Source organism: Phocoena sinus, chromosome 1 (assembly GCF_008692025.1).
Source record: "Phocoena sinus isolate mPhoSin1 chromosome 1, mPhoSin1.pri, whole genome shotgun sequence".
In the NCBI taxonomy this organism is placed as follows: domain Eukaryota; kingdom Metazoa; phylum Chordata; class Mammalia; order Artiodactyla; family Phocoenidae; genus Phocoena; species Phocoena sinus.
Genome location: NC_045763.1, coordinates 65,939,271 through 66,001,303, shown reverse-complemented (window position 1 = coordinate 66,001,303; position 62,033 = coordinate 65,939,271). Strand labels below are relative to the sequence as shown.

The following is a 62,033-nucleotide window of genomic DNA, read 5'->3' as shown; positions in this document are numbered from 1 at the left end:
CTGATTTGGGAGAAAGAGAGGGGAGGGAAGGTCCAAATGACATTTAGTTTTCTACTTTATTCTTTGAATTGTTGTAGGAGAATTTTGAGATACCTCTTGACATTATCCACAGGATCCACAGTTGAATGGACTGCCCAATTAGAGTTAGGAATCTCCCCCGCAGTTACATTTAGGGAAATTATAACTTATTCTTCAAGGTTTTAAGAAACTTTCATCTTGAGAACACATCATACAGAAAAGTTCTCCGCAAGAGTGGATAAATGAGGCCTTCAAACAGGTCATTTGGTGAAGAAGGTAGGCCTCTCAGGGGAGCCACAGGAGGGAGAAAAAACAAACTTTAACTACCAGAGGGCCTTTAACTTGTATTTTTGTTACATACTGGAATTTAGCACTAAATTAAACTTACATGAAAATAATTTAAAAAAATGAAACTACTACATCTACCTCATACCATTTACTCTACAAATTCCGGTGAAATTTGAAAATCTCTGGAAGGTTGGAGTATGATGGCCTTGACAATGAACACTTGCCTTTGACACCCAATCCATAAATTACATTGTACACACCAGCTGCATGTGCCACTTGTACTGAAATCAATAGAATGAGCTGCTAGTTCACATCTCTTCACTTTAAGGCTTGAATTATATTTATGATGATATTTCTATAAATTAATGGTTTTCTTGGCTGCTCTAGTAACTTGCATTCAGATTATTCAAATTTTGATGGCAAGCTACCTCTTTAGAAATGGTTTGATTAAATACAAGAAAACACGGGGAAAGAAAAAGCATCATAATTTGTTTACTCATTGGTATTTTGTTTTCCTTCATCCCAAGAAAGAAGAAACCTGCTTAGGTTCTGATAATGCCATTTATCTGTCAGATGGTGCAGGCAGGAGCCAGCTGTTTCCTATAAAGATATCTTGGGAAATGGGAATGGTGCTTTCTACAATGGCAGATGCTATCTGACACCATTTCTAGAGGACAGTTCCTGTTGAAATGTTGTGGGAGGGTTTTCTAAAGAACACACAAAGATGTCAAAAATGGTTAGTGCTGATACATGCCAAAGTCAATGCAAAATAAGTAGAGAGGAAAGTAAAATCCTCTTTGAAGGAGGAAGGAAAGGTTTGGAAGATATTTAAAAGCAGGCAATGTCCACAACGTGCTGAGAGGGGGATTGGTAAAACTGTCTGGTACCGGGGCTGAAAGTTGAAACCTGTGGCCACAGGCACTGGTACCCAGATCTTAGCCAATGTTTTCATAACAGAGGTTAGGGATCTGAGCTTGGTGATGGAAGGAAGAGAAAGCAAAGCTCAGAAGTCCTCACACGCTTGGAGCTGGGTCATTTTACCTAGGTTGATCTTCCATTGGAGAAGATTAAGAATTCTCCTCACACTCAAAGAGAAATAAAACCTCCACATATGGAGTGCTGGACCTAGGCCTGGGCTCCACAGACAAGCGGCAAGTCAAATGGCAGCAGTTCCAGGGGAGGGGGCCCAGGGTGGAGGGAACTGTGAAGCTCTGGTCCATGAGAAATGATCATGGCGAAAAGGAGTTCAGGGGACACAGGACAAGCCTCCATCAAACGTTTTAAGAGCTGTCAAGTAGAGCCTTGGTCTGTGAGTTCCTGAAGGCTGGGCTAGAATACTTAGGAAAAAGTCACAAAGTGTATAATTCATCTGAAGATAAGCAAAACCAATATGTTGGACAAGCAAAGTGTGTGGGCATAAGCATAAACAAAAGTTGCCTTTTTCTCACAGTCTCTTTAAACCTGCTCTTTGAGAGTAGTCTTTCTCTATCCTGGATGAAACCTTGGGCGAGCCCATGACTTTCCGTTCTCTTTTAGGTAAAAGAAAGTTTTACAGCTACTTAAAGTCAAAAACATAGCTTCAAACCAGTACTTAAAGGTGACAGGGATGTCAAAGGGGATGGCCCTTCTCTGTTTCCCTGCCTCTTGTTGCTTCTCCTCCCCCAGCTTGCTCACTGTGATTTCTGACCTTTCCGGGTAGAAGCAAAGGAAGGAAGAAGAGATGAGCTGGGGCGGGGGTGGGGTGGGGTCGGGGGACGGCCGTACTTGGCTGCTCTGCTGTATGGTCTCACGTCCACAGTTCTCTCGACCTGGATGAATGTAATCTAGTCTGACAGTTGCTCCTTTCCCCTCTGACCCTAGAAATCTTCCTCCAGCTTCTCTTCTCCTGAGGTTTTAGTCTAGCCCTTTGGGTGGCCACTGAACAAGATTTAAGAAACACCCCACGATGGCTTGCTTTTACACGTACATAACTTAGAAGTGCAGGCCCTGGCAAAGCAGCTGTTCAAGCAGTTCCTTCTCTCTTCATCCTCCCTTGGTTCCTGTGCCCACCAAGGAGAGGAGGTGAGTATCCAGCTTTCCAAGTGGACCCCCAAAGTCCCTTTCCCTCGAATTGAGATCATCGTAAGGAAGGGACTCTCCAACCTTCCCCCACAGATCATTTCCAGTCTCCAACAGCTTGACTCTTTTATATCCTGTATGTTGCAGATAAGTCTTCTAACTATTTCTCAGCCATAGTGGTCTGTCTCTTAATCCATTTTGGAATTTGGTGTTTATTGTCAACAGAAACCGCAATGAGAAGAGTTCCGTGTTAACACCTTATGATCCAAGGGAGGACTTTTTCACCTAAATGGTATACTATTTCTCATGCTAAGGTGGGGACCGAGTCAGTGGGCAGTTTCCAAATGTCCAAGACTTTGGACTTGTTTTACACTTTTACGGCGGTGCCTTGGGGGCCATAGGTGGAGACAAGAGGGACATTTCGAGTGGTGCTCGGCCTCCTCCACCCTTCAAGCATCAGCTGCAGCAGCCTCACTACTATGTTCCTTACACGCTGAGTTTTTGTGTAAGATTTCATTGATTTCAGTCAAATAAAAGGTGGCATACCCAGTAAAAACATCTTGACTGGTGACATTCACTCATTTGCCTACTCTAAGCAAGACACCAATCTAGGCCTGTTCATCCCGATCCTAGGCGTCCAGAACAACTATCACGGTTAATCAGCAGCTTTCAATTCCAATTCCAATGAAAAACACCTCTTTTTAGTTCAGCCATTTACTCATTGGAGGAACTTGGGGGAGTAACTGAAATTTTATGTATCTCAATTTTCTCATCTGTTAAATATCTATTTGTTAGTATTGTTTTTAATCCTGTATGTCAAGTGCCTAATGCAATATCGCAATCACTGTTGGTACGCAGGAAATCACAGCTGTACAGCCTTTCAAAGCTTCCTTGGAAGATAATGTGCAATTGTCCCCCACAACCATCCTCTACTACGTCATCAGTTTGAAGAACTTTGCTCTGTGCCAAAAGGACATGATGTCCTCTCAAACCATTTCCTTCTCCTACTCTCTAAGTAAAAGGTTTAAACCTCTCAGAGAGTTCCCTTGAAGCCCTTATTATGGGTACAGGCATAAAGAGCCCATCTGGGAAGCTGTACCTAAACAGAAACCTGAGCAAACCTCCTTACTGGATAGCCCCATAAATGTCCTCCCCACCTTGAATGGAGACCCGCCACAAGGCACTGGAAAGAAGCTTTATAAAAATAAAAGAATGAATAACTGTTGTATAATTCTGCTTGGAACTTGCAGTCACCTCTAGTCTACTAACTTCCAACATCTCTCAGTGCCCACAGGGAGTAATTTTCAATATCGTGATTTCCAGATGAAGAATGGATCCTGTGATGGTTAATTTTATGAATCAATTTGGCTAGGCTATGGTGCCCAGTTGTTTGGCTTAGGTGTTGTTGTGAAAGTATTTTTACATGTGACTAATATTTAATCAGTAGACTTTGAATAAAGCAGATAACCCTCCATAATGTGGTGGGCCTCACCCAATAAACTGAAGGCCTTATGAGCAAAAACTGGTTTCCTGAAAAAGAAGAATTTCAGTCTCAAGACTGCAACACAGAAACCCTGCCTCAGTTTCCAGCCTGCCTGTCCTGCCCTGCAGATTTCAGACTCCAGTCTGCAACATCAACTTATTTGAATTTCCAAGCTGCTGGCCTCCCCTATAGGTTTCAGGCTTGCCAGCCCACACAATCATGTGTGCCAATTCCTTAAAATAAATCTCTCTATATATCCCACTGGTTGTTTCTCTGAAGAACCCTGACTGATAAAGATCCCATCTTGGTACTCCTCACAGTATCCAGCACAGTGTTGAAGTGAGTTTTCTTGAATAGGGTTGGTTATTCCTTGAACATGAACTAGAGCATAAGTGGCCACAGATTGGGCTGTACTGGGGAAAGCACTACCCTGGATTTGATTCTGCCCTGCCGCTTATTACTGTACTGCATCATCTTCTGTACTCAGCCCTGCAACCTTCTTTGCAACTCAGCCACATAAAGCCCAGGCCATTCCCTCTGACACCACCTGTGGTCTCTGCCTGCACTGAGCCCTTTGTGGTAGAAGTCACAATGACTGCAGCACTGAGCCCCAGCTGACGAGACTCACGAGACTCTGTCTTTTCCAAATGGTTGCCCAGAGGGAACAGGTGATAAACTGGAAGTACAGGAAAATTAATGCCACATGGGACAGATGTTGATAAAAAGAAAGGAGCCAGCAGATAAACTGCGTGCTCACCCTCTCCATGATGGGATTTGGGATTCAGTGGTTTTGCATGGAAAGACCATGGGGTTCTTTCTCTCCAAAGAACCCCATGTGACCAAGCAAAATGCTCTGAATAAGAGCCCACAGTAAAGCACCACTTGGAATTTGCTTTCCCTCTGTCCTTGCCTCATTTCTTCTTTTCCTACATTTACGATTCACTGGAATTGTACCCCACTCCCCAACAGTGTTGGCATGTAAGTTTTGTTTAAGTTTTGTTTTTTCAAGACCTGGATGAAGACACTAGCTGTGTGACTTTCGTAAATCACTTGACCAATCTAAGCTCCAAACCCCTCATCTTTAATGTGGAAACAGGAAGAGTATTTTCTTCAAAGATGTTTTGAGGACTGGATGAGACAATACACAGGTCTTGGGGACACTTTTGATAAATGACGACCATAGCTTTTGCTGCCTCTTGCAGTAAACGTACAGGAGCAGCCCCACATAGGGGAGGGCTAAAGCTTTCCAGTGATGCCTGTGACTGAGGGGCCCAATCTGTCTAATTCTGGGGCCTATTACTAGGAAGCCTGTAGCTGTTGTACATATAACCCAAGTTCTCTAATGATAGCAGAGCAGAATGCCTGTTCCCTAAGGGCAGCTGGCTCCCAAGTGAAAACCATTCCCAGCACGCCTCCTAATATCATTCATCTACTATCCCATTTCTGTAGGGAGGAGTAAAGGGTGGGGTAATCGGTCAGAAGAATGTAGAAAAAGTTCCTTCACATGAAAACCAGGAATGGTGAAAAAGTAAAAAGAAAGGAAGGAAGGGGGGAGGGAGAGGAGGAAGGGAGGAGGGAGAGAGGAGGGAGGAGGGAGAGAGGAGGAGGGAGGGAGTGAGGAGAGAGGAGGGAGGAGGGAGAGAGGGAGGGAGGAAGGAAGGAAAATCAGAATGGGTGTGAAGACACATTCTATCTGCTGCTATGTACTATAGCACTTTATCATGCCCCACCTGAATAAGGAGTTGCTGGGGTAGAGTTGGGGTATTTCTCTAGAGGAAAATGTCATTTATCCTGAAACAAGAAATAGGATGGATTTTGAATCTGAGATTTCAGGGCTAGAGTGCAGAGTTAGGGGAAGGAGAGCTGGTTCTAGGCTCCAGGACGTTGTAGACATGCCTTGGGGAAAATGGCTATAGGGTATGTGTATATGTATATGTGTGTGTGTGTGGGTGTGTGTGTGTCTGTGTGTATGTGTGTGTGTGGAAAATAGAGGAGCTATTGAACCAGGCATATAACATGATTTAACCTGGCTTTATGGGGGCAGGGAGATTCTATCACTGAGTACACCAGAGTGGGGATCAGGAGAGAGGCATCCTCTTCTCCTCTATACTGGGAGAACCCCCAGGTGCACAGGGACAGAGCAAGGGCCTGACTGACGTCACCGTCCTCTTCAGTGCACGGGTTGTGTGAGGCTCCAGGACCACCAGGCTCGGGGTGGGAGTTCACGACCAAATCACTAGGCTTCAATGTTTCAGTGATGCCATGTGGCACAGCAGCCAAAAGAATGGGAGTTTTCAACAGAACAAAAAGTGTTCTCTCTCCAGAGCCATACTAATAGAGAACTCCTTAGACTGAGGAAGTATAACAGATTCTAGAAGCTACCATGATAGGAAGGAAGAAGGACACACTTGTTGTAGTTAGGATCAGGTATCAGAGTTATTTCATTTGGATACTTATAAGATCCTTTTTTTTAAGTTCCCTGAGTTGGTAACTTAGGATGGTTTCTTATTTACACCTCAGTATTTTGGAGACAGGATAGCATAATGATTAAGAATAGATATTTTGGAGCTAAACTGCCTGGATTTAAACCCTGGTTCTGTCACTTACAAGCATTGTGACTTGTGCTACAGTCTCCTCAAATGTGAAATCAGGCTGGTAATACTGAACTCATGGGATGTAGGGAGGAGTGAAGAAAGCTAATGATATAGTGCCTGACACATAATAAGTGCTCACTAAATGTCAGGTAGAATATTGCCTTTTTTTTTTTTTTTTTCCCTAGAGATCTTGCTTCCCCAGTGGAAACGGAGGCTCCAAAAGGTTCCCAGAACAGGCTGAGTATGCTTACAATCAACTCTTAATGATGGAGCCCTTTCTTCAAAGAAGAGACTGAGATGAAAAGAAACAGAATGCCAGAATTCAGAGTTTGATATTAGTGTTTCCAGCTGAGGGTTATTCTGAAGTACAAGCAGATAGTGTCACAAGGACTTGGGAGCAGCTCAGTGATCTCCCAGAGACATCACTGGCAAGCACATTATTGAGCAGAACCTGGTGTTTCTCCGAGATCCAGGTGTGGGGCCCCAAGCTAGATTACTTTTGTTTCCATTTCTAAGGTGAAGCTGGAAGGGAGGGGAACTTGGATTCAGAGAGTAAAATGAGGGCACTGGATGGGATGATCTCTAAAGACTGTTCCAGAATTCTGCAAGGCACTGAGTCTGTGATCATGACTAAAAGAAGGGAGATTAAAAAATATTCAAGGCAGGAGAATTCAGGCAGATGCTCAGGAAAATATGTCCCTACCAAATTCCTGCTGAGCCTCAGAATACCCTTGTCAGGGAAATGATGGGACTTTCATACTCGGCGTTACGGAAAATAAAGTGAAGCACATAAAGTTGGGGGGAAAACTTACACTGGTAGAGATAAGATTTTTATCCGTAGTCTCTCCTCATTTCACCATGGCTTAAAGTTATGTTCTATCAAAGGAAGCTTTCAAAGAATTTGGATGGACACGCTCAACAGTGGCTATAATCAAATTATTCCTATTGTCTTTTCAAATCCCCTGTTTGAGCGATAGTTATTAGGCCTAGACTTACAAGGGTAAAATAATTCATGAAATATATTCAAGTGTGACTGTCAGAAGATCTTAGGACTAATGTAATGGTCCCACATGTCTCTAAAAAGCAGTCCAAATAGTTGTGATATGCAGTATAGTTTGTGCGCTATAAGGTAATGAAGTTCGACTGTAAAACTCCATTTGATGGATAAGGATCTTAAAATGGAATTAAAGTACTGTTGCAAGAGAGGAATTCTTGTGCTTCAAGAGATGAAAGATGGGGAAGCTTTGGCAAGTCCAGGGGCGAGACAAGCAGCTGCTGTACAAATCTCTTTGCTATTACTTATCAGAGGAACCCTAAAGTTTCCAGTTCAGGATCTCTTGCCCTACACAAACACCAATAATTCCGCCAAGATGTTGGCTGAACATTCAATGTAAGAGCTGAAGCCTCTCAATTCGGTCCATCAGCAAAGCCTCAGATTCATCATGCTCCTTCTCTCTTAGCCATTCTGTGTCCCTAAGATGGTCTTTGTCACCCTGCTTATCATTCTTTCTTTGGAGGAAAGGAGGGAAAGGAAGAGAAACCTTATAAGGTATCAACTGAAATCTGAGATAAGATAGCAGTCGTTTCCTAGTGCTGGCTTTCTACTCACACCAAACTTCAGCATCTTAAAGCACAGCACAATTTTGAAAAGCAAAGTAAAATTGTTAATTGTTAAGCATTAATGTTATAACTCCAGCTTGGGCAATCTTGAGGCACAGAGGACATGCCTGTTAACACAGATTCCCTTTATCTCCAGCTATCAGCCTCTTTGGGAAAGGGATTCTCATGTGAGAATGACCTCTGACAACACCAACTATACTGGTTCCTTACCATTTTGGAAGAAGTGGTTACACCCATGCAGGTTAGCACACCAGGTAGAGAAAATATACATTAAAAACAAAAATGGGCCCCACCTCTCAGTCACTTAGTGACTCCGATTTCCTACCTGAAAATTACAAAACTGGCACGAGCCAGTGTCTCTGACTCACCAAAATGTCTGAATATTTGAAAATATGTGGATGTGGGGTACCAAGTACACTCATCCAGAGGACTGACTCACATTTTTGGCAGCTGGGTAATGCCAAATAGCATCTCGGTCAAAGATTTCATGGAATTAAAAAAAAAGTCAGCAAAAGTAATTTTTGGCGTAAACAAAACAGACCCAATTGTTTGTTATAATTTTGTGAACCCCCGGGGCTGATTTAGCTCTGAGTGTGCCTTGGTTCGTTTGCTTCCAGGACAACTGCCTCACTTCCTCAACCTTTAGTATAACACGTGCAGTAAAAAAAAAAACATCTAAAAGCTGGGTTCAAATTCCAGCCTACTAGGAAAGTTTTTGGCCACCTGAACCTCAACTGTATCATCTGTAAAGTGGGGAATGAGTATAACTTACCCTGTGGTATTATTGTGAGGAGTAAACACACAACACAGCTTTCCCCCTCGCAGCATACCCTCAATAAATAAATAGTAGCTTAATGAGGGCAAATACAGTGTGAATTAGCACCTGCAGAGGCTAATTAGCACCTGCAGAGAATCAGTTATCAGGAACCTGCTGTTTAAAGTCCCTCCTACTGTCCCAGGCTTGTCAAAAGTGTGATCTCTGACCATTTGCTGCAGAAACCCTCAGGGTGCGTATAAGAGACCTTCCGGTCTCCATCCAGATGTGGGATGTATAAGAGAGACTTCCGGTCCCCATCCCAGATGTGGCAAATCAGAATCCCTGGGAATCACCATTTCTAACGTCTCCCTAGTCTTCAGATGATTGTTTAGTATCTTAAAATTTGAGAACCACTGAATTAGAGTGCTAGTTAAAATGTATTACTCTTTTTAGTCATTGGTTGGTAAAGAAATAGACAAGCTATAAGTTTCAATGATTTTAAAGCACCCTCTGCAGTTCCTGAGTCCTGAGGTCCACAGATCCTCTGAAAGATTAGATAATATGGTCAATTGGGGGATGTTAAAAGCTAGTAAAGGTAGTTCGTAAGGAAGCTTTTTATTTTTCCTTGACTTGCTGGTCAACTGAGTAATTCTGAGCTATTATTTAGGCCCAATGGGCAGCACTTACCCAATTCCCTGGACTATTAACCACAGTTTTATATTATTTGCTCATTTAGCTTGCTTAATAAAACTCCAACTACTGTAGACGATGCCTTGTCTAAAATCCACTTACTCTTAGACTCAATAGTCCTAAAGAAACTCTTGACCCAGGATCACTGAAGTCTTGAACTTACAGTTGAACAGAGAAAAATTATTTAGCAGCCATGAGACACTGGGCTAATGCAGATACATGTTGGCACAAAGGTGAGAGTCTGAACAACAAACACTAGTCATTTTGGTTGGCAATGGGTAAGTGTGGCCCTGGAGTCTCTGCTGAAAAAGTAAAAATAGAGTTGGCAGAGCGGTCAGGCTACCACTGTTCGTCTAGCAGTGAAACCAGGGAAGCACCATGAAGCCTGAAAAGTGAGCCAGTTTCACTGGCAAAGACTAGGAGCTCCCCCTCAGCATTAGTGGAACCTTTATTAAATGGGCCCCACAGCTGAGTAGTGATATGGAGAATTTGGAGAAGGGCCATGAAGAGCAATCAAGATCAATCAGGCTTTAGAGGAATAAATTCTTTGAGGGTCTGTCTTCCTTTAGACCACAGTGAAGGAGTCGTGGGCTGGGAGGGTGAGTGAGAGGGGGAGATTAACAGTGCATTTAGATGGCTAAGTGGTAGTTAGGAGTGAAAATATTTCTACTAAGAAGATCAAAAGAAAAAGCTTGGGGTGCACTTCAGCAGAAATTGGGCCGAAAATTGAAGACCTGGCTGTGAGGCAGAGGGTTATTCTCTTTGAGTGTGTTAGGGAAAGCTCTAATGCTGCTTTCCCACTTCAGAGCACCCTCTCTCCTCCGCCCCCCTCTTGCCTCATCCCCTCACTCCAGTAGCTGCCACCCGTTCTTCACTTAGGGCCAAAAATATGCCAAATATGGGGCTAACTGCCTTACATTTCCATCTCATTTAATCTTCACAGACACCCTGCAAGGAGGGGAGCAGAGTGCTCATTTATAGAAGAGAAAAAAGGTTCCATGAGATTAAGCAACTTTCTCAGAGTCATACAGTCAGAAAGTGGCAGACCCCGATGTGTCTTATTCCAAATCTCTAAGCACTGTTTTACCCTGTCCACTGCCCATAGCCCAGAAGGCTAGTGTGGCTGGAAGCAAGAGAGTGAGGCAAGGGTTGGAAATGAGGACAGAAATATGATGGGGTGGGTGTGGCGACCTGATGGTAAGTGCCCTACAAGGCCATGGAGGATGCTGGATTTTCTTCTGAATATGAAAAGAAGCCACTGGAGGGTTTTGCACAGAGAAACACTAATCTAGGTTTTAAATAGATCTGTATTTTAGGGGAGAAGGGGCAAAAACCAGGGAAATAGTTGTGTATATACTTTAATAGTCCAGATGTGAGAAGGTGCCTTGCACTAGGTGTGAGTGGTAAAGACGTAGGGAAGTGGGTGGATTCTGGAGACATTTCGAGAGTAAAAACAGCATGTGATGAATTGGTAAGTGATATGCCCAAGGTCACATAGGTAATAAGGCTGGACTAGGCTGGAGTTGGAACAAGGCTCTATCTGACACCAAACCCTGTGATCTTTCCCTAACTACAGTGAGCCATGCCACAGGTTCCTGAGAAAGGGATTTCCTGAACCTGAGGCCAAAATATAGATAGTTTCTAGCATGTAAAATTTACGACTCAGTTGTGTGTGAGTGCCTGTGTATGTATCCTGTATGTCCATGGCCTCTTCTCTTCACATACCAAAAAAGAGGAGAGGTGACAGCAGATTATCCAGAACACAGATAAAGAAACAATTACCAACCCTCTATCCAAACGTTTTAGCCCACTCTGATGACTACTAGAGCGAGGTCAGCTGACGCCTAGAATAGCTACCATGGGCATGGTGAAAGGTAAATGTTATGTTTTAAGCTGTACTAAGTAGAGGATGGGAGAAGCCACTTAACAGAAATGAAGAGACCCTGTGGCCACATTTACACAGCAAAAGCCAAGTGGAAGATTGAGCAATTACTCAGTAAGTGCAGGCTGGGGAGTCAGCCAATTTGGGTAAGTCCGATAAAAGCATGTGCTTTGGATGCTTTCTCTTGCCTGAATTACTCGATAATGGTCCAACTGTCTATTCTGCTTAGTTGAAGAGAACAAGAAACAGGTCCATCTGAGTCAGAGACCTTCCGTGGACCATGGTGCAGCCCAGGCTGAGGAGCCAGCAGGGGAAGGCTGCCCACAGGAGCCTGCCTCCAAGCTGGGACAATGTAGTGAGCCTTGATAAAGAGCTTGCTCTGTCAGTGCCTTCTGCGAGGTTCTACAGACCCTAAAACGAACAGTCTTTATTCTGATGTTTCTCAAAGTCTAGTCTTGAGACAAACTTGAGAAAGAATAATTGTAATAATGTGTGTGAAGTATAGAGGTAGTCTTTTAGGAAATGACAGGAACACAAAGGCGGCAACTGACCTGCACTGGGATGGGCTGGGGAACTGTCGGGAAGGCTCCCTGGAGGACATGATGCCGGGGAGGTGGGGGGGTCCTGCAAGATGAAGAGTTAGTAGCTAGGAAGAGAGAAATGGAGAAGGGAGAGGGAAGGCTAATGTGAAAGCTGGTGGCATTTTTTCCTCTGGTGATAAGAGTTTACCCCAAAATAATATTCAATAGATAATATTCAGGCTTTACTATGCAGCAGACACATTACTAAGCACTTTATAGGCATTGTCTTATTGCATCTTCACAATAACCATTTGGGAATGGCAATGTTATAATCTTATTCTGTCTTGTGTATGAGAAACCTGAGGCACAGAACAGTTCGATCACTTGCCCACAGTCACACCAGTGGGGTGTGGCAAAACCAGGACTTCAGGCTATATGACTTCAGAGGTTTTGCAATGCTTCTCCCTGTCCTGGTTTTGTCTGTAACATGGCTTCTGTAGCCCTCGGTGCTGCCATGCAGTTTCCACACATGCCCATGACAGATCAGAATAAACTCGTGCTTCACTGAGGCCAGAAGTCTGCTCTCGGGGTAGAACTCTAGCAGGCAAATGACACACAGAGGCAGCAACTTCACCTTTGACCTGCCTGCTCAGCACCGCCTCAACTCTGCCCTCTTTGCTGCCTGGCACCTTGTCCCCTGCCTTATTGAGCTCAGGATGCTCCTCAGAACCCATGAATTCCTGGCAGACTCGGGCCCCCTCCACTCAGTTTCACCACAGTCTCCTTCCTTCCATCCTAACAGGAATACAAGCCCATCGGAGGGTGGGATCTATGTCTTGGTTAGAATTTTCCTGATTCCTCTCTCACCTTCCTTCCATTACTGATCTCCTACAAGTGCCATGCTCTGCTAAGGAGTCTGTGAAGCCAGCTTTGCCCACCAAGACTCCTGAGACATGTTTTTATCATTGTCGTAAAAAGCACCAGACCATGTTCCGAAAGATAAATGATTAACTAAGAATTGCACATGGTCTCACTTGGAGGAGTTTCAACCAAAGATGAAATTCTGTGGTTCAGAACCATGCTGGCAAAGTGACAGACTTATCCAGTGCATCTCAAAGAAATGAGCTGATGACTAGTAGTAGTTCTCTAGAGACTTTACCCTTGTTCCAGGAAATACATATTCTGAAATTGAATTTGTAGCAATGATTTCCATTTTCACATATAGCATCATCATTCCTTTAGATTTAAAAACTATTTTTGGAAACATTCACATCACCTCTGCAAAGTAAATTATATATGTTTTATCTACCCAAATCACAGAAGGTGACACCTCTACTTGCCTGAAAAGCTTTCTAAGATGAAGAAGGGATTCATGTGGACAATGAAAGATGTTTTCCATTTGTACTGAGGTTAAGAGGAAAACATCATTTGAGAACATGGAACTCATTACCAGTATAGATGCCCCACCTCTGACTTTATTTAAAGAAATGGATAGGGCACTGTCCTTCTGGGGTTGCTTGGGGTTGGGCAGTGCTTGCCAGACTTCTGGTGCTGTAATAGCTCAGCCTCAGTTTGCCTGATCTCCTGCTACTAGCCCCACCCTACTAAATTAATAGATCATGTTTTTACCATGTCTTTTCCATTTATCATCTCACATTAGTCTCATAAAAATCTTCCTTTTACTGTTGAGGAAATCGGCATCCAAGGAGGCTAAGTGTCCTTGTTCTACAGTTCACTGGTGTCAGAAATTGCTAAAACCGGGTGTCCCACATCTTAAGCTAAATGGTGTAAAAAGAATATAAAATGCAAAAGGTATATAAAAAATATTTGCTGAAGGAAGAATATTTCGAGAATTTAAGAAGAGTTCTTTCGGAATTTGAAGTTATCCTAGGATGCTCAAGCATGAGTATTATGCTAATTATTTTCCTACCCACCTCATTCAATCAATGAATTCAGTGAATGTTTACTACATTACACTGTGAATGCAATGGGAAAGCAAGTCCCTCGCGGGACTCACTATCCCTTACTTCTTAACATACTCCCTACTTTTGTCCTGTGATAACCCCCACCACACACACACACACACACACACACACACACACACACACACACACACAGTCTACCCCTAAACTCTGCTCTTAGCCCCCACCAAGTACAGATCCTTGGTAGGTCCTTAGTAAGTACTGTTGATACAATTAGAGAGGGAGAAGGGCATTTCCTGCAGGGGGCTTCACATCCTCTCAGCCTATGAAAGTCTATCTTCCTTGGAGCTGCTTATGAAACTCAAGCAATTGGGAACCACTTACAAATTTATTCTCCTGAGATCTCTACAGAGTTATAAAAATAATCTGATGCTCTGGAGAACTCTTGCATATTAAAACTAAAGGCCTAATTATGTTAATCAAAGTTCCCTAAATTTTAATTCCCTCGTCTGCTGAATGGGGACACGATGTACAGAAAAACATTTGAAAAGCATGAAGGGCTTTGTAAAAAAAAAAAAAAAAGATACCAATAAAATCATCAACAAAGCTAATAAAATATGTTATAAAGAGTTCCAGGTGCTAAAGTAAAATATTTGATGTCAAGTAAACGATACCTCAGCTGAACAAATGCTAAAGAATGTTCACTTAGCCGTGTATGCAGAACAACTGAAGGAAGAAAAGTCATAAAAGTGGTTGCTTGTGTTTAACTTTACCCCTTTTACAAGAAACTAGATCTCTGAAATGTAAATTAAAATTTCTTATCAAGTAATAAATAAGGCTTTAAAAATTATCTTTTTGACTATTATATTGGAAAAATAATCGATATTAATTCCACTGGTAGGCAAGATGGACAAGTGCTCTGGAAAACACCTCAAACACAGCTGGTGGAGATGTAAATTAGTATAGAATTCTGGAAACAATTAATGAACTTCAAGAGTCTTAAAACTATTCATGCACATCCATTCCACTTCTAAGAATTCATAGTGGGGAAATAAGAATATGAATAAAAGGGTGGCTATCGAATGCTCATCATGGTGTTACCTAACATATAGTGAATGCTTCAAGTACAGAAGTTAAGAAGATGGTATCTGGAGTCACTCTGCAGCTAGATTCAAATCCTGGCTTTGTTACTTCTCACTGATATACTGGATGTACTACTTTTAATTTCCACAATTGTAAAATAAGGGTTATAGTAACAAAAACTGTTTCATGAGCTGGTTGTGGATATTGAACAAAATATATTTAAGGCTCTCAGGACAAACTGAAAGTGCTCACAATGTTAGATTATGTTCATTATAATGAAAAATTAAAAACAATCTACATATATAATTGTTTTTTCCAAGTAATGTGGTGCTATGTACCAATTAAAAGGACGTTGCAGATGAGTAGTTCGCTTTGAAAGATTATTATATTAAAGGGGAAAAGCAGGCTATAAAATAGTTTCTACTATGTGACTGAATCCAAGCAGATATTTATTAGACATTATCCAGTGTACTTGTTTTGAATTCAGGTCCATTTCTTCTCTAAAAATTTGGTTGTATTTCAAAAGAGCAAAATCAAATAGTGCTAATTTCAGTTCCTTTATCTCCTGGAATGGAGATCATTGAGAATTTTTCCTGGGCTAATATACTTTTGGTACTTAGCGTATTACAATCCAAATGACTTCTGTTCTAAATAATAAAGTAGAATCATTTCTTTCACTAACAGGTAAAGTCCTTCATGCCACAACACAGTCCCAAGATCCCATTTAGTCTCATATAGCTACTAGAGTAATTATATACATAATTAACCAAGTCAAGAAATACTATAGCTGTAAGTTTTCAAATGCTTATAACAATTTTTAACAGCATGAACTATAATTCTAACAATATGTATTATGAGATATTCAAAACACATGTACTTTAACTTAAAGTAATGTGGAATTTAAGAATGACATTTGCATAATGTACAATTACTGCTAAATGTTAAAGCTACCCTGTCTTACTAAGAAGAATCACTTAAGGGTATAGACTTAGTGTGACTTCATTTTTAATGTCTGAATTGATGAATTCAATTGATTGCAGAGCAAGAAAGTTATTTTTACCCTCTTACAGCTCATGAATCTCTGAATGCCTAAGAGACAACTTATTTGTTACCCAGGTCTTTGCTAGTCCAACAATAAAACGTCTTCCTCCAAGCCTCACAATAGTCGTTTGATCACCCCCTAATTTCAAGCAAATAAGTACTGTGCCTACATGCTTACACTGAGTATTACTAATATATAAATAATTCAGTTTTTCCCTAATTTAAAGTTATAAATTAGGACCTCTGACTTCCACTGACAGAAATGAAAACATAGTCATATATTTGTAACACATGCAAAATTCTTTTAGTATTTTCTTATCTATCATATTTTATTATTAACAACTTTATATGCTGGATATATAAGTCTCATTCATTTTGACAGCTTTGAACCTCTCTGTTATGGAAAGTTTACTTCAACTTTGGGCATTCATCCTTGGAACTAAAAAGGGTAGTGATGTGGTTCGTAAAATTTCTCTGAACACTCAGAGGGTGGTGAGTATAGGAAAAACACAAGAGAGAGGAGGAGGAACATTCACAATCAAGCACCTCCCAAGATAAATGGTGCCAATTATATGCAGCTGGGAAATGCTATAAGCTGCTAACAGTGCAGAGGTTGGCTAGACTACAAGTGCTTTCCTCCACATCTGGTAAAGGTAAAGCTGACCTCACCACTTTGTGCCTGGGACAGGTAAACAAAAACACAAGGAGATTAGCATCAATTTCACAAGATCGGATGGAGTGACTACTGGCTATGTTTTTTGTTTTTTGGCCAGAAGGATTCTTACTGGAGTAGAAAGTTTAAAAAAAACCAAAACACTTTATTTCCTCCTTTCTCCCATAGTGGAACTTAGGATTGTTGCTTCTGGTTTGAGGTAGATAGTAAGTTACTGACATCCACGTGACTGCTTTCTGGTTGCTTTTATGATTACTAGAATAGAATTACAAATACTCCACTATTACTTCCAGTCCTCAGCCAGATGTGAATCCGCCAAGTTAAAGATGCAAACTTAAGATTCTTAAGATTTTTTTCTCACTACCTTTTTTTCCCCTGATTGGTATATAAAAGACAAGAAGTGAGTACTGATTAAATGCTTTAAACCCCAAAATTAGTGAGGGTGGCACTACTTACTTTTGTATTTCCGAGACAAGTGTCCACTGCTACATAGGATAAAGTCCTGAGGTTTAGATTTCAGCTCTCAGAATCACAATCCCTAAAGAGGGTTCACTAGGAAGAAAAAGTAAAGAGTCTCTGCTCTAGAAGCGTTGATCACAAACTCCAAATATTTCTAGTCCTCCTTTTTCAACCCTGAAGAAAAATATTCCTATGGCCCACATTTCATTTCTGATTTGGGACAGACACCCCAAAAGGTCATTTTGAAAAGTGTTCTGCCTTCTCCTTCATATTAATTTTATTAGATAGTTCAAAAGGGACAATCTGCCAAATTAGATATTTTCATGTATTCTTTTGTTGAGTAAGTGCAATCATCTACAAATAAGTTTTCTATTAAAATGTACTCACAACACAGCTCAAAACAAAATGACTTTTTAAAATTAAGAATTGTTATATTTGAAAGAGGCTAACGTCAACTTACTGCTGAAAACACACACACACACACACAAAGGATTAATTGGTTGAAACTTTCACAAGAATGGAAAATGTTTAATAAACTTAGAATGATGGGCTTATTAAACTATAGTGTTATTTACAGCCATAGTTCATCAACCACAAACACAATAATGTGTTTGCATGGCATGCTATAACAGAAGCTTTATTCAGTTCATTCAGAAAACATTGGCAAAATAAATTTCAGTTGCAAATTCACAGATACAAGCTTCAAAGTATAAAGCTGTATATAACAAAAAATACAGGTAGTATTTATAACAATAACTTACAGATACAAACTAATGATACACTACAATTTCACAAAGGATTGTAAACATTTTGCACACTTGTCAGTCCTTTCTTTTAGGCAAAGTGCTCTTTTGATGACAAATAAATTAACAGATACACACTCGAGTGAACTATTTCCATACAATACAAAAAAAAGTTTTGATTTGTTTTCTTCTTGTAAACATAAGTTTTACCAAAAAATGAAGAATCAATAAAAGTGTCTTGCAGGCCAACTAGAGATACATACCTGGGCAGCAAAGTGATGTTGGAAATGCTTTGGATGTTAAATAAAAAACTAACATTAATATATTTTCAATGGTATTTTATACATAATAAATGACAAGTTTATATCCTTAATCATTTCTATCCCTGAAAAAAGGAATTAGGTATGACTTATTGGCAGTTGTGTCATTGAATGGGGTAACAAGGGCTGGAGTCCAAGGGTTGTTGGTGAATGAGCTACAAAATAGAAAGAAATTTGTGGATCAGTTTTGTAGGGTAAATAAAACTGATTTAAAAAACAAACAAAAAACAATCCAAGGCAATGTTCTCTCACTACTGATTTTATAGCTGAGGGCACCAAGCTACACTCATTCCACTGACCTCAGCAGGAGCATTAGCTTATTCAGCACAGTGAGTATAGTATTAAATGAGAATCCAGGAATGGTTTACCCCAAAATCTTTCCTTGGGGTCACAAGCTTTTGCCACTTTACTGTCCTCCATCCATACCCCATTCACTGCACTTTACCCTGCAGCTAGAAACACGTGAGCTTTGCCTGCATAGACGTTGCTAGCTTTCATACGAAGGTGCCTCTATAGGGTGACCCCTGCCCCAAATTCTCATTTATGAATGCTGAGCTGCCTCGTCCCTAAACATACATCAAAACACATTTGACTTGGGCAACACTATAGTCATTCATGTGAACACACACAACTTTAATCCTAGTGTAGGTAAATGCATCAATGGTACAGGCTCTGATTTTTTCTTTAATCAAACCTTAAAATGAACTTTCCACTCTCAGTAAGAACTATGTTGCTTCAAACCAAATGTCCTTCTAAGAGCAATTAAGAAAGCTGGACACAATTTTTAGAAATCTATTTGAAGGCATCTGTTGGAAAGATACCCAGGTAGTGAGAACTTGCAAAGTCAAGTCCCAGGGAAGGAGAGAAATAAAATGAGGCTACATTTCCTCCACAAGTTTGGTAACAATTTTAAAAGAAAAGGAGTGTGAGAGGCTGAGACATCTAGCAAAGTTTTCAGGAGTTAGACTTTGGGGGTGGGGAATAAATATGAAAGATCAGGGACCACTGAAGAGAAGCCCTCGTTAAAAATGACAGGGCTTCCCTGGTGGCGCAGTGGTTGAGAGTCCGCCTGCCGATGCAGGGGACACGGGTTCGTGCCCCGGTGCAGGAAGATCCCACATGCCGCGGAGCGGCTGGGCCCGTGAGCCATGGCCGCTGAGCCTGCGCGTCCGGAGCCTGTGCTTCACAACGGGAGAGGCCACAGCAGTGAGAGGCCCGCGTACCGCAAAAAAAAAAAAAAAAATGACAGACACAAAACAAAACAAAATGTAAGCTTTTCTGGGGATCCCAAAAAGCTAGTTCCAAGGAGCAGTGACCCCGAAATATACCAGTCCTTGTGAGGACTGATGCCTGATTGGATATACAATGGAGAAAAGACAATCTCTTCAATAAGTGGTGCTGGGAAAACTGGACAGCTACATGTAAAAGAATGAAATTAGAACACTCCCTAACACCATATACAAAAATAAACTCAAAATGGATTAGAGACCTAAATGTAAGACCGGACACTATAAAACTCTTAGAGGAAAACATAGGAAGAACACTCTTTGACATAAATCACAGCAAGATCTTTTTTGATCCACCTCCTGGAGTAATGGGAATAAAAACAAAAATAAACAAATGGGACCTAATGAAACTTAAAAGCTTTTGCGCAGCAAAGGAAACCATAAACAAGACCAAAAGACAACCCTCAGAATGGGAGAAAATATTTGCAAACAAATCAACGGACAAAGGATTAATCTCCAAAATATATAAACAGCTCATGCAGTTCAATATTGAAAAAACAAACAACCCAATCCAAAAATGGGCAGAAGACCTAACTTGACATTTCTCCAAAGAAGACATACAGATGGCCAAGAAGCACATGAAAAGCTGCTCAACATCACTAATTATTAGAGAAATGCAAATCAAAACTACCATGAGGTATCACCTCACACCAGTGAGAATGGGCATCATCAGAAAATCTACAAACAACAAATGCTGGAGAGGGTGTGGAGAAAAGGGAACCCTCTTGCACTGTTTGTGGGAATGTAAATTGACACAACCACTATGGAGAACAGTATGGAGGTTCCTTAAAAAACTGAAAAAAGAATTACCATATGGCCCAGCAATCCCACTACTGGGCATATACCCAGAGAAAACCATAATTCAAAAAGACACATGCACCCCAATGTTCACTGCAGCACTATTTACAATAGCCAGGTCATGGAAGCAACCTAAATGCCCATCGACAGACAAATGGATAAAGATGTGGTACATATATACAATGGAATACTACTCAGCCATCAAAAGGAATGAAATTGGGTCATTTGTAGAGACATGGATGGATCTAGAGATTGTCATATAGAGTGAAGTAAGTCAAAAAGAGAAAAACAAACATCGTATATTAACACATATATGTGGAACCTAGAAAAACAGTACAGATGACCGGTTTGCAGGGCAGAAATTGAGACACAGATGTAGAGAACAAATGTATGGACACCAACGAGGGAAAGCAGCAGGGGGTGGGGGTGGGGGTGTGATGAATTGGGAGATTGGGATGGACATGTATACACTGATGTGTATAAAATGGATGACTAATAAGAACCTGCTGTATAAAAAAATAAATAAAATAAAATTCAAAAATTCAAAAAAAAATGACAGACACAAAACAAAACAAAATGTAAGCTTTTGGGGGGGATCCCAAAAGGCTAGTTCCAAGGAGTAGTGACCCCGAAATACACCAGCCCTTGTGAGGACTGATGCCTGATTGGATTAAGTTGATCTCCCTCTGACCTAACCAGCTGCCAAAGGCAAAACTAAATCCTCTCTGGTGGAAGATATTAACCAGAGCCTCAAATTATTTATAGTTTTCATACCTAACATCTGAAGTGCAACAAAAAAACAACAAGGCAAATAAGACATGACTTGAATGAAAACAAAGAGGAAAAAACAATAGAACAGACCCACAAAATACTGGAGTTGTCAGATATGTCCTTAAGTGTAACTATAATTAATATAACAATTTTGTTAAGGAATAAAGCGATAAAATAGATAATTCTGGCACAGAAGTGGAAACTATATAAAAGAATGAAATAGAAATTCTAAAAATTGAAAACACAATAACTGAAATTAAGAACTCAGTGGATGAGTTTTACAGCCTAGACAGAGAGAGAATTAGTGAACTGGAAGATAGGTCAGAAGAATATCTAGACTGGAACATGGACGGTCAAAATGCTGGAAAATATGGACTTTTTCAATAAGGGTAGAAACCATACTTGAAGAGACAAAATCTGATCCTTTTGCATAGTGAAATACATCAAACGATGCTATTCAAGAAGCACATTTAGGCACACTATACTAAAACTGAAAACCAAACATAAAGAGAAAAGCTGGGGAAAAAAAGAGATTCACTTTTAAAGGAGCAAGAATAAGACCAACAGCTGACTTCAACAATAAGTGGTATCAAGTTAATTAACTATCTATATTCTAAACAACAGAAACAATGGAAGCAAGAAGACAACGTAATTCATACTGCCAAAGTGCTGAAAGAAAACAGCTGCCAACCTAGATTTCCACATACAGAGGAAAAACCATTTACAACTGCATCAAAACAAAAATTTATAATAAATCTAACAAAACATGTGCAAGATTACTAAACAGAAAACTCTAGAATATAAGAGAGCATTTGAAGATGACCTAAATAAATAGAAAGACAGACTAAGATCATGGTATGGAAGACAATATTATTAAGATAGCAGTTTCCTACAGATGGATCTAATAGATATCAAAATCTCAATTGTTTTCTCTTTATTGGTGGAAAAATTTATGGCAATACAAATGAACAACAAAGTAGGACAAGGTTGTACTACTGGATATCAAGAATATAGGCCTAGCATTATTAAAACAATTAGGTATTGATATAAATAGACCAATAAAACACAACAGAGGGTACAGAAATTGACACATAAATTATATGGACACTTGATTTATGATAAGTGTAGCACAGCAAAGCCGCTGAGAAATTGGTACTTTCATAAGCATAACAAAAACTTTGCTCCTTATTTTACACCACATACAAAATTCAATTGTAGATGGACTGTAAATCTAAATGTCAAAGGTAAAACAAATTTAACAAAATTTCTAGAAGATAACATAGGAGAAATATCTTCATTATCTTTGAGTAGGAACAATTTCTTGAACAGGTCACAAGAAAAGCACTCCCCATGAAGGAAAAAAACTGATGAAATGAACTACATTAAAATTAGGAACTTGTGCTCAATAAAACATACTCTTAAGAGAGGAGAAAAAGCAAACCACTGAATAGGAGATATCTGCAACACATACAATCATCAAAAAACTTATTTATATTCAATATATAGCCAAAACTAGAACAAATCAAGGCAAAAACAGAACAGACAAGCCAACAGACCAACAAGCAAAAGACATGAATAAGCTCTTCACAAAAAGAATATACAAATGCCCAATGAAAAAATGCTCAGTCTCATCAGTGATGAGGGAAAAGCAAATGAAAATAATGAGATAACACTACACAACTAAATTGGCTAAATTAAGAAGTCACACCATACCAAGTGTTAGCCAGGATGTGAAGCACCTTGAACTCTCATGTGCCGCTGGTCTCAGTGTAAACTGGTTCAACTACTATTGGAAACTTTTTGGCAGAATCAACTAAAATTGAACATATGTGTAGCCAGGACCCTATGTTCTACTCCCAGGTATATATCAAATCAAACTGTGAATTAATGGGCACCAAAAGGCATGTACAATAAGGTCCATCGCAGCATATGCATAACTGGAAATAACGCAAATGTCTATCAACCCTAAAGTGGATTGTGGCATATTCCTACAGTGGAATTCTGTATAACAATGTAAACAAACAAATCACTGATTCTTGCAACAATACAGATGAATCTCACAAACACTGTAGTTGAAGGAAGTGAGACACAAGAATACATTCTGCTTGGTTCGATTCATATAAAGCTCAAAAACAGGCAAACCTAGAACATGATTTTAGAGGTCAACACCATATTACTTTGAAGGAAGAGGATAATGATTGGGAGGGGACATAAGAGAGGCTTCCAGGGTGCTAACTGCGTTTTACTACTTCATCTGGGTAGTACTTACATGGATATGTTCATCTTATTAATTCATCAAGCTGAATACTTATGTGTGTACTTTTCTATATGTATGTTTTGCTTCAATAAAAAAGTTTCTTTAACAAAACTCAGTAAACCCCAATCTAAAAATCTGAGTGTGAATACTTTCTCTGACCATAGGAAAATAAATTATTTAAATAGTTATCAGGAGAAAACCAAAAGAATGTTTTTCCTAAGTTAAAATCAAGCACTATGAGTCATCAATATTTGTATTTTAGCCGTAAGGTGAGTGTTAAACTTGTCCCTTAAAAGGCAGTCACCGAAATAAGAATGTTGGGTAGTTCTCCCTACTACACCCACCCCCGACAATATTTTTCAGCTCCTACTGAGGTAATAGTTAAAAATGTGAATAGTATATCAATAATGTACTATTAGAAGGTACCAGAAATTGATTGCTTGGGAGGCAGCTGTTAAATATTAGGATACCTACCATCCATATAACTATGCAGCGCAGTTAACATTGTCCCATCTTGGGGCACATAGGCAGAATAAGCCATTTCTTCTAACATGGGTGGAGACAGCCTGGAGGGCGGGACTGCTGTGACTGGGGCAGAGGAGGAGTGATTAGGACTGACGTGTTTCTTGTGGCGTGCTCTACAGTTCTGAAACCACACCTGAGGGAGGAGAAAAGCAATGTAGCTATGTCACATCATCAGTTGAGTACATTACCAGTTCAGTTTACCAAGGAATGCAACCTCAATCTACCATGTAAGCGCAGCATAAATCTAAATAAGCTTTCTAAAAAAGAATTCTGTAGACACAAGAGAAACAATTTTGCACAGTTATCAATGGTCATTTTCTTTGCCCAAATAATAATTATTTGTTGATTTACTTAAAAACTGATTCTATACTAAGCCAGCATCTTCCAAAATAAAAATGGGGTAAGGGATTCAAAATTCCAGAAAAGTTTCCTTGGTTTTACTACTGGCATTTAGGACAAAAAGGAAAACGGAAAAAGCCCTTTCATCAGAAAACTTTAAAAAATGCACTACTAAATGTATTCTCAGACACCTGCTGGACTTATTTTAAATCTTTTTTCAAATGACTAAAATCCCTACTGAGAGCTTAAAGCTTTCTACAAACCTCTTGATTCAGTTATTCCAGTCACACTGTAACCTGCTGAGTTCAATTTCTCTTAGTAAATACATAGGCTATTCTCTAAGAAGCAGGTTAAGGTTAGGCTTATAATAAGAAACAACTAGTGATATTTAAGCAGAATAAAATAACAAACACATCCACTGGTGAAACAGCTCACCGAATGTAAAGAGCTAACCAGCCTGTTGTCCACTCTATCACAGAAATAAAGGAAGCATATTCTGGGTAAGCAGAGTTTTATGTGCAGGTCAGGGTAAGGCTAGACTGCCCAGAATGCTTCCAGTATCTAAGCTACATGCATTTGAACTCCCTGCTCTTAGATAAAACTTGTCTACAGAGTGTTTCTCTATTAAAATATTATAGTATTTATTTGCTATCACTCAGAGCAATTCTGTCGTAAGAAGACAGAGAAGTGGAGGGATAAAAACATTAAGGAAATTAGGGTAAGAACATTTGGGGATCAGGGGAGAAGGCTAGGGGCATAAGTCTCTACCTAGGGCTGGTAGGTAGGTACTTGATGGCACTAGGGAATCAGGGCTAAATAATGTGGAACAGAAGGAAGCTGCAAAAAAGATTTATGTGAAAAAGTTGCCCTGATATCAAAAGGCACACCTTGTCCTTGGGACTCACAAACAGAAGTCTGCAAAGTATAAACTCAAGGGGTTAAAACCAAAGGAACAGAAACCAATAATACAATGGCGTCTGAGCACGTGGCTGAGCGGTAGCACCTGAGGTATATTTCAGGAACAAGCTTAGGTATGTATCAAGGAAAAGGAGTGAGAAGTCACAGCCTTCTCCCCCATCTTCTGGAGCGTTAGTTAGACTCTTAGGTACCTATACAGAGACTTTACCCAAAGTCTTCAGTCACAGTTCCTCCACAGGCTCCTTAACAGGTGCCACTGCTGTCACCCACCCAGCCAAGAAGACACACTCACACATTCTCCAATTTGTAAGCAGGAACTGCTGTCACCTGCCTTTTCCCCTGACAGTGCCCGGAAGACAAGCACCCCAGAGGACTACATACAACCTAAAACACATGGTGCTGTGATTCCCAGAGTGTCTTCAAAGTATCTTATGTCTCCAATAAATTATATATTGGATGGAAACTGTTCAGTTATTTTAAAAAATCTCAGACTTTGTAAATAAAGATGAAGAAAGCATGACATAAACAGTAGAATGACTACCTTAATGCTAATTCAAATAGCTCCTTGGAAAGATCAACAGGTAATTAAGCAGGGAGAGGTTTGAAAACACAAAGTGTCACGTAACTTGCACAGCAAAATATAGTTGAAGATTCCAGACATCAGAAAACAACTTCTGACATGAGGGCTACCTAGCTTCAGGAATAAAATGCAGTCCCTTTGACTCTCCTCACTGACTTAAAATTTCCTCCTTCTGCTTTCAAACCTCTAACAAGGGTTAAAATTTCTTATGAGCAACATACTCTTTTAAAAAATTTGAGTTCTAAATTGTAAAATACATAAGCTGAAAGCAGGCCATGTAGATATTCTGCAAAAGAAAAGACTAATGCATAAGATGAATCTCTCAGAAAACCCAAAGAGTCAAATTTAATGTATGAAAAAGATGGAATTTTAAATTATTGGGAAATCAGTATTGGCATAATATTTAGAGGAAGCCGGCTAATAGTCTGGGAGAAAAGAAATAGAAAAATCCCTACTTTACAACATGTAACCAAAAGTCAATTCCAGATAAATTAGGGTTTAGGTGTAAATAATTGCGACCATAAATGTTTAAGGAAACAAAAGCCAATGTTGATATACTCTCTAGGTGGAGCCAAAGCTATGAGAAAAAAATAGTAAGAGATTTGAATACAAAACCATGTAAAATTTCTATGTGGAAAAAATAAGTGAAAGGGAAACTGATGAACTATGAAAGTTTAACTATGATAAACAATAAACATCAGTACGATAAAGAGAAAAGAAATAACCCAGTAGAAAAGAGCACTAAAAAATACAAATTTTATTTTCAAAATAAGCACATGTTAAGGTTTACTGACAATAAAAGAAATATACATGAAAACAATGACATTTTCTGACTGCCAAATTGGAAAGGATGTAACAGAATGACAGTTTTTAGGATTTACGTGCATTGGGGAAAGGGAAATTTCACACATAGGTCCTGGTAGAATAAATTGGTTATGAACTTTCTGCAAGGCGATTTTTGTACTATCAGTCAAAGGCCCAAAAATGTTTTATCTTTTGACTCAACAGTCCCACTTTTAGAAATTTATCCTACGGACACTACCGAACAAACGTGCAAGGTATACGCACAACGTTGTTCACTACAGCATTTTTATGATAGCAAAAAATTGGAAATAAACTAAATAAATTGTTCTATGCTCAATATGTGTAGCAATAAAAATGATGTAGATCTTAATATGGAAAGAGAACTTCGAGCACACTGACTGGAAGAAATAGCAATGTTTTATCATGTTTCTGTAAGATACACAATTCATAATTCACCTCTCTGAAAGGGTATGTGAACAGTGATTGTATCTGAACGCAGAGTGAAAAGTAAAATCATCCATCTTTATTCTGTGATTTCAGCTCAATGACGATCTGCTCTGTTATAATGTCTCACTATGCAGACTTTAGCTAGTAAAGGTGAGACCTGTACTTACACCCTGTATAAGAACATTACTTCTACCTAATCTTTGGGTAGCCTAGTTTGCATATTAGAATCAAGGCCTAGTAATCAAATCTCTTTTCTTTAACTTTTCTAAAGTGTGCCCAATGTTAGGAAGTAGGCTAGGCGAAGAGGTTATGACTACTATTTGAGATCACTGTAATTAATCCTTCAAAAATACTGTGACGGACTATATATTTGAATTGCTAGTACTCCTTCCTTTGCCATCTTATCAAAAATATTTAAATTCAATCCTCACATATTAAAAGCCACCATCCAACAGCATATTCTCCAAGTTCTAGTGCTTGAAATGAAGTTAACTTGCTCATAATACTGGTGACCTAAACACCTGGAAATTACACGACAGATCTCTGTCTGCGGTCCTTATTTCTTCAAATAATAAGAAATGCTCTCAGAAAACCCTCCATTTTCCTTTCCTTCCAACTTCAAAATAATCTAAAACATAATAATCATGAATCTGACTTAGCTACAGCACTCACTGTCATTGAACGTATAGAGTCTTAGATTACAAGGACCCCTCAGACCATTAAGTTTGAACTACCTCAACAAAGGAAGCTTCACTTCCAGGTACAGGGACTCACTACCTCGATGGTAGCCTATGCCATTTTTGTAGACTTACATCCTGAGAAAATTCTTGATAGTGAGTGAAATCTGTTTCTTTCCTACATTCCCTTGCAGACACCCGATCCTGCTGCCTGTGGGACAGCCTTTCACATACGTTTAAAGACACCTATTCTGTTTATACTGTTTATATTCCTTCCCTTACCATCTCTGGATCGTTTTTCCAGATAAATATCCCCGTTGCTGTTAATACCAGCACATAATTTCTAGACTTTCATGACCTCAACCTTCCTGTAAAGGGAGCACTCTTTTCACATTGGTTCCCTGTTAGTCCCTTTCTAAAATTTGGCACTCTGAAACAAACACAATACCCTGGACATTTGAAAAATACTGAGGTCATGGGACTTGCCTCTTAAGAGAGCCTCATTACACTGCACTCAACCAAATCCACTGGGAATCTAGGTCTTTGGAGAAGATACAATATCATCAGGTCTTTCCCACTGACTTCTTGGTATAAATGATTTTTTAATTATGAAATACTTCAGGCTTAATAAACTAAAGAATAAATACCTGTTTACCAATCACCCAATTTAAGAAGTAAAACATTATATGTGCAGTGTTGGACTTAACCTTTTTTCTCCCCACTGAACTTCATCTCGATAGTTACAGTCACTAGCATTATTAATTCTTTACACCTTTTTTAACCTTAAATATTATTTAAAATTATTTTCCACTTCCCTGATCTGAAGGTAATAGAAAATCTTGACACAGTTGACCACTTCCATCTTGAACCCACCTAACTCCTTGGCCCTCCATGATGCTTCTATACCAGACTCATTCCTTGATTCTGACTGTAATGGCCCAATCCAAACAGCTCTCTCCATAAAGTCCGTTCTTCCCTTTTTATTGTCCGTGATATCTTTTGAAAGGATCTTACCCAATTTCAGGGGACTGGACCTCTCTGTTTGAGTCCTGTTCATCCCTAAAATACCTGTTTATGTGCTCAACTGCTACCATCATTATCTGATTATCACAGCTAGAAGGGAATTCATCTCCCTTCCAGCTAACAAACCCGTTTTTAAAAACACCTATAATATTTCTGTCAATAGCACCATTCCCATGGATACTTTGACTTCAAATTTAAGAGTCATCTTTGATGTCTCTCTGCTTCCCCATTACAGTATCCAGGTCCTTTTCTTGTCTCTCTAGCATCCAGTACCTGTCATCAGTGTTCAGTCAATAAAACGTTTTCAGATAAATTCTAGGCCACTACCTCAGTTAAATCTCTTTTCAAAAAAATTACTATTTTGCTGGGCATCACACCTAATGTGTCAATTTCTATGCAGCCTCTCCCAACTCTAATTCTTCCCACGTACTGTCACCAGACCTTTCTTCCTAAAATCACGTAAAATCTCTTCCTGCTCAGAAGAGAACTCTACATGTAGAGCCTCTCCAAGTTCAGCTCCAATAATTCCATCCCCCACAATTTGCAAACATAAATCTTATCTGTCAACAGATTTGCTCTAACTCATCCTTCCCTAGTTTTGTTTACATCACTCCCTCTACCAGGATCTTTAACAAAGGCCATAGATATCCCACCTCTTGCCCACCCCTCCCCCACTCACTCACATACACAATAATAGAAAAGTAGAAAAAAATTCTGGCCTCAAAACCAGATCTAGCTTGGAACCACAGCTGTCTTTTTAGCCTGAGGATCCTTAGGGTTGCTCTGAGCAATGAATGAATGGTCAACAAATGGAAGCCTAGACCAAGCAGGCTAATTAACAGGTTTAAAAAAAATTGATTCGAGTGTGAAGAGACCTAAAATGGCAAGCTAATGCTTTCACATTTCTTCACAAAACAAAGCAATGACAACAACAAAAAACAAAACAAACCCCCCCACAACAATTTACACTTGTAAAGACCTAGAATAACTGGATTGTTTGTTTTTTTGATATTGAGCTCCATGAGCTGTTTGTATACTTTGGAGATTAATCCTTTGTCTGTTGTTTCATTATGCTAACACGCATATATGGAATCTTAAAAAAAAAATGGTACTGATAAACCTAGTTGCAGGGCAGGAATAAAGACGTAGACATAGAGAATGGACTTGAGGACGTGGGGTGGCAGGGCAAAGCTGGGGTGAAGTGAGAGTAGCATCGACATACATACACTATCAAATGTAAAATAGTTGGCTGGTGGGAAGCAGCAGCATAGCACAGGGAGATAGGCTTGGTGCTTTGCGGATGACCTAGACCGGTGGGATAGGGAGGATGGAAGGGAGGCTCAAGAGGGAGGGGATATGGGGACATGTATATGCATATGGCTGATTCGCTTTGCTGTGCAACAGAAACTAACACAGTATTGTGAAGTAATTGTACTCCAATAAAGATCTATTAAAAAAAAAAAAGCTAAACACAGAATTACCATATGATCCAGCAATTCCATTCCTAGGTATATATCTAAAGGAACTGAAAGCAAGCGTTCAAACAGATACTTGTGTGCTGATATGTATAGCAGCATTATTCATAATAGCCAAAAAGTGGAAACGACCCAAATATTTGTCCATGGACAAATAAAATGTGGTACATACACTGGAATATTATCCAACCATAAAAAGGAATGAAGTACTGATACATGTTACAACCTGGATGAACATTATGCTAAGTGAAATAAACCAGATACCAAAAGGGGGAAAAAAAAAGACCTAGAACTTTTAACATCTCTTGATTAACCTTTAAAATAATCACCTGTATCACACGTCTGCTCAAGCCTGTCCTTTCTGCCAGTTTCTGGAGGGTCTGTGCATCTGGGTTGTTGTCCTGAGCAAATTGTGCTTGCATAACCTGTTTTTTAAAAAAGTGTAGGTAGTAAATAGCTAAAAATAAGAAGCTCAGTCTTATGCATTTTGATGACAGGAGAGATAAGACATGCACAAGAAAATGGGATACTTGCATTTTATTACTTGAAAATCAATATGGGGAAGTATGTATAAAAAAAGAATGCATATTGTGTACATTTATGCACAAGTTGCTATGTTGAAATCTTAAAAAAAATCTATTTCAACATAAAAACTTGTATCAACTATGCTGTTAAAAATAAGCTCATCTTTTCTTCCATTCTGACAACCCACAAATGCATAATAGTATAAGTCTCTTTACTATTTTTTCCGTTTTGTTAAAAATTGCTAGCATTAAAAAACTTAAAAGAATATTTTTTAATCTTCAGCCTCTACTGAGCAAAACAGGTTCAAAGCCCCTACCACAATTTTTATCAGTCTGCAAAAGCAGACAGTGCAACAGATGGATTCCACTTAATTGTAATGACTCCATCATTAATTGTTTTGAGCACTTGCTCTATGCAAAGGAACATCTGGGATCTTAAAAAGAGACACCCATCAGCCCATTGAATAAGAATTTCCTGAGATCTAAACATTTATAGATGGAAAAGCTCCCAAGTGATTCTGGTCTCAACTTCCTAGGAGAAGATACACGCATACCAATAATTAGCAACAATACAAGCTAAAGTGAGAGGTGAGGAGTGGGGGTGGGGGGAGGGAGGAGTACCAGAATAAAAGCACACGCCAAGGGCTTTGGATTCTTTCAGAAAAGGAAATCACGGAAATCAAGTGGGATATTTGAATTTTATTACTTAAAAGTCAATAGAGGGAAGTATTATAAAATATAAAGAAAGTATTATAAGAATGAGAAAGGGGAGTCTGGCACCCAACATGATTGTGCATGTCTGTGGGCATGTGATGGGGGTAATCTACCTAATGACAACCTGGATGAACATTATGCTAAGTGAAATAAAGACCTGCTTAAGTCCTGCTGACCTCGACACCATTTCCAGGAGGCAAGATTAACTGCATTCTCCACTCTGCTCCTCATATAATACTATGTTTTGCCACTGCACTTGTCACTGGGTAGCTAACTAATGTGTTAGCAAGTCGAGCTCTCCATAGCAGATAGTGAGTTTCTTGAGGGCAAAGGGACTGTCTTATTCTTCATATCCGCAGGAGTTAATCCCCCTTCCTATCACACAGTGAAGACTTTGTGATGGAATGAACCTCGACAATGTGAGGAAAATCTGAAGATAGCGTGGAGAAAAAGACCGATGTTGTTCCAGGAAACCTTATGAAGTTTACAAATTATATAATTTTTTTCAGTTAAGTTCTCGCTTGATAGTGACTCTTCCAGAATAAGGTATTCCTGGCTTCCTATCCAACTACACTTGTCCACACACTCGCTGTAAACAGCACATGTATTTTTTCTTTAAAAAAATGGGCAGAATCAGCCTAAAAGTTTATAATCTCGTCCAGCTCACTTCTTTCCTCCTCTCCTACTCCAAATGTGTTAAGTTTAATATCTTCATGTACAAATAGAGTTGTGTTTATACGTAGTTAAGCATGTAACATCCCAAAGAGAAAAAAGAATGAACAAATTAATTATGTCTTTGTTTTTTAATTTTTCAAGCAGAAAAGCTGAACAGATATTTGAAGATTTGTTTGTAAGGCCATTATTGATAATTTATAAAACAAAAACAGCATGCTTTTCACAAATGCATTTCAAATTCACAAGTTTAATAATGGAAGTAAATTACATTTACTAAAGCAATTTCTCATTAAGGAATAAAGGAAAACTTAAATCAACACTGATGGTTTAAAGCTAGAATATGCTAAAGGAAAAGTAAGATGTGTTCATCAGTGTTTAGTCTCACAAAAGAACCCTTTTAATTTTAACTTGGTTTCATTACTCTCTGGTCACTAATGATGCCAAAATCCACCCTACTCCTTTTCTGAGCTCTTTTAACATGGTCAAGGAGCAAGCCTCTGTAGACACATCATTTTAAGGCCAGAATGTCTACCAGAAATGTGAGGAGTCTGCATAGTAGCAGCTGACCAACTTGATCTGAAAGCAGATTAAAGTAGGTGCTAACCGTGGCATGTTTAACATTAATAATCATTGAGCAAATACTTCCAATTACAATAAGCAAACCATAGTATTGCCAGAACTTTTAAAATACAATTTATACAAATGAGACAATATTTGAAATATTTTTGCTAACACAAAATAGCACTCTATTCTGAAAGTCAAACTACTTTTTCTTCCCATAAGCTTCTAAAGTAGAATTTGGGAAATTTGTTTGTTCCTCTCATTTTAAGTCGTATGAGTCCAAACCAGGTAGTCTATGAATAGTCTTGACTTACTGATCACCTATATTTTATTGTTTAGCTAAATTCAAGCACTACTTAAATATATTCAGCTGTCTGAAAAGTAGGACAATTTGACAATGAGGTACACTGCCTGATTTATTAGAGGTTCTGGCAAAGTATAACGATTCAACTTATCCTAGATTCCTAAGCTACAAAGAACACTTGAGGACAAGGATTGTGTCTCATTTGTTTCAGCCATTCCTGGCACAGATAGATGCTAATAAATACTGAATAAATGAGAACATGCTTTGAAAGTATATAATTTCTGCTTTCATTTTAAAAAACCTATGATTCTGATATAAATTTTTAAAACATGATTCAGATCATATTTTCATATAATAATGCATGGCTTAAATAGCTTATGCACATTTGCAATTTAAAACTATAAGGCTATCTACAAGATTCAGAATCTCACTCTTGTTTTAGCTGCCACCGCCATTAAGTGGAGCTTTGTTAAGGCACAGTTCTTCTCATGGTCTCCTGGGAGGCCAAGCAAAATGAAAAGACCAGAGGTTTGGGGAGCAGGGTCCAAATCTCTTCTCTGCCATTCCCTTGGTGGTCTGCTCTGGGGGAGTCCCTACACTTCTTGGATGAGGCTACCTATATCAAGGAATTGTAAGAGATAAAAGAAGATAATGTAGAGAAAATGTCTGGCATAAGACTTGGTATACAAAGACCTCCACAAATATTATTCCCTTTCTATTTAATTAGTGCCTCTATCTTCCTATATGAGATTGTATATCTACCTAAAGTGGTTTCAAATTTTCAGTTATCCTTTTACTAATAAATTTTTATATCAAACTAAAGCTATCAACCTTATGATTATTAAAGTTACAGCCAGGCTTTCATGGAAACAGCCCACTTTATAAACAGAACGTATTTATATTAGAGATTATATTTTAACTCAGACACCTTTTAACTACTGGGTATTTTGCTGCCAGATCTCCCACAGCTATTCATATCTCCTAACCTGGGGCTTTACGTGATCTTCATTACAACCAAATGTGGCACCCAAAAAGCAAGGTTCAAACAGATATCTCTTTCAACTGCCTTATCTTTCATTTCCTACTTACTGACCATGCAGTCTATGCCTAAATTAAGAAATCAAAAACAATCTTTTGGAAATTTTTTAGAATAGATCTAGATTTTAATGCTAGATTGCTTCCAATGTCATTAAGTTCCCTTGGAATATTTGTGTCATATCAAGGCTTCTTTCTTAATCATTCTCAAAATAAAAATCCTCTCTTTTACTGCATTCATCTTAAATACTGCCAAGTATTAGAATACTATAAGTGAGTTTTCAAAATATTACCTTCATTTCTTAACATTGTATAAATATCCTTACAAGTCTGAGCTAAGATGGATACTATGTGTAAAGCACCCAGCCATACATGGTAGGCGCTTTACAGATGTTACCTCTCCTTAACATAAAACAAATATTTCAGTCACATTAATCTTTTAGAAAAGGTGATTTCTTTATCTGAAAAAAAATGCCAGAAAGAATCATTGTATGCGTAGACTTAAATATAAAGCAAGGAGTAATTATTTCATTACTTTCAAGACAATTTGTATAAACAGAACTTATGACAATTATATTAAGGGCAACTAAGTTGAAAATAATCCCTCCCTTTTCAGGGAACATAATGAACCTTTAGCATCAAATTATAGAATTACTCCCTCTACCCTCTTTAAAAACAAGAAGGGTCTACTTGATTGGAGTCAATCGGTAGACTCCTATTTATGGTAAAGCGTTTACAATTCTTTCCTACTCAGAAAATGTACAATCTTGTCCATTAAAAGACTCAATGTGGTTTGTTAAAAAGATGAACACATTAGTGTCCCACAGACCTACACACTGAGCGTCTCTTTCTGTTAAGAGTCCCCAAATATTTTATCTTCTAGCACAATTACATGTAGTAATGTAAATGCCTGGGTTAAAGTAATTTTTATCAGGAAGTCAGAACAGATCAACATTTTGTTTCCACTTTGATGTAAATGCTAACAGACCCCAGGGAGACGAACTTGAATGACGAGTTCATATCACATCATGACTCTCAAAATATTGATAAACAATATGTAGGGCAATGTTTTCATACATCTAACAAGTTAGTTTTCACAAAAAGCACAGGCTAACCTTTTTGAAAACAAAAATGTTTTAAGACACCATAGAGATTATTTTTTGTTTGGCTTTGTTAGTTTGGGTTTGGTGGTTTTTGTTTTTGTTTTTTAGGTGGGAAAGGGCTTCAAAAACTCATAAATTCATTGTCATGTCTACCTGGAGCTGATCTGCTGTAAAGCTTGTTCGAGCTCTTTTTGCTGGTTTTGGATGATTGACATCTTGCTCTGTGAGGAGGGCACCTTCGACACTAATCCCATTACCTGCATTTAAAAAACACACCATTCATACAATAATAGGTTGTTGTATGAACAATCATACAATAATGGGTTTCTTGCATCTCTTGGCTTGGTATGAAACTGTATACATCTAGTTTGCCAAATCCCTTAAGTTTTAGAACATACTAGAAACATACTGTGGAAACAATATTCCATCTGTAGGCTTGTATATTCAGTCAAAAGTGTACCAATTTGGAAGTGCACATCTAAGGCTCATCCTTACAAAGGCAAATACAAGGAAACAAATGGTTATAAAAAGCAAAACAGAACCCTAAACTCAAGGCTGCTTCCTGAGAATATGGCACAAGGAGAATACATATGCCATGGCTTTTCTTGTAAATAAACAGATGGAGACCATCACTAACAGTAGAGGGCTTAATGAGTTTCACCACAATTACACTGCACAAAGTAATGCTTTAAGATGACCTTAGGAAAAATCGTTATTGTCCCTGTGTTCACTGCCCCAAAAGATTCAAAAGTATTTTAAGTATATATTTACCATTTTCCACTTCTCTTTTTAAATTATCCAGCATGCAGTCATAATGCACTCTGCAGAGGACTTTCTCTTCCACCAAAGCAAACTCCTCTCCTGTGGAAAGTTGCCTTTTGCAAGAAAAGCAGGCAAAGCACGCCAAGTGATAGACATTCCCCTTGGCCCTCCGGACCCAGTCAGTAGAATGGATGTGCCTCCCACAGCGAGAGCAGCGAGTTCCATACCTTCTACATAAATAGAAGGGTGGGAGGTGAAGATTTTAATGCTTGGTGAGATATTCATCAATCTAAGATTAAATTAACACATTATTTACTCATTGGATTAACCCAAGTTAGGAAAGGAAACAGGAATCAATTATTTTTTAAAAGTCATATGGTACACAATCGAGACTTGAGATGGGATCATAATTCAAACCTGTTTATAAAACAAAACCTTCTCATTGTTACTCTAAAGGAGAAAAGGATTTTTTTCCTTTTAAAATAAATGACATAGGAGTTTCAGTATCCTTCTTGTAACAAATATCAGTGCATTTATAAATTACCTAGAGACTCAACATAACACACACACACACACACACACACACACACACACACACACACACACACACTCGAGGCTGAAACCTAAAAATACAAAAGCATACCATTGAAGATATAAATAATGACGTCTTAAAACCAAGTTGAGATAATTAGAAAATGCTCTAAATATTTTTTAAAGTTAAAACATTTAAAATTGATATTATCAAAGAATGAAGAGAACAGAAATTGTTCACTCTGGTGTGAGGAAACCTCAGAAACCTCAGTGAAGGAAAACTCAGAAATGTTTGCTTTGGTGAACAAACTGTTGCAATACCATCCACAAGAGAAGCGGAAATATTACCTAAAACTTTTAGACACATATCTGGACATTAAATTCAAGTTAATCTCAACAAAATGCCAGATGTAAAGATTTCTTTTTTCTCTCAGTCCTAGTGACCAGACACTCTCTGTCATATCTCCTACCACAATTGCAGTGGCATATCCACATTAAACTAGATAAGTATAGAGGTATTGCCAGTTTTTAAGTTAATCTGAAAAACTGTATCATAAAAATAAATTTCAGAATATAATAAAATATGAAGTATAAAAATAATCCTGAAGAACTAGACTTTCAATAAGTCTCTGAAACCAAACATTTTAAGGGGCTTTAAATTACCAAAAAATAAAAAAAAAATTAAGATTAGCATATCCTAAGTGAAAGAGGAGGCAAACTGCTACTATTTTTGAGGAAACAGAGAGCAAACCTGATGAGAAATATATGTTTTGGGTAATTATAAAATTCTATGACTTTATAAAATAAAGGACTCTGGATTTCATGAAGTGCTTTAAATTACCTAGCAATTTTATTCAAATCAATCACTAAACTCTCTTAAATCGGTTTTTGAAATTGAGTATAAATAACATAATTAGTATTACAAACTTCAGTATGTACTATTAACTTCCCAATTTCACAATGAACATTCTTCTTCGTTTGGAAATGCAAATAGGGAAAAAATGTGATAATTTTCAAAAGTCATGCTTAAGGATGATTTCAATTTCAAGACAGAATTTAATTCTTAGTGGATAGCTATCTTAGAAGAAACTTTACATTTAAACTATTATAAAGAGACCATGTGGAGAAAATGTTACATTTAATATCCTAGGCAAATACAGTCTCACACAGCAAAGATCAAAGAACAGACAAAAGAAACAGGATTTTTAGGCAGAATACGTAATTAGACTTGGTGTATTTCCGATACTGGAATGGTCACTTCTTCTGAATAATATGGTTTAATCAGTTTCCAAACTGCTGGCATTTTATAGGTATATTACAAGGGGTCATTCTATAGTAAACTGGAAAAAGCACAACAAAACCTTGATTTTTTTTCCCCCATAATTACTTCATTTTTGTCTTGCTACTCCCCCTGAACAAAGGGCTTTGTTATAATAAGTCATCTTATATTTCATACTTTGTATCTCTGCACTGCAAAGAAGTTCCCTGTTTTTAATACCTAAAACTTTCATTCGCCGAAGTGGAAGTAATTATTTAAAATTAATTTTTGTATACTGAGTTCCTAAAACACATAAGCATGCTAATTTTATTTGTTTTAATACAAATTATACCTCAAAAATATGAAGCATTCTCATTTTGAAATCCATTGTATAAGAAAAAGTGGGCTTCAGTAAATAAAACTGGACAAGAAAGGCTATTTACAAAATTCTCTTTGTGTAATACCTTCTTGGAGTATCTACTTACTAAAAAAAAAAGTTTCGGTGTACCTGAAATAATCAAGTTTGCAGAAAATGTCTTTGTCTTTAATATAACAGCTGGTATGCCTTCCTAAGGAGGTCCTGCAGACACTACAGGAGAGACACCGAACATGCCAGCACAGGTCATTCACCTGTGAAGAAGAAGAGGTTAGGATGAGAAGCCATTCTAATACCACACACTTAAGAGTATCCTTCATTGGTTTTCTGTATCAGGCAATTTTAAAAGCTGGCCTCTTAATATTTTAACACATGCTCTGAATGTTTCTATCTAAGAGGTGTCATTTACACAAATACGCATCTAGATATATTCTCTTTTAGACCTCAACCAGAAAATCACAGTAGCATGTTATAAACTTTGTGTTTAATTTTTAAAATATACTTTTGAAAAATTCAGGTTTTTTTTTAATTGAGTGTCTATTCAGGTTTTTTTGGTTTGTTTTTGTTTTGTTTTGTTATCGAACGTATATGAACAGAGGGAAAATTTTGGCCACTTTAAAGTCCTACATACTGGTTTTATATTTTTTTCCTTGACCAAATTCTTCCCACCATGAAACATGGTAGCTAAAGAATTCAAGCCACATCCCTTCTCAATCTACTTTTTAGTTAAAGTGAGAAAGAAAATGGAAAAGAAGCTTTGTAAGAAATACTTACCCATGTAAAGAAGCCAGGCAATCCATTTTACTTACAAAACAGAAATTCCTAAGGTAGATTTAAATGTTGAAATGGCCAAAGCCCTGGCTCCCGTCTAACATTAAATAATCAAAACAAAAAGCATTGGTAACCCTACTTTAATGATTTGGTTACTAGGGGAAAAAATAAATCTATTATAAGCAGTTCTAAAAGGGTACCCAACTATTTGCCATTTATACTTCAGGAAGTAAGACATTAAATGCTTTGATTTAATTTAATAAATCACAGCACTTTATATTCTATATAGGAGCATGAAACATTGTCAAATCAGGGAACAAATCATAAATAGTCTTACCTTAAACTGTTGCTATCATAATATAAGCGGCACATCTTTAGCCTTCAAAAACGAAGATGTGTATTGAATTCAATTTGCCTGTAATGCAGCCTCCTAAATTTTGCTCTTGTTAACTGGACACAAGAACTAGGCTTATGCTTAATTAAATTTCATTTAAAACAACGGCAATGATGCAAAAACACCAGTTATACTCTACAAATGGATCTAGTGCCTAATATAAGAATTAGGAAATTGGAAAAGTGGGAAATTGTGAAATACAGCTTTTGCTAAACTATTTCATAATAAAGACTATCTTGTCCAATGATTCTATCATATTAGCGTTACTGTTCAACATATTTTTCTGTGATATGAAATATAAAGGGTCCTTCGAAGCTGAAGAAAGTTTCACTGGCTTCTAATTACAGTTATGTGTCTCTTTCCAAAGCACTAATGAAAGTATCATTTTAGTGAAATTTTAAGTTTTGGTCTTGCTATAAAAGAACTACTTGCTCACCATGCAAGAAAACAGGGAAAATAGCAATAGGAAACAATAGGGAAAAAAATCTGAGGAAATCGAAATAAAAAAAATTAACAATGGTGAATGCTGTCCTATTAATTAGAGATGCATTTTCTTTCTATTTTTTTTCCTCAAACAGGCCCAATTAAGTTAAAGTGTAGAAATACAGGTTTCCTTTAGTATTCCACTGTTTAAGGCCTTCTGCATTTTGATGTTATCCAGGCACTTTTTTTTTTTTTTTTTTTTTTTTAAGCAAGGCTAGATGCAGGCTTCAGGGCAAGAGTCATGGCCATTCTCTAGTTCCCTAAAGCCAGATGCAACGCCTGGTTTGCCACCTTTCGTCAAAGTTTACTTAAAAAAAAAAATCTCCTTCATCTTCCATTTCTTTTCCAGAGATGAAAGTAAGGTGAACAGAGAAAATTCTGGCGACTATAAACCTTTCCTGATGGCTACATTGATCCAATCTCTGTATGTATACATATATAGGACCAAGCCAGAAAAAAATCACTCAAATGACAGGACACTGAAGTATTAGATGGGGCAACAGATGCATCTAACTCCTCTCATGTTTTTTGTTCTAACTCCATTTAACTTCCCTCACAATATGGTGTTTTTCTATATTAAACAGTTATACCCTCAAATATTCTATTAGGTCTAACAATTATTTTTTCACCAGTGACTCAAATTGAATTCAAACTTATCTGGAAGAATAAGCACACAAAATGGGGGCAAAAAAGTTAAGAACTCAGTTTTTAATCATAAAGTGTCAAACTTTTGTTAGAACTAGTTTCCTATATAATAAGCAGCAGCTAGTGTTTTTGTACATATACTAATATGTACAAAAAGGGGTGGACTAAGACTGTATGTAGAAGACTTCATTGAGAGGACTCTGGTCCTACTACAAAGGAAAGCTTTAAAAGACTCTTCAGATAACTTACATTATTTTATACAATACACATATATAACATATAAACATGTTAACATATAAAAGATGAACATTAAAAATGATTTTATCTATTCCAGAGGATATGTTGAGTCACTTTATAATAACTTTTTTCTTTATCCTCTCTGCTGTGTAGTGGATCCATTATAGATCCATCAAGAAACATTCTTAAAGATTAAACTAATTACTGAGAGGGCTCATTGAAAATAAGAAACTAGTTTTGATCCAAAAGATGGTTTTTAAAATATCCAAAAAGGCTCAGGTGTGGAAACACTGGAATGGGAATCTTAAGAATGCAGATTTAAAGAGAAAGCCAGCTTTAAGAATCAACCACCAATTAAGTAAATTAGTCACTTTTTAAACGTTTTCACCAAAACTCCTTTTGGTGCTTTATCTGGGTTGTATCTACAGGGTATCATTCCAACTCCCCAGATGAAGCAGCTTTGTATGTTAAGGGAGAAATGTAAAGAAACTCACTAATTTGCTTTTTGAATTCATATTCTCCATAATGAATTCTTTTGAAAAACTGGGGTGGGGGGAGGTGAGGAGAATAGAAAGTGAACTGGTTTGCTACTAAGTCAGTGTAGGAGAGATCATTATTTTAAATAGTGGTTTTAAAAAGCTATTGAAGTTGAAATTCCATGGTATTAGAATTAAGACACTAGGGACTATGATCCTTCATGCAATGACATGGGTAACTAGCCTGCCAGAATTTGTACTCCAAAACTCCCCCACAATATCTTGAGAGAAGTAAAACAAATCGAGACAGTCAACTCTCAAACCACCACTTGAAGCACTTCATCCCAAGTATTTTTCTTTCTTTCTGTTTTGTATAAATTTACATCAATTTCCATTTTTTTCCACTAAGCAATGAAGATGACATTAACAAAAAAAATCATTCGGTGGCCCTGAAGTATTAAACCTTAATGAGAGGAGGAAGATATTGAAAATGGTTTTCATTTAAATGCTACTACGAACTTTTACTCTGGAAAAGCCTCAGGTTAGTGTAAATAAACATAAGACTGTAAAATATCTATCCAGAAAAGACCCTTTAAGGCACTTGACAGTGGTTCTCACCAAAGGAGACACTGAAAAGGGGAAATCGATCAACATATACAGACCTGGAATCCTCATAAGCAGGCAGACGTGTGGGTGTTATTGGGGGTGGAGGGACCATAACCCGAGGCTCAGTAAAAATAATCGGGCAGGACCCTGTTTCCAGAATGGGTAAGCATTTCCCCACTTCTGTTTCTCTACAAGTAGGTGGCTAACTCCAGCACATCCACCCAAGGTATCGGCACGTCTAGACCAGTATGGGTCACACTTAAGCAGTTTTGCAACAGCGGGTATTCTAAGATTTATTCTCCCACTCTTTCCCACCGCATGAGTTGCCCCTGACTGGGCCATAGTGCTGAGAAAGTCTACAATCTCCAGCGAGAACTTGAGTGGAAAAGAGAGGGAAAGTAAACTTTTCTCTTCTCCCAGAGCTCCCGGGGAACCCCGCTGCCCCTGGGCCTCGCGGCTCCGCCCTACCTTGAGAAGGTACTTGTCCACGATCTCCAGGCCGCAGCTGTTGCACACACACTTGCCAGGGGGGCAGACGGAGCCCGAGGCCATGGACCGGGGCGAGGACGACGGGGACAGTGGGGCCGAGGAGGAGCACGAGTCCTCGTCCCCCACTCCCTCGGGGCTCACCTGCAGGAAGCCACGAGGCGCGGTCTCAGGCGGTTCTAGACCCCTCCTTCTCTCCCCATCCCACAGACCCACGGGGGCTCCCTCACAGCCTCCCCTCCCTTACCCCAAACCACCCCCAGTTTCTGAGGTCCCGCTTCTCGCCCTCTCCCCCCGTGTCCATGCTCCCACCACGCCCCCGCCGGGGCTGCAGACCACTGACCTCAAGGACCTGGGGCGCCTGGCGGCCCTGCGCAGCCCGCCACACTGGCTCAGCTTCTCCCCACGCCCCAGAACTCCTCTCCACCCGCTCCCCGAGGGGCCAACTGCGCCCGGGGAGGAGCGCGGGGACAGCAGCCCTTCGTCCTTGGGCTGCCTCCCCACGGCCCGGCTCGCCGCCACCCGGGTCCCTACCCACTCACCAGTCCCTCTTCCCCGGCGCCTTTCCGAGTCCTCCCGGCCGCCAGGGCTGCAGTCCGCCCGCACTCCTCCGACATGAGCCCCTGGCACTGAGGAGGTGAGGGCGGGGAAGTGGGGAGGAACAGAGACGAGAAGTTCAGAGCCGGCACGTGCGGCCCAGAGCTTCAGCTTCTCCGCACGCGGGGCGGACTAATGAAGGCCCACGGCGCTCCAGGCCGCACGTGCAGCCGTCTGGGCGCCTGGGCCCGCGCGCGCCTGGCAAGCCGACGCCGACGCAGCCTCCCTTACAGGCAGCGGGCGGCGGCGGCGGCGGCGCAGCCTCAGCACGCGACTAGGCGGCCACCGGAGCACCAAGGGCTCGCCCGGCGCGCTGCCGCGCTCTCGGGGCTCCGGGTCCCCGCGCTCACCGTAGCACGTCGGTTCCCCGCCCCCCCTGCCGGGGGTAACAAGTTAATAACAATCATCCCGGCACAAAGCAGTTTCTTTCTAGACGTCAATCACAGCGGATCAGGGATCACCCGGCTAAAGGGGGTGCATGGGGGTGGGGTGAAGTGGGAGAGAAGAAAAGAGGATTTGAGGAGGGGGTGGGGGTAGGAACTTGATTTCTTTAATAGCCTCAATTAAAAGAGCAAGACACATATATATTTTTAAAAGGGGGCTTTTTGAATTGGATAGCCCGAAAGGTGAAGAGGTTTAATAGGATACTTGAAAGCTAATTACAGCGGGATTTAAGAAGCCTGGTGTTTGTTCCGATGACAATTTGAATGAAAATGCTTCAGATTAAACCGAGCCAGCAGCTCTTTCGTAAACTTACAGCAATTAGAGCTGCGAGTGATTTATACTCGTTTCTTTAAGGTGTAAATTGCCACTTATTGCTCGGTAAGTCAACATTTGAGCTTCTAAAGGATTATTTTTAGCTAGCGCAAAAAGCGGGTCGAATAATGGAAAATATCCAGCTGAATTTAATTTGTGTCATTAAAAAAAACTCACCCAACCTCGGTCAAAATGTTTTAAAGCAACAACGCGCATTACTCAAGTGTTTCCAAGCCTTTGTAAGAGTTTTGTTCTTAAACGAAAACGCAGCCGCTCTGGTCTTTTTCTGCCTTCGTTTACGGAAACTCTAGCTTGGGGGGCGGGGGGGGTCCCGGAACTCGAACGGCCCACACTTCTGCATTTCTGTCTCTTCGCCTCCCTCTTTCCCTCACTCTGGTAGCACCAGAAGAGATACTGTCAGAGCCCCCCGGTCCCTCGGGCTCTCCGCCGGGACCCTCGGGTGCGCTCCCTACTCGGGACCCAGCGCCGCAGACACAAAGAGTTTAGGCAGAAGAGCCCCGAGTTCGCCGAGTGTTCCCCGCCAGCGTCGGCGCGAAGACAAAGTCAGCGGTACCCAGTGCGGGTCCGGCGGAGGCGCTCAAACAGGCTGCAGATGATTTTCAAACCTAAAACGCGAGATACGCCGCGGCTCCTGCCTCCAGAGTGAGGTGAGAGTTTGTCAGTTTCCCCCCATCTACTCGAAGAATGGTGTGACTCGAGAGCCCTGGGGTTGGCTTCTTTCGGTTTTTTAAAGTAAAGTGGCCTTCCTAGCCCGCCCTAGGATCCAGAGGCCTTCCTGGAGCCACGTCTGCTTCTATTTCGCTGTGGGGCCGCGGCAGCGCGGACCGCCTACGGCCGGTGGAGCTCCTTAGGGCCGGCAAGCATCCGCTGGCGGCTGGGAGCGGGAAGCCGCGCCTCTGTTCCTTCCCACCCCACAGCCGCCTGGACCTCCCGACTTATCCCACCGCCCTTTCACCACTGCAAACACAACAAAAGCACGACTCACATGTACCCGAGAGCGCCTTAGGCTTGAGGCTTCGTCTCCCAAATTACGGTCTCCATGGCCTCAGGTTAAGTGAGCTTGTGGGGAGGGGAGGCAATGATTACTGACTAACGCTACTACGTAAGAAAAAAAAAAAACTGCCAGGTTTGAAGATGAGGCCGTTACAGGTAATTTCTGAACCTCATTTAGGAGCGCAAACAGCTCGCAGGAAACTGCGATTCAGCTGGTCTGGCCAGGCGTCGGGTCGCTCACCTTCTCGGGAGGAACTGCCAGCTCCGGCACGTCCTTTTCTTCTAGTTTACACACAAACATCTGCTCGCTTTTCCAATACATGGCACTGCTAGGGCTGCTTATCACATACCAACTCCAGAGGGTCAGAGGCTGTCCGTGTCTGCCGATCTGGCCCGCCTCCCCAGCCCCAGCGCACTAATAAAAGCTGACACCGAGAAGAGAAAGAATGCTACAAGTCTTCGTCCAAAGAGGCCGCTGTGACCGTAAGCACTCTGATGGACTGCTCTTAAGATTGTTTCCCAACTTCATTGAGGTCTGTCCCTCTAGGAAAAGGAAAAAAGGAGTTTTGTTTTTCCAGAGGGTGGAACCTTACATGAAGGGAGGGAAGAGGGTGTGGGGGGAAAAGTCTTTTCCTGGAGGAATAGCCTCACCTCATTAAGAAACACCCGCCTTCTCTACAAGTCAAGATCTTTATCAGGACAAGCCAACTTACTCCAGATTTAGTATTAAGAAGAAGAAGAAAAAACAAAAACCCAAAACATTGGGAATGGCCTGTTAACTTTTGACTTAAAAAAAAAAAAAACTCCTCTCTGCATTTGCCGTGGCTTTTTGATTCTCACTCCCCAACCAAAACCTAAACAAAGATTCAGGTTACATCTCTTTCTGCAGCAAGCTGAAGGGGAAGCGGAGGTCTGGGTGACTTGAATGTTTCAGTCATTCTCCTGAAACGAGCAGCTCCCCTGTCTAGCTGAGGACAGAGACGGCTCCCTGGAAACCTGGGGGCTGACTTATCTAGAGGTTTGCACTCCCTTTGTGAAAAGTTTTCTTATTAAGATAAAGAAGGAACATCTGAGCAGCACAAAAGCTTATGATTTGCGACTAGATTTGAAATCAAGGCTACAAGAAAGACAAAAAGTATGTTGCTAATAGTATTGCTCTTTCATCTCATCCTAGGCAAAATTTAAGCCATAGAAGCGGCCAGCTCCTGCCTCAAATTTTGGCGGCGGGTTTGTTGGGGGGGGGAAGGGGGGTGAGAGGGGGGTCTCAGAATACCGTAATTTTGACTAGGATTGGAGCGTGTGTTTAAATAACTTATTTATGGTATAGATTTTACTTCATTATGTAGTGTACAAAGAGGAATTTGGTAAGGCTAACAACTTTTATTTCCAATTTTCCCTTTGAGAAAACAAAGCAAGCTTCTGAAACAGTAATATAAGAATATTTAGGAGTCTCTGTTTCTTAATGGCCTTTAACAAAATCATATGATGTTGCTTCGATAAGATATATATGTTTATAATATTATCTCCTTGCCTTATTGTCTAGAAGAGGAAGATCGAAGTGCTCCTGCCCAGACGCGTCAGCAGCAGGCTAGAGTAAGGGCAGTGGGCAAACACAGGTAGACTTTACTGTGATGAAGTGAGCCCATGTAACAGCCTGGGACCAAGCAACGACTGCAAATTTAGTTTTTCTTCCATTACATTTTTCTCCCGTAAACACGAGGGTCTCTAGAGCATTTTCCTAACGCCATTGTTTACGCACAGCTGCGCCCACGTTAATATTAGCTATCCCCATGCAGGTCCTCTCTGGGAGCTCTCGCTTAAATTTACGCAGTGGGGGGGGGGAGGGGGACGCTATGATTAATCTGTGCTCTCTTACAGAATTGAAGGCTTGGAGTGGACCGACTTCTCGAAAAGCTAACCTGTGCTTGGAGAACAGAAAGACTTGTGTTTCTCATCAAGTGCAAAAATTAGTATTTTTTGAAAAATCCACATAATGCATTTTCCATGAAATAGCATCGGTCTCGAGATGGCTCTTCTGAATGGAAAGGGTCGTGTAGAATGTTGACTACCAGGCCGTGTATAGAGCAGGAATGAAAGTGGAATTAAAAATAAAGACCCAATTCGGAGATTTAGTTACAGTTTCTGTGCGTGAGGGTCTGCAAAATGAATCTGGGGTACTGTTTGGCTGCTATCCGGGAGAATAAGTCGCGCGGGTCATTTGGAGATCCGGGGAGAGCTGGAGTTGTTTTTGGAAGTAGGGCGGGGGCTCGGGCGTTTATGCGGTCTTTCCAGCCCCCCCCCCGACCCCCGCCTAATCAGGCGGCTCTCAATCAGGTTTTCAAAATACTAATCTTGATCTAAGAGCTCCTATCGCTGCATAAGTGGAGGAAATGATTCATTTTTAGAGGCTTCTGGGCTTGGGGAAGAAGAATGGTAGGCAGACATAAGAAGACCTAAAAGACTGGTCTGGCGGCCGCTTTACTCCTGGCGCCCGGCACTACGCGGACTTTTCCCGCGGGGTAATTACGCGCACCCAGCCTTGCTCAGTAGGCCTGCAGGTGATGAGTTTCTGAGTCCCAGGCGGTGTAGGCCTTTGGCTGGAGGTCGTGTGTGGAGGCGGGAGGAGGAGGAGGATGCGCAGGTGTTTGCTATGAATGTCAGGGCTGAGCTTCCCTCTCGTCCTCGACCCAACCACCCTGTGACCCCTTGCCAAGGGCAAGCATACCGAGGGGTCATTCCTGCACAGTGGCCCCAACTCCTCGGAGCTCGCGTCACACCTTTTACCCAGGCTCCTCCTCGGCTCCGGAAAAGGAAGGGTTCGCCTGATGCTTTGCAGACTATCTCTTCCTACGTTAGGTGCTTGTGCTAAAAGTCAGGACTCTTTTTGTCTTCGTAATGACGGTTTTTAGCTCGAACTCCAACTGAGACCAATTTTGGTCGAACAAGGACAGACCAAAAAAACATCATCATGTGTGTCTGCAGGTGGGTGAGGATTCGCCGCGTTGGGGCGGTTCCTACCTACTAACTTGAAATTTCTGGAATGCCACCGCTCCTTAAATGAAAATCTGAGACCTCAAGCCCACCCAGGGGGCAACCAACACCTCTGGAGGGCAGGGCTCTTTGCAAGGGTGGGGGAAAGAAAGCCAGAGACTTGGGAGTGCATCCTGTTCCGGGCTTTGCAGTGCCCAGCTAGTTGGGAGGCGCAGGGTGTCTCCCTAAAGCCCGAGGGGGTCAGGGAAGGGGCCTGGGTAGAGTCAGGCCTTGATTGGAGGTCCAGGGCTGGAGAGCTGGAACACCAACCCGCTCTGACCCCCGCAGCTTCCACTCACGGCGAAGAGCTGCCTAATTGGGCTACGAGCAGCTGCGAAATTTGTAATCGCCTAATAAGCCTTCCACCTCGGTAATTCTTATCCAGAGGCATAAAACTGATATTTTCACATTCGGCTTGCACCACAGGAACCGTTTATAAACATCCTTCATCAGTGGGATGAAATTAAGCCTGCATTGACAAGAGGTCTCTGGAATTCGATATTGAAAAGCAATAGATCCGAACTAGCAAATTATTTAAGTAGGGAAAGTCCCCACAAACTTGACTGTTGAACCCATTGCTTCTGAGCTCCTCGCGGTGAGTAACCACATGTTTGACGGAACTTAACCTGGAGTTTCCGCGGTACTCAAGCAATCTTTCGGGATCTCGCTTCCTGAATCCGCGCCCGCCCCGGCTCCCAGCCCTCCCACCAGCCTTTGAGGACGCGCTCGAGTCAGACCTGTGTAGACTTGGGAGAGACGCTACTGGGGCCCGGTCGAAAACGCTGTCAAACGAGACGTGTCCAGGACTCCTGGGCCTGCAGGCGCAAAGCCAGCGCCAGCTCTTGGGGCCCTGCACTTTTCCGAGCCAGCGGCTCTCGCTGACCGCAACCCTACCACCAGGTACCCGCGCCGGGGGTCGGCCAGAGGACTGTCGGAGCGTGGAGGTGGGGAAGACCTCCCGGTAAGAAGACACAGCTTGTGGGTGATTCTTGCAGTGACCTCTTTACCCGTAAGCGGGAAAGCTCTCAGCCAAGAGCTCTCTGAAACTGCGGAGGTCACACTTGGTTCAGGGTATCCTTTGATTTTTGCCCACCTCGTCTAACCATTATTAATATTGATCTGGAAAGGGACGGAAAGAAGTAGCTTCCAGAGGTTTGTCCCCTCCCCCCCGACACACACACACAAATTTGCCCAGCTCAGAAGCCCCCTTAGAGATCGCGGAGTGGGAAATACGCTCACCTTGGGACTTACCGGTCCCAGGCTCCTTTTCAGACCTCGTCACCCAGTTTCCGAGGAAAAGGGAAGGGCACGTTTATTCATGCCAGCGGAGGTCGCCCAAGGGTGGCGAGGGCCTCCGTCTGGGACCCACCAGTCTCTCCCCCACTACGGGCCGAGGCTGGAGGGGCTTCCCGGCGAGGCTAGCGTGCTCGGCGCGGGACTGCTGGAGTGCACGGCGCTCAGACCCAGCGTCTGCTCTCCGGCCCCGCCGGGAATCTGTTCCGCTATATGCTGTCGGATGCGCCCGCTGAGGCCAGTTGTCACCAGCAGTTCTAGAAACCCAATAACCGAAAACTGAGTCCTGCTTCCAAGAGGGTTGTACGTGTAGATTCGGTGTTCCTTGTCAGGCGGTGCGCTCGACCCCCTCCTCCCCCTTTCCCTCCTGAGCTCAAGTAAACTCGCCAGGTCCGCTGCGGCAGGAGAGAGCGGAAGTGTTTCTCGCCTGATAGGACGGATGGTAAGAGAGAGGGAATTAGAAGACATATACAGCCCGAAATTAGGCAGGGCGCAGTCTGGGACGCTCCCGGGCTAAATGCTACTGCGCAAAGCGCAGAAGTCCACTACACTCTTTACTCGTTGTGACATTTCCAAGCCGACAATCTCGCCTTAAGCACGCTTGTGGTTTGGAGCTGCTGATTTTATATGCATTTTATCGTTCAGAATGAGCAACAGGGTAGGACCAGCAGAAACCCGATTCTAACCTATTTCTACAGACCTCTGCCCACGCAACTCTGTAAGTGCCAAACTACGAGTTGGAGAGAAACAACAACAACTCACTAATTCCCTTCTCCCCGGCGTTTTCCTACACATCCTAGGCCACCAAGCTGATCTAGCTTGGAGCTCACTAATCTAGAAAGAGGACGGAAACCAATCCCCGCAGGCTTCCCGTCCTCCACTCCCCGCCCCCGCCTCGTTTCCCAGGGATCCCTGAGAGTTTACTAAAACCCAGCAAGGGAGGCAGGAGAGCCAAACTTGATCCGAGTGCAAAAACGTGGGCGCCTGACGGTGTTTTTTGGGTGGAGTGGGGAGGGGTAGTGGTGGCAGGGAGCTGTGTGAGCCTACCATTCGCAAGCGTCGATCCGGTTTTGATAAAAGAATTTGCAGCTCCGGTGGTTAGCCAGTGTGAGTGCACCCATAAAAGCCCACGCAGCTCTACCCGCAACCTCAGTGTCGAGGTTTCTCCCCCGGCAACACTTCCATGTCCCATTGTTGCTTATCAGATGTATCTTGTAAAATGATAACTTTTCAAAAGCCTGAGGAATAATCTTGAGCCATAATTTTTCAACTTAAATAACTTTTTATATGGATTTCTGCCACGGGAGATTGGTTCTTGTAATTGTGGCAGTGTTTTCTTCCTCTCCTCCCCTTCTCCCTTCCTCCTTCCCTGCCTGCCTGCTTGCCTGCCTTCATGGGAGATCAGGGTTTAAGAGCTAGGCAATGTGTTATACTAAGAGCACGGTTTTTGAAGTTAGTCAAACCTGTACTGGATTTTCGAGTAATTTATTTAACTGTACTGGATTTTCGAGTAATTTATTTAACAACTTAACAACTTGGTTTTCTCATCAGTAAAATGGGGATGACAGCACTAATGATGTTGAATGTGTACACCGACAGACACAGTAGATTCTCAATGAATGCAATCTTCTTCCTCCCCTCCGCATCTTCCTTTGCCACCCCACAGATGTCCGGAAGCAGAGGTGTCACCAAAGGCTTCATTCCCCAGGTGAAGGGGACAGGCCATGCTCCTCAGCACCGACCTTGATTCCAGTTGACAATTTCGAGTAGTTCACCTGATCTGGTCGCCAATGCCGGAGGAGCCTCTCAGTGATGCAGGGCCTCTGGAGAAGAACGCACAGTTGCGAGCCACCTCTAAACCGTGGCATCTCGGCCCAAGGACGCACCCGAACAACTTTTCCTCCCACTGCTTTATTTGGGGTTTAATCTGGCGCATTTAAATGCTTGGCACCCTGCCTTTTGTCAGTTTGTGCAAACTTCTGAGTATTGTGAAAGTGGCAATACTCATAGCTGTTGCTTTTTGTCAAACGCCCCACTGGCGCCGAGGAGCATAATCGTACTTCAATAACTTGCCTAAGGCCATTTTACCAGGCTGAGTCAGAATTCGAACCCAGGCGCCGGATGCTAAGGCCCGACTTTCCTTCTTTTTTGAAAGCCCGCGTCTTAACCATTCCGCTATGTTGTCCTCTTTGGGGTGAGTTCAGAAAAGGACAGTTTCATTCAATGGATTCATTTACCCCAACTGCACATGGTTTTTTACGTAGTCCAGTTGACCTGGGTTGCGGCTCCAGTGCAGGTGGTCCACCTTCCAGCCCCTTGCCCCCGCCCGCTTCCAGCTGAGTTGCAGTTAGCGGGCAACTGCCTGGAGTCGGGTATCCGGCAGGAAAGAGCTCCCTCTCCCCCACCTTTACTCTGCGGTACCGAGGTTTAAAAGCATAGAATGGTTTGGAGTGTCTAATAAGCCAACTACAAAGGGGAAAAAAGAGTCGAGATTTTAAATCGGTGGTAAAATCTTTCTCCTTTTCTTTGCAAATTACAGAATCCGATGACTAATCATCAGCGGGTGGATCAAAACCCGGATTGAACAAGTGACCACAGCTCTCCGTACCTCCTGCGGTGCAAAGGCCGGCGCCCACTTCCGGAACTTTCCTTTGGACTTCCACTAAAGTGGAGTCTGCAGAAACCTCGGTGCCCAGCTCCGGCTGTGCAAAGGTCATCTCGCTGCACTCTCTATCACTACTCCGGAGAAGTCCTTAGAAATAGTTTTCCCCGAAACAAACAGGTGAATAAAGTCGACCCCAACAGATCTTTCACAGCTCCAGGCTTCAGGCACTCCAGAGACAGGAACCATGTGCTGTTCTGACTCTCTGGAACCTAGTTCAGTGTCTGGCACCAGGCAATAAAGGATGGCTTTTTGAATGGGAAAAAAAGTATGTGCTGGCAGGTACAGAGGGTTTCACGCCTTTCTCTGTATTGGTAGTTCTAGCTTCCTATTTCTTTACAATGGCACCTTCTTGCCGAGGACCCAAAATCTTTTAATCCCTTAAATCGAAGCGAGGAAGGGCACAGATATTCTGAAAATTTAAATTGAGGGAATTGCTGGGCTCCACTTTTCTTCTAGGGAGAGGGTCTTATAATGGTTCATTTTGCACCTTAACTGTCCTTCAGACCTCAGTGTTTGCAATTGGAAGCCTACTCTGGGTGCCTCAGAGACCATCCAGGTCTGAACCTCAGTTATAGAGGAGGATGCTAACGGGATTAGGAATTGGAACATATTGGACCCCAGAAGCCCGGTAAGCCTCCATGGACTCACTCTGACTGCACACATGGAAATGCTGTGTGTGTTGGCCTGACATAAGTTGACAAGTTTTGGCTTGCCCCAGGGCAAAAAGGGAGCCTGCGGTGGACAGTCAGGATGGGAGCTGAGGTCACTGAGAGCCAGATGCAGATGCTGTCAGGCTTCCCTGGCTTGGAAAGGAGATGCACCCCTGTTTACAGTCTGCAAAATTACAGAAGAAGGTGGAGGGGATGTGTGGGTGATGGATAGTCTAAAGCTAGGTAGATCCCCCTCTCTGCACCACCCAACCCATCTCAAACAAGGACCGCTCCAGAGCAGGAACAGTAGCCATGGGACTCTGCAACTAGGGTCCCGAAGTCCTGGAAAATGGCTGGAAGAATTCTCTTGGCCTGGGATGACTGCACCAGCCCCGTGGTGTTGAATTTACTGCGACACCAAGAGGAAAGCACTAGGGCTTTATCTTGAAGACTGGGGTCACTTGGTAGATGCACCAAGAAGGTTTGCAAACTCAGCCACAGCCACTGCAGGCAAAGAAACATGGGGGGGGGGGTGGGGAAATCCCTTTAAAAGAGTGTAATCCCTTCTCATTTCTTTCAAATAGCTGCCCCTTCCCCTGGAGGGACTCAGAGCAGCGTTTTTTAAAAGGGCACCTATGGGCTTCCCTGGTGGCGCAGCGGTTGAGAGTCCGCCTGCCGATGCAGGGGACACGGGTTCGTGCCCCGGTCCGGGAAGATCCCACATGCCACGGAGCGGCTGGGCCCGTGAGCCATGGCCGCTGCTGAGCCTGCGCTCTGCAATGGGAGAGGCCACAACAGTGAGAGGCCCTCGTACTGCAAAAAAAAAAAAAAAAAAAAGGGCACCTACACGTTGCACTACCTTTCAGGAATAACGCCTTGATCTGCTCAGCACTTAGTTTGCCTTTACTATTGCTTTTGAGTTTCAAAGTCACCCAAAACAATAAGCAGCCGTTTCTGGTGAAGGTTTAAATAAATACAATGCCTTTTCAAGGTTTCTTCTTCCTCCTCCTTTCAAAATAGTTCTGCCCTAATAATTTTAGGGATATTATGGGAGAAACCTCTCGCATTATAAAATATACATGGACTGATCTGGAAGTCTGTCTTTTAAAGGTCAGGGTGCAAAAAAATTAGTTAATAAACTAAGCCACAATTCCTGATTCTTTACACGGTCCCCCATCCCCAGCCAGGCCAAGATATCTTTTTTTCCTAAAAAGGCTTTGTATTTTTAGAGACGAATATGTGCATGTGTGTAGATACTCTTCTATAATAAGAAATACCATTTACTGTTTAGCTTCACCTAGATTTCACATGTTGTCACGTATATTCCTCACAATCATCAAGGAGGTAGATATTATTATGCCCAGTTCACAGGCGGCGAGCCTAAAGCTGAGAGGAGACTCAAGTTATCAAGGCAAATTAGCAAGAGTCGGGATGCGAACCGATTCCAAGGTCTTAACCATTGTACTATATATAAAGGATATTTGGTGAGCCTGGCAGAGTATGAAGCCAAGTGCCCCCTTCTGGCTGGTTGGAAGTGTGGCTCCTCCCTTGCTTCTGGAGTCCCAGAAGCCTGAATTCTCTTAGGAGCTGGCAGGGGGAGAGGGGGACTGCAAGGCTTGAGGAGCCCGACTGCCGCCGCTGTCAGTTACTTAGGGCTCAGAAGCGTGCGTGAAGCCCGAGGGGGGAGGAGAGGAAGGGCTAGAGGGGCGGGAAGCTGCCGGGGGAGGGGAAGGAGGTAGATCTCATGCTGGGCGAACACTTTCTCATCGCCAGGTCGTAAATATTGTTGCATTTCCTTGGTAACCCCCAAGCCCAAGGCGCAGGCCTGCAGGCAGCCTCCCGAGGGGGCTGAGGCCCTTCCCTGCCGGCACCGGCCTGGGCCTGCTCGGCCGGCGCCTGCCTTCGGAGGCGACCTCCCCAGAACGGCCCTGGAGCCCTGCAGGTCCTCGCGGCGTTCGGGCCGTGGTCCCCAGCCTGTTGGCCTTGGTCAGAGGCCGGCGGCGGCCCCGGGGCAGGCCGGGAACGTTCCGGTCGCGCGGTGCACCCCGGGAGGCTCCGAGGCGGCGCAAGCAGGGAGGGCGACGAGGGCGAGCACCCCAGGGACATGCCCCGGTTCCAAAGCAGGCGGAGACCCTGCGTGAACCCCCACATCACTAATCCAAGCTCCGGGAGAAGGCGGGAGGAGGGTGGCCCCGGCTCCGAGCGCCCGAATGCCCAACCCAGGCCAGGCTCTGAAGTCAGGCTGGTCGCCCTGGTGGGTTTGACCACCGCCCTCCTCGCGCCCTTTTCCGTGGGCGACCATAGGGTGGAAGCTTTGGTTTCAAATGCGAAACATTCGTCTCCTGGAATCATATGTGGATTCCAGAGGATGTTAAGACTTTTCTTTCCCGAAAAAGTCAGCGCCTGGAGGAGACCCAAGGCCCAAGGCCTTCTGCCCCTCAGCTGTATCTGCCCGTAAATAGGTAGGTAATTCTTATTCAACCCTTCCAGCCCCCAGAGGGCACACCTTAGCATCCCACAGAAAGCTGTTACAGAGGAGGAGAAACCTAAAATCCAAGCCTGCAGCCAACCAGGCCGTGGAGCGAGGCCCGACTAGGTCAGAACAACGTGTGCCTTTACTAATCAGTACAGTGGACAGGCTCGAAATACCCCGGTCGGGAATGCAGGCTGGCTCGGGACAGACGACCAGAGAGTCGCGTCGTGGACTGGTTTTCCTCCAGGCATGGCGTCTACACAGGCAGGCCAAGGCCCTGGTGATCTAGGCCCTAGGACTTTGAACGTGACCTGCGTTTGGGAGGGGCAGGTTCTGGCCTCAGGGAGGGCGTTTCTAGGAATTCGAGTTTCTTCTACTTGGTCTTAGTTTCTGTGCCAGCCATAGACACTTAGCCCTTGGTACTTTTAATACTGCTGTGCCATAATTGGGCAAATACTTGTAATGAGCAGGCACTTGTGTATAGCTCTGATAAAAGGTGTTTGTGTGTGTGTGAGTGTGTGTGTGTGTGTGAGACAGAGAAGAGAGGGAGGGAGGGAGAGAGAGAGGGAGGGGGAGAGGGAGAGGGAGGGACGGAGGTGGGGGGGGAGAGATTTTTCTGGGCTGATGAGAATATTTGCTGTTCCAAATGATGGATAGGGACTCTTAGATCCTCTAAATTTCCTAGGTTAATGCAAAAACCTATTTCCTTTTTATATGAACACTTTTTAAAAACATGCATGAAAGATTATATTCTTAATTTCGGCCACCCTGTTAGAGGTTTAATACCAACCATAAGAGGAAGCCAAAGGGAAAATATTTGTATGCCTACCTTGGTCTGGAAAAATATCAGTAGCATTTCTTATTTGACAAGGAAATGCGTTTGCTCACTCTTTTTCTTTCCCTTTCTTTTTCAGTTGGCACAGGGATCGTTTTTATTATATATCCCATGTTTATTGTTTCTGTTTGGTACTTTGGTCATTTGCAGCACATCTGTTTCTGATATTGGTCTTGTGTTAAGCACACACTATTGTGTTAGTAAGATTTTACACCATCTGTTTAAGAAAATTCTTGCCAGTGCTATTTGATGCCCAGTTGAACTTTAGCCAAACTTCTTCATTTTATAATGTTCTCTCAGTCCTGAGCATATATATAATAAACTTTAATGAAATTATGCTTTTATAGTTGCTGACAGACATCAGAAACACATATGCCCAGGTCAACAGCAGTTTAGCTAATGTTAGATAGGAGGAACAATATTAAGGTAGTAAAGATGTTGAAAAAGAAAAATATTTAGAAATAAAACTATTAAATTTAGATCAAATGATCATCCAAATAAACAACTGCTACATGCACGCACACACACACATACACACACACATACACACACACAAGAATCTTGATGTGGCTATTGGGAGTTAATGTGTATTTCTGATGATTTATGTATTCATTATATATATTAAACTTGGCAATTTGTATTTTTGACGTTATTCCCAAGGGTGTAACTACTGGTTTAAAATGTAATAAAGTAGAATAACATTATAATGTGACCATATAAAATATATACTAAATTATATTAAGTACAGATAAACAATAATTGAGCCTAACTAAAATTATATATCTATATATAGATACTTTATCATGAGGACACTCATAAAGGTTTTTCACTGTATTATCAAAAGGTAACAGGCAATGTTGCCCACATCTGACCTCTTTAAAAGTAGAGCTGCTATTTAGGGAATTCCCTGGTTGTCCAGTGGTTAGGACTCCGCACTCTCACTGCCAAGGGCCCTGGGTGTGACCAAAAAAAGTAGAGCTATTTATGACAATTCAAAAAAAATTAAAGTATCTGTATTTGATGGCTAAGCATATATATCTAATAGTGGCATAAGACTGGAATTGGCTTGAAAAAGTGAATACTGGGTGTATGTTTTCAAATATCTTTTCTAGAACGCAACACTCCTATTGATACATTGACCTATTTTGTTTACACCCAATGTGTATACCCCAGTGTAAAGCCTTAAAGATGGTAATTCCACATGATACTTTAGTTAAAAGCATAGAAATATAAAGCTTGACACTTGGGTTAATAAACTTCTGACATTCATTCCTGAAAATCAGCATTCTTCAATTGACAAAGACATTTCCTTTGATTGAGTTATGCCAAAAACAGATTGTCACAGTCTTTCAGTTGTTACCCGGACAGACTGCTTTTATGGTAGATGCTATGATGAAAGATGTGTCCATTAGATAACTGCTTAGGGGGCTATAGTCTCTTTCTATTTGTTTCTTTAGGAAAACAAATCTTTGTTTTGGTATATTTAATTTCTAAATAAAATGTATCCATAATAATGTGGGTAACTGACATTATTTAGTCAAGAGAGTTGGAATTCAGTACTGTGTTTCTGTGAGATAAATCTGGTTATAGAACTGGAACCAGTCTCATAACATTTCTGTCTATATATACTTCTAAAAAATTTTTTATCAAGATCTACATTCTCCTTAAACTGTTAATTTAGATGTGTCAAATTTAACCTATAAATTTCTTTTCAATAACTGATATTACAAAAAGTCAAACCTTATGAATCTTCACATGTCTGGCTCCAATTAATCTGCTTAGACTATTTAATGGAAAAAATAACAAACCTAATTTTGTCAATCTGCAGTTCTGCACAAATATTCTGTGTGCCTCTTTAAGGTCAAATGCCTTTTCCTATACATATTTAATGCATAATTATCCTCATGTAAAACCTCGGATTAGAAGAATAATTAACTAGATGCATTTTCTTAAAAGATTATTTTTCGGTTACATCAGTATAAAAGTGGGATGTATAAAAGTGGGATGGTCTCAAAATGATGTCAATGATTTTTGAAAGAAAACTATATACATCTTTGGGGTTCAATTCATCAAGCATCTACAAAGTACCAGGTGCTGTGGATACAAAGAAGAGTAAGACATGGGTCGTCCTTGCTCTCAGAAAATTCCCAATCTATTAAAAAGACTGACAAAAATAGAACTAGCTCATCCCTGCAATTCTATAATGATTTCTGTCTATTCCTTGGGCTTTGAATTGGTAAAGTGTCAGATGATCTTATCATAGTACTTTCTACAGGTTTTTAAAATTTTTTTAAAAATTATAGAATTTATATGGAATGAAAGTGAATAAAAGCAGACTACCCCCAGAATGCTATATGGTTCTGAGAGAACCAAGACTTTTGGTACTTTTTCAGGTGTGGGAAGGGGACAGCATTTACTTGCTGTTCCTGAAACATCTGCTCAATTATTTTGAGTCTTGCATCATAGTTATTCTTCAGTCTGTTGTAGAATCTGTTGAAAAAGTAGTAGTGGGACGCCATACTGGAGCTAGAAAAAATTTTAGGTTTGTTTAATTCCAAAATCTGGAACAGCTCTTTTCCTCTTGCCTTCTCCCTCTCCCCTACAAAATAATTTTATATTTTTATCACTGAAAAATTTTATAGGTAATTGGGAGGGGAGAGAAAGATTCTACAAAGATTATCATTTAAGGCAATGGATGATCGAGGTCAACATTGGCTATTTTTTTCCAACATATATTTGCTAACTTTGGGAATTAATTATCCCAAAACTACAAGACTGAGCTTATTTTTCATACAAACAATTTGGGATTAAGTGTTTAGCAGATTTTTTTAAAAAGTTGAATGTTTTTGTTTACAGAAAGTTTTGTTGGGAATTTAGAGTAAAAAAATGTAGATGTAAAATTTCTTTAGCACTTCAAAGAATTACAGCTAAGTTAATTTTAATTACTCTAATACTTTTAGAGATTAAAGTATAATTTTCTTCTTTTATTATACATTGATGAAAAATATCAGGAGAGAAAGGAGCAATCATTTGATTGAATTAATTGAATGCCTTTTACCCTTGAGGAAACATTGCATTTTAATTGTCTTCTGTCTAATCATGGTTTTTGGAGTAAGTCTACATTATGTTTTCCTTTTAGAGGATATTGCATCTCATTTGCCTCGTAATCACAGATTTATTTATGTGATCAGTTGATTCCTACTGGCTGTTGTACATTTCATTTCTGATTCTCTGCATTTTCCTCAACTCCTTGCTTCTTAGGAAGGCAAAATGATGATGTGAAAACTTTTACAGTTGGAATCTGCTGACCTGTATGTCAGTTTTAGCCCCTTCTCTTTTTAGTTAGTTGTGTGATGACCTTGGGGAAATCACTTAACTTTCTAAGCCCCAGTTTCTGCATTTTTTGGGGGGAGATAGGGGGTCATCAGAATAAGTCATCATTGAAAATCTTCCTAGCTTTTAATGGTAAATCACTGTTCACAGAGTTTTGAGAACTTTTCTTAAACCAGCTTTGAAATCTTAGTTATGACAGTCCTCCAGAAGGAAATGTTTCTTCAGTTTATATTCCTGTTTAAGAGTATCATCACGTCATAGTTTATTTACTGAAATCAACTTGAAGCTGAACTCTGGTCTCTAACCAGCATCGGTTCCTTCCACAAAGCTAGATTAAATTATCTTAAGAGAAGTTAACTCTGACTCCAGCCCAGAGTATGGATCCAAGTTTAGCTGAATGAGAAATCCCCAAACAGGCTTCCTCATTATTCTGCTTCTTTTCCCTCAACCTTTAAAACCTACCTTAAATGCTGCTTTCTCCTTGAGCATTTCCATTCAAGTTGGAGGTGATTTCTCTTTTCGTTGAGCAGCCACATTCATCGAGTTGGGCAGTTGCTTGGCTATATAGTGTCCATTGTAGGCACAGCTGAATGTGATTCTCCTAATGCTATAGCTCTGGCATCCTATTTTTGTTGATTCATCCTTAGGTTTGGTGTTAAATAAACCCCAGTAATGATGAAGATGAGGCAGAGCTAGAAACTGGTAATGTGATCTGATAGGTCATTTGTTAATGAGCTCAACATATTTAACTGGTGTCTTTTAATTCTAACAGACCTCTCACCCATCATGAGTGTGACATGTATTTTTTGGTTTTTTTTCTGGTAGTTATAATGACTTTGGACTGAAATGGGCATCCTAAATTCAGGTCTCCTTAGTGGATATTTGCAGGGCAGTGGGCTAAAGTCAAGGATGAAGATTTTGGCCATGGAAGAGACTAAAGGGAACTAGGACACTATATGCTTGGTTTGGAGAGTGATGATATTTTACTTTCCAAAATATAAATTTTATTAAAAAGTTATCCAACGTATTTCCTGACATTAATTACGTTGATAAAAAACATTGGCATGGCTAACATTTTTTTTAGGTGGTGGACAACTCAAGAGCAGCTGGGTAGAACTGAAGTCCCATCATCCTGTCTGGCTGAGATCCATAGCCCATTTCACGACTGCAGGGGATTACTTCCATTCTCCCCAAGGTATAGCTTATTTCCATGTAGAATAATTCCATATATATATATATTTTTTTTCAACTCATATAGAATTGTGTATGAATTGATCTAATTGATTATCAATATCCATTGCCAAATATTAACAGGTGAGAGGAATAAACATTGCAGTTGCCTTACTGACATCTATTTTATTCCGTCATGCAGTAGCTGTGTAGTTTGATTAGGATTGGCTCTAACCCTAGGTCCAGGAGTGGCAAACTAATGGAGGTAAACCATTTGTCACTGTGATTTTTAAAAATTGAATTATAATTAATCTAAAATGTTATATTAGTTTCAGGTGTGCAACCTTACTGTGGTTAATTCAGGGATGGTTACAGAAACTTAAGCTCCATGAAGATATGTAATCTGTTTTGTTCATGGCTGTATTCCCAGTGCCAAGAATAGTACCTGACATACAGTAGATGATCAATGAATATATGTTGAAAGAATGAAGGAAGCAAATTCTCTGATCAAAATGACCCTTGGGAGTTTTGTTTGATCCTCAGAATGTTGGAGAGTCCCTATTTTCCATAGATATAAACTAGGAAGCCTGTAGCAAATGTATCCATCTTGTGGCCATGAAAGAAATGCCCAAAGATGAAACTGACATATGGAGGAGAGAGGAGGGCAAAGCTGAGAAAATGAGTGAGAAAAAGAGCCTCTGTGTTAACCTGTACCTCTACTTTACCTCTATGGTTTAAACTACCTTGAATTAGATATTTTTGATTTGACCAAGAGCATCCTAAATGATATATGGAGAACAGTTGAAGGTATATAACAAAGACCAGTTAGCACATTCATTAGCTCTTTTCCTGTACACACTGATTCTTGAGGCTAAGAGTTTAAAGACTTGAATACAAAACTACCATCAGACAATCTGACTGAATTAGAGTATTTGGTAAAAACTCCAAGACATGTGAAATCTAAACAGTTTTCATGTTGTGGTTGAGCCAGACCGCCTTTAACAAATCAACAAATAGTTTTAAAAATATAATTCAGTTTTTCTAGATCCAGAGGCTTAGTGAGTATTAGATAATACATAGAAAACTGGATATGTGCCTTTTAGGTAAATTTTGTTATGTGCTTTTTACCTTCCCTAAAGCACATGTATTTAGAACACAGTGGTATACGTAGTGCTAAATAAAACACTTGTGAAGTGGTTTTAATCTAACTATAATATAGAATATAGCTTATATATCAGAAATAAGGCATCTCTCATCTACCTCTTTGTTATATATTAAAGATCTATTTTTAAAATTCTTAAATCTATAGTAGAATTATAGCCTTAGGCTTGCCTCCAAAACATAATTACTAATTTTTAACACAAATCTATAGTGATTTGAGCTTAACCTGAAGCTGTCTATAGTTTTCATTCCATATGACAGAATATTAATAAGAACTCAAAATTTAAACTTTGAAAGCTGTGCTCTGGAATGCTATCTGAAAACTAAGGAGGGTATTGGGAGAGAGGTGTTGGGGCTTATAATAGCCATACAATGATTACCTTTCATGATCTGATCTGTACATTCTGATTTAAATACCTTACCTTTGTGCTTGGCTGGTATTTTGTACATTTCTCTATCTGCTACCTTGTATCCAGATGGCCTTATCTGATTCCCTTACTAGCTTGAAAACTTTTTGAGGGCAGTGACCATGTCTTGCGGAGCTTGATAATCCTGGTGTCTAAATAGTGGCTATACTGTGTTTGTTGAACAAATGAATAGATCAGTGAATAAATGAATGGCTGTTCTTTTTGATGGGATCTCAATGCAAATAAATTTAGTGACCCAGTAGTAATATGAATGTATGAAGAGGTTCAATAAAATACCATAGGGAGTGGTAGGCCTGTGACATACCTTGCTTATGCACATTCAGATTAATTTTGGTTTTAAAAAAGTTGAGTGTCAAGACACAAAGATTGCTAGTTTGGGATTCCTGCATTAGGTCTTTAAAAAAAAATCTGAAGTTAGAGTCAAAAGAATCAGCTATGCTACTTAGTAGCCTTGTGACCTTTCCATGTCTCTTTTTTATTTAGAAAATGAAGGTAGTAATGACTTTGACTAACTTAAAGGGTCATTGTGATCATCAAATGAGATAGTGTATCAGAGATGTCTACAACTTTAGGTAACCTCTTGAATTTCTAGAGCATAAATTGTGGAGCATATTCTAAATGCAAACAAACAAAAA

General features: G+C 40.9%; 1 protein-coding gene across 2 annotated transcripts; it reads right to left on the bottom strand.

Annotated features, from left to right (window-relative positions):
• Positions 1 to 17,589: 17,589 nt before the first annotated feature.
• LHX8 (LIM homeobox 8) lies at positions 17,590 to 44,898 on the bottom strand. 2 transcript variants are annotated; one of them, XM_032648724.1, is made up of 9 exons: positions 44,353 to 44,898; positions 42,536 to 42,622; positions 41,976 to 42,137; positions 38,028 to 38,149; positions 35,740 to 35,960; positions 35,122 to 35,225; positions 30,382 to 30,477; positions 23,739 to 23,922; positions 17,590 to 18,307 (listed from the first exon to the last, which is right to left on the bottom strand). In XM_032648724.1, the coding sequence occupies exons 2-9, from the start codon at positions 42,608 to 42,610 to the stop codon at positions 18,231 to 18,233; spliced, it is 1,041 nt and encodes a 346-aa protein (XP_032504615.1). In that variant the 5' UTR covers positions 42,611 to 42,622; positions 44,353 to 44,898; the 3' UTR covers positions 17,590 to 18,230. The 2 variants fall into 2 exon arrangements, with proteins under 2 accessions (XP_032504615.1, XP_032504605.1); XM_032648714.1 differs by having other exon boundaries at positions 17,704 to 18,307; positions 44,602 to 44,828.
• Between the last annotated feature and the right edge of the window lie 17,135 nt (positions 44,899 to 62,033).

Excerpts from the sequence above, each read along its gene's own strand:
- LHX8 (XM_032648714.1), bottom strand. The coding sequence starts at position 44,682 with ATGTATTGGAAAAGCGAGCAGATGTTTGTGTGTAAACTAGAAGAAAAG. Across the intron at positions 35,961-38,027 it reads TGCAAACTTGATTATTTCAG|AAGGTATGGAACTCGCTGCT; the intron begins GTACACCGAAAC and ends CTATTTATGTAG. Across the intron at positions 30,478-35,121 it reads TTACAGCAGATCAGCTCCAG|GTTATGCAAGCACAATTTGC; the intron begins GTAGACATGACA and ends TTTAAAAAACAG.